Source organism: Pongo abelii, chromosome 15 (assembly GCF_028885655.2).
Source record: "Pongo abelii isolate AG06213 chromosome 15, NHGRI_mPonAbe1-v2.0_pri, whole genome shotgun sequence".
NCBI classification, from domain to species: Eukaryota; Metazoa; Chordata; class Mammalia; order Primates; family Hominidae; genus Pongo; species Pongo abelii.
Window position 1 is genome coordinate 89,018,654 of NC_072000.2, and position 72,089 is coordinate 89,090,742.

The 72,089-nt window shown below is 36.0% G+C and overlaps 1 long non-coding RNA gene across 1 annotated transcript; it reads right to left on the reverse strand.

Moving 5' to 3' along the window:
- Window positions 1-2,813: 2,813 nt before the first annotated feature.
- LOC129049801 (uncharacterized) lies at window positions 2,814-20,850 on the reverse strand. The gene is made up of 3 exons (XR_008513143.2): window positions 20,759-20,850; window positions 17,382-17,480; window positions 2,814-2,918 (listed from the first exon to the last, which is right to left on the reverse strand). It is a non-coding gene; the product is annotated as an uncharacterized LOC129049801 (long non-coding RNA).
- Between the last annotated feature and the right edge of the window lie 51,239 nt (window positions 20,851-72,089).

Genomic DNA, 72,089 nt, shown 5'->3' on the forward strand with positions numbered 1-72,089 from the left:
TTCTAGATTAGAGAGCTCAGCATTTTTAATGTTCAGCACTGAGAAACAACACACCATAATAAGCTTTAGGTTTCCTGTTTGCAATTTCCCACAGTACCAATTACCATCAGTGCAGTGGTGCACTCAGTGGATTATTTTGGGGCTATTTTAGAGCCAGCCATTAAGAAACTTTTGCTGAATTTGAACTTCTCTACCTAAACCATAATACTACCACTAGTAATGATACATAATGCTTTATATTAAGAATAGCAGCACATATTTTTGAGCACCTGTTGTATGTCAGGTTGAGCATATTGTATATTACATAACTTAAACCCATGAGTTAGTTTAGATTGATATCCCTATTCGAAAGATATAGGACCTGTGGCTAAAAACAAAGTAAATTGATTTGTCATTAACAAAAACAGTCACATTGATAATGTGCAACATCGTTTAGAGTGTAGTCTATGTGTTTTGGTATTTGTTTTCTATTTATAAGATACTTCCTTCTTATCTATTTTGATGACCCCCTTCTCTGAACTTCTTTGGTATATATGGGCAGACATTTTATGTATGTAGATGCTTAATCACAAGTTGTTCTTTTCTTTCCCCTCATTCTTTGGGTAAAAACACATACACACACACATACACACACACACACACACACACACACCACATACACACTCTCTCTCTCTCTGTCTCTCCCTCTTTCTGCTACAATTTTTGGAGTATGGACTAATAATAATAGGAGGGCAAGGGAAAGCATAAAACTATGTTTTAAGGATCAATAGTAAATATGATATATCATATCTTTCATTATATTAAGCAGTAGTAAAAATATGTCATTTCTTTGGCTGTCCAGCACATCACCTTCCTCCTAAGCATCTTGATCTCCTTTGGAGAAGTTTCCTTTACTTGGTTGGCATGCTTTCCTGTTGGAGAGTGGTCAGAGCAACTGGATCTTTCTCCTCCACACCTTCAGAGGAGTCACAATATCTGGGATTTTGTATTGTGAATGCAATGAGACTCTATTCTTCAGAGCTTATTCTTTGCAGCAGCCAGGAAGCTGGAGTCTGGATAGACTGTGCTGTTGCCCTTTTGTTCTTCAGAGCTTGATTGGTTTTTATCCATCTGAGTTGGCTTCTCCAGCCTCCCAGGGACTCTCTGAAACACTGATAACTTTACAATAAATCCCCGTAAGCTCCTATCAGCCACAGTGAAGCCAGAATCCTCTGGTGTGGCCCTGATGGGTATGTGCAGCAGACTTTTCTTCTGCTTTATCAGATCTTGAGCCATAATAATAAAAAGCTTGAACTTTGGAAGGCTGAGGTGGGTGGGCCACCTGAGGTCAGGAGTTTAAGACCAGCCTGGCCAACATGGTGAAACCACATCTCTACTAAAAATACAAAAATTAGCTGCGCATGGTGGCACATGCCTGTAGTCCTCAGGAGGCTGAGGCAGGAACATTGCTTTAACCCAGGAGGTGGAGTTTGAAGTGAGCCGAGATCGTGCCACTGAATTCCAGCCTGGGCAACAGAGTGAGACACTGTCTCAAAATAATAATAATGATTATTGTAATAAAGAGCTTGACTCTCATTAGCAATTACAAGTGTGCTGTTAACTCGGGGGATGGGGCAGAGGAACCACAATATACGGGTTCCTTAACTTTTCTTATGAGCTTGAATAATAAAAGGAATGTATTGTTTGTCAAGAGACACATAGTTGAAGGTCAAAGAGATATTTTAAAGCAGTAAAAAGAGAGCATGTGATTAGCAAATAGCAGTCTGTGCTTAAGTCAAAGAATTGTCACTTATTCCAGGATAGAAAATTGGCAAGTCTTGTTATTGCTTGAGTGCATTTCATAATCCACGTAGTGAGAGGTGGTGACATAGATTTTTTTTTTAATCTCAGGCCTTAATAGATTTTTTATTCATTATTAAATGTATATTGAAGAAATCAGACTATGTTTTTACCAGTTGAAGAAAAATGAATATAAATTTATGAAGTATATTAGATATGCTTAAAAAATAGATATGTTTGACTGTTGAACAACACAGGGATTAGAAACACTGACTCCCTGAAGAGTCAAAAATCTACATATAACTTGTCTCACCAAAAACTTTATAACTAAGAGACTACTGTTGACCAGAAGCCTTACTGATAACATAAGCAGTCCATGAATACATATTTTGTATGTTTTATGTATTATATACTATATTATTAAAATAAAGTAAACTAAAGAGAATGTTATTAAGAAAATAATAAGGATGAGAAAATATATTTACCATTTATTAAGTGGAAGTGGATCACCGTTAAGCTTTTGATAAATTTTGACTTTCTATAATAAATTGTATGGATTTTAAGGCAATAAATGATAAAAAAGACTAGTAGTTACATATATTTTATGCATTCATGATATAATTTAGTAGTTTAGTCTTGGTACTGTATATAATGAGACAATTCGTAGAGAATTTCAAAGTTAATCATCAGCCTTTAAATTCAAGTTGAAATATACTGTGTATACTGACAAATTGTCATGATTTCAAGCAGGTTTGCTAACTGCTTGGATTCTGAATGCCTGATGCAAGCTCTTAGTGCTCAGTGCAGCTGGACACACTTCCATGGGGATCATCTGTCTCCACTGAAGACCCCTTTACAATGATTTATATTTGAAGCTAAATGATTTCTCTTTATTAACAGAGAATACCACTCTTTGCAATCTATTAAGTGAATATCCTACTTAACACATATATTTCTGTGAAAAATCTACTATCATCTGTGGAAAAATGTGATAAATCAATTTGATCGTCATATTTAATATGTATTTATTAAGGCTTATTTTGTGCTGGTCATAATGGAGAATCAAAGGTGCTAGACTGCGTTCTTGTACTCAGTGAACGTATCTTCTATTTGGAGAGGCACCCAGGATCACAGACAGCCTAATAAGCAAAAAAAAAAAGGAATCCTTAATGCTAACTCACAGGATTAAAAGAAGGCTTAGTGGATGAAGGACTATTAGAGGTAGGTTTTGAATGGGTAGAAATGTCATGGGAAGAGACAAAGTATAAGGGGAAAAGTCACTAAAAACACAAATACATAAAGACGCATGCTTATCTGGGATGCAACATAGTTCTAAGATGATGAACAATAGAATTAGAGGAGTAAGTTTTAATAAGATAAAGTTTTTGAACACAAAATAAGTTAAGTATACCTTATATGTAAAAGTTTAGCTTAGAGAAACAGAGGTAGAGTTGCTGAAGATCCATAAGACAGTTTTTAATCTAGTAGGTGAAACAGTGTTGAGAGGATTTGTTAACCCTCAAAATTGTATGCAAAAATGTTTTCTATGAATTTTTCAACTTGAATTCTGCTATGAATTGAATGTTTGTCCTCTTTCAAGATTAGTGCTGAAACTTAATCCCCAAAGCAATAATATTAAGAGGTGGGACCTCTAGGATGTGAGGACACAGTGTTTCATCTCTTTTGATTTTATGTAATGTCAGGACACAAGGAAGCTGCCATCTATGAGGAGCCAGCCCTCACCAGACACTGAATCTGCTGTAGTCTTGATGTTGGATTTCCAGTTTCCAGAACTGTGAGACATAAAATGTCTGTTGTTTATAAATTACCCAGCCTGGTATTTCGTTATAGCAGCCTGACAAACTAAGATAGTCTGTGACTTCTCAAAGTTGTAAATATTTGCTCTAAGGTCATCCAGAATCCATAAATGGGAAAATAAAGTCTCTATTTTAGTATATTAAATGTTTGGCAACTTAGTTGTTAAAATCATACATTTGAGAGTAAACTCTGACCCTATGTTCTAAATCACTAAATTTTGTCCATGCTATTTTCAAAAACAAACCAGTAAAGTCTTTATGTCTTTGCATCTCTACTGATACCCTGCTTACCTAAATCCCCATTTTTCTCTTACCTGGATTAGTTAAATTATCTCCTAATGATTGTATCTGTTATCCATTTTCAGTGTACTTTTTAAGGAAATAAATCAGCTCCTACCTTGCTCCTTCTTAAAATTCTTCAATATCATTCTTTGATTTACAATGCAATTCAAGGTCTGCAACAGGATGACCAATTAATCCTATCTCCCACCACTTTTTCTCTCTCTACTCCAACTCCAGTAGTAATCTGAGTTAGTTTTCATTTCCTCAGACACAAACACTGATAATCAATATAGGAAATTCACATTTTTTGCTCCTACCACAAGCACTTTTCCTAGTTTAAACGTAACATCCTCAGAGGCTCTACTATAAGCCCAAGTCTAAATTACCTCTTGTTATGAATCAGAACACTCTGCTATTTATCTTTATACTATACATCATAAAATGTACTGTTGTTATGTTTGTCTCTTTCTAAAAGAAGGCCAGGTAAGACAGGGTATCATCAACCATATTTCATTCATCATTTGATATCCAACATCGACCATAATGCCAACTACCCACTAGATGCTCAGTAAGTGTGTGCGCACTTGAAATAATTGATAAACTTGCCTTCCCAAAATTTCTCTAATTACTATATAGGCAGTGTACATTAAGAGGCAATATCATCCACTTGTAATGCCTTTGAAAAAGGCAAGGAATCCCCTAAAGACGTCCATATACTAATCCACAAAATCTGTAAATATGCTACATTAGATGGTTAAAGGGACTTTCTAGCTGTAAATAAGGGTAGGGAGCTTGTGGTGGGGAGATTATCCTGCGTTATTCAGATGTGTCCAATATTATTACAAAGGTCCTTAAAAATGGAGGCAGAAAAGGACAGTCAGAAGAAATGTAACCTCAAAGAATGATTAGAGAGAGAGAGAGAGAGAGAGAGAGAGAGAGAGAGGCCTTAAGCATCAAGGAAAAAATCATGAACCAAGGAATGTGGGCAACTCTTAACAGCTGAAAAAGACATGGAAATTGATCCCCTAAAACTTCCTGAGAGAAATGCAGTCCTGTCAATATCGTAATTTTAGCCCACTTATACCTATATTAGACTTCCACCCTCCAGAACTATATGATAATAAATGTGTTTTTTGAGCCTCTATGATTTGTTACTACAGTAATAGAAAATAGAAAAGGCACCTTTAATTAAATGCTTTCTGAGTAGTCCTTTATTACCATATATAGGAGTTCCTGAACCTTTTCTCAGTCTCTAAGTGTAAAAATACTCAGCAATAGAGCTATAGAATCATTCTAAGTCTCTAAGTCTTGCTTTATATATTTTTTAAGGTCCTGGGACAGGTCACACCTTGGCCCTAATTGTTCACACTCAGTTCATTTCAAGGCAAATAAAACAAGTTACTAGCTCATTAGCTGATTGAAAATTAGATGCCTATTTATTAGCACCTAGTTTCCAGGTTGAATTATAGCTGTTTAAAAGAGAGACAGCCAGCAGCTGTAATTCTGAGCACCTTTTGCTATTCAGAGAAACAATGGCTTATCACTTAGCTATCCTTGTCAAGAATGACCACCAAAGTAATCGGCCACAGAGTACTACCTACGTTTTAGAAAAGGTGAACTATTTGGGTCAACAGCAGAGGGGAGCTTGGGATCTATTTGCTTTCTTTTTTCTCCTCGTTTTGGTTTTTTGTTTGAAAATTCATTGCATTGTTTTCTGCTTTCATTTGCCACACTTTACAAAATAAATTTCAAAGAAAAAATGATAGAAGTATTTCCATGCCTTTCTCCTCAGAGGAGTCTTCCGAGATCTCTATAAAGTACTTCCTCTGTGGGAACAGAACACACAATATAGATCTTACTGCACTCCACTGAAAGAGATATTTCAGTGAAGTCTCACTCTCAACTCCTGTTCTTAAGTGTTAAATTCTTTATGACATCTTTTCTCTTAAGCCCCTTCTAGCCATTCAACAAAGTTAAAGCTTCTGTAAAATGAAATTCTATGGCCTGAATTAAAAGAGGCCTTGAAGAACATCTAGTCAGCCCCATGAGGACTTCTAACGACGTTTCCATTTAGTTACACTTGATGAGAGAGAAGAGTCTAAACCCACAGCCTTGTTCTGATATTTCTAGAAAGCCTTATATTTTCCTCAAAAATTTAACTACACTTGTTGAAAGAGAAGAGTTTAAACCCAGAGTTCTGTTCTGATATTTCTAGAAAGGGTTATATTTTCCTCAAAAATTTATAAAAACTTTGACATCCTTGACAGTATACATTTGTGTCTGCTATATTTTAACTATAGTGCCTCCTCAGTCTCCTTCAAAATTTTAGGTTTAATAGTTTCTAAGATGACGCATCACATTTTTCTTACATTCCATGATGTATTACTGAATTATTCAATTTGAAAAACATTTCCTTATATTAATATGTGTCATAAACTGACAACAAGTAGTATGTATGACTGAGTAGGTTGTGTACATCTGACCCATAATATAATTACAGAATAATTGAAACATGTAACGATGTTAAAAAGTCTACCATTGCAAACCTAACAAAAACAAGCAATGAGGAAAAAGAATTGCCTATTTATTCTCTTTGAAGCAATTGTGAATGGGAATCCATTCAGAATAAAATACTTAGGAATCCAACTTACAAGGGATGTGAAGGACCTCTTCAAGGAGAACTATAAACCACTGCTCAATGAAATAAAAGAGGATACAAACAAATGGAAGAACATTCCATGCTCATGGGTAGGAAGAATCAATATCGTGAAAATGGCCATACTGTCCAAGGTAATTTACAGATTCAATGCCATCCCCATCAAGCTACCAATGACTTTCTTCACAGAATTGGAAAAAACTACTTTAAAGTTCATATGGAACCAAAAAAGAGCCCGCATCGCCAAGTCAATCCTAAGCCAAAAGAGCAAAGCTGGAGGCATCATGCTACCTGACTTCAAACTATACTACAAGGCGACAGTAACCAAAACAGCATGGTACTGGTACCAAAACAGAGATATAGATCAATGGAACAGAACAGAGCCCTCAGAAATAATGCCAGATATCTACAACTATCTGATCTTTGACAAACCTGAGAAAAACAAGCAATGGGGAAAGGATTCCCTATTTAATAAATGGTGCTGGGCAAACTGGCTAGCCATATGTAGAAAGCTGAAACTGGATCCCTTCCTTACACCTTATACAAAAATGAATTCAAGATGGATTAAAGATTTAAACATTAGACCTAAAACCATAAAAACCCTGGAAGAAAACCTAGGCATTACCATTCAGGACATAGGCATGGGCAAGGACTTCATGTCTAAAACACCAAAAGCAATGGCAACAAAAGCCAAAATTGACAAATGGGATCTAATTCAACTAAAGGGTTTCTGCACAGCAAAAGAAACTACCATCAGAGTGAACAGGCATCTACAAAATGGGAGAAAATTTTCGCAACCTACTCATCTGACAAAGGGCTAATATCCAGAATCTACAATGAACTCAAACAAATTTACAAGAAAAAAACAAACAACCCCATCAAAAAGTGAAAGGATATGAACACACACTTCTCAAAAGACGACATTTATGCAGCCAAAAGACACATGAAAAAATGCTCATCATCACTGGCCATCAGAGAAATGCAAATCAAAACCACAATGAGATACTATCTCACACCAGTTAGAATGGCAATCATTAAAAAGTCAGGAAACAACAGGTGCCGGAGAGGATGTGGAGAAATAGGAACACTTTTACACTGTTGGTGGGACTGTAAACTAGTTCAACCATTGTGGAAGTCAGTGTGGCGATTCCTCAGGGATCAAGAACTAGAAATACCATTTGACCTAGCCATCCCATTACTGGGTATATACCCAAAGGACTATAAATCATGCTGCTATAAAGACACATGCACGCGTATGTTTACTGTGGCACTATTCACAATAGCAAAGACTTGGAACCAACCCAAATGTCCAACAATGATAGACTAGATTAAGAAAATGCGGCATATATACACCATGGAATACTATGCAGCCATAAAAAATGATGAGTTCATGTCCTTTGTAGGGACATGGATGAAACTGGAAATCATCATTATCAGTAAACTATCACAAGGACAAAAAACCAAACACCGCATGTTCTCGTTCATAGATGGGAATTGAACAATGAGAACACATGGACACAGGAAGGGGAATGTCACACTCTGGGGACTGTTGTGGGGTGGGGGGAGGGGGGAGGGATAGCATTAGGAGATATACCTAATGCTAAATGGCGAGTTAATGGGTGCAGCACACCAGCATGGCACATGTATACATATGTAACTAACCTGCACATTGTGCACATGTACCCTAAAACTTAAAGTATAATAATAATAATAATAATAATAATAATAATAATGATAAAAGAATTCCCTATTTAATAAATGGTGCTGGGAGAACTCGCTAGCTATATACAGAATTTTGAAACTGAACCCATTCCTTATACCTTATATAAAAATTAACTCAAAATGGATTAAAAACATAAATATAAAATGCAAAACCATAAAAACCCTAGAAGAAAATCTGGGCAATACTATTCAGGACATTGTCGTCCGCAAAGATTTCATGATAAAAATGCCAAAAACAATGACAACAAAAGGAAAAATTGATAAATTGGATCTAATTAAAGAGCTTCTGCATAGCAAAAGAAACTATCATCAGAGTGAACAAGCAACCTACAGAATGAGAGAAAATTTTTGCAATCTATCAGACAAAGGTCTAATATCGAAAATCTACAAGGAACTGAAACAAATTTTCAAGAAAAAAAAAGTGGGTAAAAGACATGAACAGACACTTCTCAGAAGACATATGTGTGGCTAACAAACATGAAAAAAGCTCAGTATCACTGATCATTAGAAAAATGCAAATCAAAACCACAAGGAGATACCATCTCAAGCCAGTCAGAATGGCAATTATTAAAAAGTCAAAAAATGACATGCTGATGAGGTTGCAGAGAAGAAGAAATGCTTTAGGTGGGAATGCAAATTAATTCAGCCATTGTGGAAGACAATGTGGCAATTCGTCAAAGATCTAGAGGCAGAAATGACATTTGACCCAATAATCTCATTACTGAGTATACACCCAAAGGAATAAAAAACATTCTATTATAAAGATACATGCATGCGTATGTTCATTGCAGCAGTGTTGACAATAGCAAAGACATGGAATCAACCCAAATGCCCATCAATGATAGACTGGATAAAGAAAATGTGGTACATATACCCCCCATGGAATACTATGCAGCCATGAAAGAATGAGATCATGTCCTTTGCAGGGACATGGATGGAGCTGGAAGCCATTATCCTCAGAATACTAATACAGGAAAAGAAAACCAAACACTGCATGTTCTCACTTATAAGTGGGAGCTGAATGATGAGAACACATGAAACATGAGGGGTAACAACACACACTATGGCCTTTCAGGGTTGGGGGTTGTGGGGAAGGACAGCATCAGGAAAAATAGCCAAAGGATGCTGGGCTTAATACCTAGGTGATGGGATGATCTGTGCAGCAAACCACCGTGGTACGTGTTGACCTATGTAACACACCTGCACATACTGCACATGTACCCTGAACTTAAATTAAAAGTTAAAGAAATAAAAAGTCTACCATTCAAGGATGAACACTCAGTACTAAACTAATATATGTCTCCATGGGCCACATATTTAAATGTGAATAATTTTTACAAGGGTAACATCCAAATACAAATTGGCATAAATAGAGTAGTATGTTTGCATTTTTCAGAATTAGCGTGAAGCAATGAGCAGAAAAGATTTGAACAGAATGTTGAGGAAGGAAAGAGGTATCTAGCGGTTTGAGACTTTCACACAATGGCGTTGGCAATTCACTGGAGAGTGAAGGAGCCATTTTAGTTTTGACAGTTAAGGACCTGTGATACTGACCTGCAGCAGCGATTCTCACACTTTCAGAATAGATCACACAGCATCAGAATTGTTCAGGGATCTTGTTCCTGGATTCTATCCCTGGGGTTTCTGATTCAGTAGGTGTCAGGTGGAGATGAAAATTGGCATTTCTCATGAGTTCTTAAGTCGTGCTGACACTACTTTTCCAGAGATAGCACTTTGAGAACTACTAAGCTAAAGGAACTGAGCAGGCAAATTTGGTCTGGTTTATTTTTAGCTATGTAATTGGAAACTCCAAGAAGGAAAAAACAAGGTGGTAGCACTGTTTTTATGCCAAGATGGTAAAATACAGTTTGTTTGTTTGTTTGTTTTTTATCGAGACGGAGTCTCACTCTGTCACCCAGGCTGGAGTGCAGTGACATCATCTTGGCTCACTGCAACCTCTGCCTCCCAGGTTTAAGCGATTCTCCTGCCTCAGCCTCCCAAGTAGCTGGGACTACAGGTGCCTGCCACCATGCCCAGCTAATTTTTTGTATTTTTAGTAGAAATAGGGTTTCACTATGTTGGCCAGGAAGGTCTCAATCTCTTGACCTCGTGATCTGCCCACCTCGGCCTCCCAAAGTGCTGGGATTACAGGCATGAGCCACTGAGCCCGGCCAAAACACAGTGAGATATGTATATATATATATCAGTGAGATATATATATATATATCACTGAGGGTCTATGTTATTCCATTTAGTGTGATACTAATCTATAATATTGATTATATGTATTAGCAACAGATATGCAAGGTTAAAATAATAGTAAAGATGCTATTTATTATGTTATTTATCATTTTATTTAATGTTTGATATCTAATATTTCAAACTACTAAAGGCATGAATAAGGCATTCTATTTTCTTTTTTTTCAGACATCATGTTACCTATTTATTTTCTTAATAGTAGTTTTATTTAATTCATTTGTAGTTTTTATTAATACTTTACTTATCATAGATTCTTTGGAATAGATTTTTTCTCACCTGTCTGCTTTTGCAAAGGCTGAACTATACCATGTAGGATGATTTCATTGTTTTATCTTTTCCAAGTTTACTTTCCATATATATCTTTGTCCAAGAGGTCGTATATCTTACCTCCTTTCTTGTACAGTACTTTAAGATTAGTGGAGGAATGTATTTCAAACCCCAGGTTCTCGTGGTAAACATCTCTTCGGCTGTATTTACAAAATGCCAAGTTCTAACTGTGGACTTTAATATTCTAATTATCCTCATAGATGAATGAATTTTTGCCACTACTCACCCAGGACAGTACATTATTAACAGAAAATTTCATCTTCAAGATTAGTTAGTGATACATTAATGTTCTCTATTTTTTAATGCCACTTGCAGAACTTCAATAGCCTCCCATTGTCCTATACATATAACTGAAGAACTTTAGACATATAGATGCAGTTCCCCTCTTTCTGTAGGTTCCTAAGGGAGGTATGTAATGAAGCCCACAAGGTAGAACATATCCTAGTTTTCATAACACAGCATGGAAGCCAAGACAACTCCCTCTCAGATGCTAATCCACCATGTTGACTTCTGAGGAAGCCCAGTTCTGAGACGGCCTCTAAGATTTCCAGTTTATCTGTTGTTCTTTATGTAAGAGCACATATTTGCCATAAATCCTGCCCTTAGGTCAAACCGTCTTGATGTTATATTTCAGTTGTCTTACACATCTCTTCTGAATCGCTCTTTCTCTGTTATATATAAATCCTGGGTCTGGGGGTAGTGGCATGGAGATCATGGGGATCCACCATCTTGTCTCATTGCATCCCTAGACACAGACATGGCTTCTGTTTTTAAGTCCCTATTAAAGTTTAATTTATAAGAAACTGAACATGTCAGCTTGTTTTTCTGGCCCCTCAGCTTCCTTGGACTTCGGGGCAGGTTTGCATAGAACTGGCCACTGTGGAATATACAGGGATCTATCATATCAGGTGGCCAGCAATAGCTTGTTAGCAAAAAAACCAAAAGAACTGGTTTACAGTGTACAGTAAATAAAGGGAGACATATTACCTCTACTTTCCACTTTCCCACTCTTCAATATCCAAAACTAATCTTGGAGTATAGTTATTAGTTATTGCTTTTATTTAGTACCTAGAAATAAACTAAAGTTGTGACCTTAGGTAAGCATAGTTTAACTGTTTAAAACCATGTTAGAATATTAAAAATTAATTGATTTCATATTCAATTATGTAGATATGTGTATAGTCATGTCACAAATTTATTTTTCAGAGCATCTCTGTGGAGTTGAGGCACAAGAGACAATTCTATAAATCATATTCTCCTAAGACCATATTGATATGATCTTCCTTACATGATTGTTTTCTGTTTTTCCTTTGACCAATTTTCTTATGTATCTATATTTTATCAGTTAAAAATTAATTTTCTATTTTGGGCAATTTTCATACTTTTCCCAATATTAAAGTCATTAACCCTGTAAGTATATACATGAAAGATGATATATTCACATATACCAATCTAGTTTTTCTGCTAATGATGATGAACTCATAATGCTGGCATGAGTTTGCCTTCTGGGAACAGAAATTCTTCATATTTACATTTTAGAGAACGTTCTTTTATAATTTGAAAGAGAGAAAAATTTAAAATATTTTTATTCTTAGGGTAGAGAAAAATATTTAGAATTGCTATCACATGACCATGAGGTGAAACTGAGGAATTCATATAGGGGATGAAGGATCAGAGCGGACATTAAGTAACTGTGTATGCAAACATGGCTGTTTTCTTCTGCTTATGCTCTAAAAAGTCATTTTAGATAAAATCCAAATATATTCGAAGCCATTTCCAAAACCTTGAATTTGCAGTTATTTTTGTTTCTCATTTGAATTGAACCTTATGAAATTCTAAAGTATTGAAGATCAAAAATGCCATTCACAATAAAATCTGTGGCTGTGAGATTAAAATGAATTATATAGATTCTAAGAGTTTATGTTGTTCAATTGTAAGATAAATAGTTATACTATTGAAAAAGATAGATTCTAACAGAACAATTAATCAGACACCAATTATCATATGTGTGAGCTCCATTGCCTCTAAGTGATTATATGAGGAAGGTGGAAGGTGAAAAAAAAACAGGAAGAAATATCCACAAATATGTATTTTGTTTCACTAATTCAAAAAAACAAAATTAAAATTAAATGGTCTCTATCCAGGTTACTTATATCACCATGTTCTGATGCGTTAAAACTGTGGATATATTATAGCCTAATTATCATCATATCAGTAGCTACTATCTGGGTCTAGAATAAAACTGGCTTTTCAGAAATTTTGTTTCTAATATGCAAGTTAAGTAGAAATCATTTACTATATTGACTTTATTTCTTCTATATTTGTACTGAATATTTATATGTAGTTAAATCACATAAACACTAAATTCAGCCCTCTAGAATTTGAACCTTGTAATCTTACAGCATCAGTGTGAACTGTAGTTCTTTGTGTTAGGTTAGCATAACATAAATAACAAGTCACACTAAAATATTATTAAAGTTTTGCATGCTTTACACTCTAACAGTCAATGAATACCACAAAATGAAGAATAAAAATAATCAAACCCCTGTTACATAACAGGCTCCTGTAAAATAGACTCTCTTTTGATAAAGTAAAAAAATGTGATTTATAATTTCATTTCTGGCCAGTTATTGAATGTCAATTATTGTGTACTCTGTATCAAAAAAAAATCTTGTCTATCAGTTTAAATTCAAGTTCATTGATTGCATAAATAGTGACTGTGCCCTAGATATATGTGATCAATGATCTAATTTACCCAGGCTATGGAGAAACCACCTGAAGGAAAAAAGAAAAATCCAGGTTTTAACAATAAAAGATACATGATGGTCTTCTGATTTGAATAAGAAAGCTTACTTTCTATAATGCACTTATTTAAGGGCTTCCAGATTACCTATTTTGATGGAAATGACTGGTCTATTTTAATGAACTAGATTAATTTATCGAAATATTCAATTTCTATTATTATTTGCTTAACTTATTGATCAGTAATTAGAGAATGATTCAATTATGGAGCATGCCAAAGGAACTATTAGAGACGCAAACACATTCTTCACAACGAATTTTTAAAAACACATCTAAAATGAAAAACAACATAGAACTGTTCCCACCTTTTCCTGTACTTTAAAATGTGTGTTTCCTAAACTTTTTTTCTGGTTTTAATGCACATCACTAATGCTAATGTGAAATTAATCACACTTTTTTTAAACTTTAGCATTCAGGGTATGTTGTCTGCCTTAAAATTACATATAAATAAAATATTAAAGTTTCACACACTCACTTGCAAATTAGTGTGTGTGTGTGTGTTATAAAAGGAATTTAGATAAAACTTACTTATGAAAAAAACTACCAAAATTCTTGAAGTAGGCCACCCTTGTTTACTGAAAAAATCTAAATGAAAGGTTTCCTGTGTTGAAATAATTATTGAGACAAATATGAAAGAGTCATTTCATGTTGGTAAAACCTATTTGTTATCACAAATCTTTCTTTAAAATAGATTAGGCTGAAAAAGGTGGAATTAGAAATTTAGTTTTTAGCTTATGCCCATTTCCTCACAATTACTAATGTACTCATACAGGAAAATAGGTCTATTCAGAAAAAATAGAGTAGACAACAGTTATTGTTTTGTTAGTAGGAACACATTGAGAGCTAGCTAGATGATCAAACATACACATGCCCAGATTTCCTGAAAAATGGTTCAATATCACTGCCCTTTTATCATACAAATTAAGGCACGAATTTCCTTTAAAATTTCCCTTTCTTTCCCTGTATTTTTAACTGGCATTGTTACTTGAACTTTCCCACTGTTGCAGGACATCAGTAAGTACAGCATCAGCTACCGGTGGGCTCAAGTATTGATAATATGGAAGAACAACCCTGGTGTAGAGAATCCCTCCATTCACAGATTTCCTCACTCCTCACCATCTCCTTCACCCGAACCTCATAGCCACTTTACCCAACTTTTGTTCACGTTATCTCAGTTTTTCTATCTAGACTTCTTCCACAGATAATAATTGACCACCAGTTCCGGAAATCTTGCCCTAATTTCCATTCCACAGGAATGGGCTTCTAAAATGTAGTCCTAACCACTGGTTGAGACTTAGCCCTCATTTTCTTAGCAGTTGGCAGCTTAATAGATGACTCACCACAAACAGTACTTGACTCTTAATTACTGTCAAAATCTTGAGAGAGTCTCCTAAATTCAGATAACATGTTTTGTCCTCTATATCGCTCTCCTTTTACTTGGTGACTCTTCCTCTGGTCTCTAGATAGCTATCACATCTTAGAAAGACACCCATTTACCCTTTTGAAAAACAGAAGGAATCTAAGGATGATCACAGATAAATTTGTGAAATTTTCAATATTGATCTTTAGTAACCTTCTAGCTGCTGCGTTTGAATTTGAAACTGGTGGCCTGTCCCTTTTCTTTGGAAGGCTCCATCAACTTTCTTTCTTTTGCTACTGCCAGTCACAGACAATGCTTTAAACTTACTTTCTTCATTTCCCCTTCTGGAAGAAAATACATTAATAGTAACTAATATTTATGGATTATGTTATAGTTTCTAAATGTGGATATTGCATCTATATTGGTCCGTTTTCACACTGCTATAAAGTACTGTCCTAGACTGGGTAATTTAAAAAGGAAAGAGGTTTAACTGACTCACAGTTTAACATGGCTGGGAATGCATCAGGAAACTGACAATCATGGCAGAAGGCAAAGGGGAAGCAAGGACGTTTTTCACATGGCAGCAGGAAAGAGAAGAGTGAGTAGTGAAGGGGGAAGAGCCCCTTAGCAAACCATCAGATCTCATGAGAACTCATTATCATGAGAACAGCATGGGGGAACTGCCCCCATGATCCAATCACCTCCCTAGACATGTGGGGATTATGGAGATTACAATTCAAGATAATTTGGCTGGCGACACAACCACACCATAGCAGCATTTCTACTTTTCTATTGAGTATAATTCTTGCACAGATTTATTGTTATTTTAAAGATTAGGTAACAAAAATTCACAAAAAACAAATTATTTTCTGAAGATCTTAATGATAGTAAAAGAGAAATCAAAGATGAATATTTGGTCTTGTCTTTGCTGATGTTATGCTCTTTTCATTACACACTCCATTACTAATTATATTCATGTTAATAAATGTTAATTAAAGACAGGATCTCATAGGTGTTGGTTGCCTTATGTTATCAATCTTTTATAGTTCACCTTTCCTCCCAGACATTCCTATCCATCTCCCTTCCCCACATGTGGGAAATCTCAAACATTTGCAATATGTCAGCAGCATCAATTTTATTTTTTTTTTCATTGGGGGCCATGATGTTTTACTTGGAATACTACATTTAAATTCAACTTCAGGCAAAAGATTATAGTTTTAAATTTTCTAAACCAATTATATTCTTATTCCGCATGAGTCTTATTCTAAAATACCTAGAAATTAAAGAGACAACACCTTAACAGAACAAGTAGAACACACTGAACATTACTGATGAAATAATGGGGTGCAGAAAGTGCTAGTAAAAAGGCTTGTTTGGACTTTTAACATCTTTATAAAAGTGCTCACTTTAAGTGCAGAAGTAAAAATATAAATGATAGAGTCCTGTGTCCTTAGGCCTTTGTCTATCCCCTGGCAGGGACATTCTGTCCGTCTGGAAGTACTATTTGGTGGATTTCTCCTTCAGTACCTCTTTCTGTCTTCATGAAAGTACAGTATAAAGAATCTACCAGCAATAAATGATGCATGGGTAAGCCCTGTAATGATGTACTACACATTCCAGGAACCATTCATCTGCTCTTATTGCTTACAAGCTGAACCAATTTGGGGATAAATATTTCAACACTTCTTAACACAGTTTTGCTGAGCTCAACAATTTACCAACTTAAGCATACCAGAGACTCAAATACTTTATATATGTTGGGTGGAGGGAGCAGAGAGAAAGAAAGAGACAGACACAGAGTGGGAAAGGAAGAAGGAGAGGAATGAAAGTAGAGAGAGAAAGAGAAAGAAAGAGAAATATTTCTGGAGGGAAATGACCATTTCCCTGAAAGAAAATACATAATACTTTCTCTATTGCACTGTACTTTCTGGAATTATTCAGATTCTTTTTCAATCATTTTCTCAAGCTGAGTGTCCAGGGAACATCTTTGATTGGCTCACACGTTGGCCTGTTCATGCTGCACAAGTTATAAGACTGAAGCTCCATTAATACCTCAATTACTTTTCAGCACTGGATGGCCATGAAAAATTCAAGAGATAAGAAATACAGCTCCATGATGGAATGAATATAAGGGTGTATCCCCTAAAAAAATATATTCTAAAAATTTCTTCTGAAGATTTTTTTCTTATGCCTCCATATTTCTCTTTTATTTTTGTGTAAAAACATAACTTTTCCTTTCACTGAAAAGCAATTATATTCTCAGGTGTGATGAGATTCAGTATCTGTTTTTTTTACCTTTTAAAATACAATTTAAATATAATATTTTTTATTTATATTAAAACTATTTGTACAAATAATTTAAAGTGATGAATGATACCTCAAGGCTTGTTCAGAACAGAGTTGGCACTGCTTCTCCTTCTCCATGTCTCATACCTTACAGGAAACCCCTTCCTTTAGATTGTTTTGGTGTATTCTCCTGTATTTGCAAAACATGTAATTATGTCACTCTGTGTATCTCTCTGTGTGTATCTCTCTCTCTGTCTGTCTCTGTCTCTGTCTCACTATTTCTCTCTCTGTCTCTCTTCCTCATTCTTCCCAATTCAAATCAATCTGTTAAGTTTCCACTATGGATGTTGGAACCTCCCCAGTTATCACACATGCCCTTTCCTCTTCCACACCTCCCACTATAATAATCGTACAATTTTGGATTAGAAAATGTTCATTGTTTTTATTATGAACATGTAACCATCACTCACCACTGAGGCATGCAATATACATGATACCTTTCTAACACTGTGCAACGTTTTCTTATTTTCTTGTTTATTGTTTGCATACTTATGTCAAACTCCCCTTCAGTTATCTAGATCTTTTCCTGATATGCTCTACCACACTGGGGTTGTGATCAGTTTCTCCTTTTTGAAAAAAAAAAAAAATCCATCCCAAACTTCTGTGCTGACTGCATTGGGTCTTTTCCAGGCATCTCAAGGGTCACCCTTTTGGCTTTGGCCTTCTTGGTAATCCATGTGAGACCCTTCAGTTCTATGCTCATTTAAAAATCTCCTCTTTCCTCTATTTGGTGTTTTTGTTTTCTTCCTTGATTTATTCCCTCTTTTTGGTCGAGCACACACCCTAACAGCCTTCTGAAGAAGAATGCACAACAAGTTAATTATTAGAGTCTTTGTCTGCAAGTATGACTCTTCCTTTGGATATTTGAAGGTTTGTTAAATTGCTAGCTTTCAGTGTTGCATATGAACATCAGAATCATTACTATTTCTTATCTTTAAGTGTGATTTCCTCCATCTCTGAAGGCCAAGAATTTGATTTTCTTTGAACCAAGTGCTATAAGATGTCATGATGACTATCTTGACTTATGTTGATATCCATCCATTGGTGTGAGCATTCATTGATCTCTTTCAGTCTGAAAATTCATGACCTTCAGATCTTAGATATTCCTTGAATTAATTTTCTTGCTTTTTTTTTTTACAATTTCATTTGCTGGTCTTTGTTTTGATGAATTTTCTTGCATTCTAATGCTGGATCTCTTGCAATAGTATATTTGGTGGTTTTTACCTTTTGGGTTTTTTTTTAAGTCTAATATTTACCTTTTTGTGCTTCTGCACTCAGCTTTCTAGATTTCTTTAACTTTACGTTGCAAAAATTCTCAAAAGTTTTTCGTTTCTCCTGTTATATTTTGAATTCTCATAAACTCTTTAAGTGTGTTTCATAATGATCTTCTCTGTACCCTCTTGATCATTTTTCATAGGTACAATATGGGTAATTTTCTGACATTATTTTCTTATAAACGGTTTATGCCTTTTGGTTTTTTCTTTTTGTGTTTACTTAGGCTTTGCCTTTGATATTTAAGCTTTCTTCTGCTGCATCTTGATTCTTGACTGTCTGCTTATGTTTAAGAAATGTAAGATGCTGATAGGAAATCCAGTAAGTAGGGGTGGGCTTGGTAATGGCGGTTCCCATTCTAGGAAGATAAGTATGTGCTGTTCTCTGCTAAGTTTCTGAAATTAATCTCTTTGGAATTTTTTTTGTCTAAATATCTATACTCTATCAAATCCCTACCCATTTTATGCCTGCTTGCATTTTCTCTTATCATCATCATCTTCATCATTTTCCTCCTCCCCTTTATTATCTCCAGCTTCTAATGCAATGGCTAACAGAGTATTTGCAAAACAAAAATGAGTTGAGTGTGTCTTATATATATCACATACATAAATATATATAATATGTATCACATACATAAATATATATAATGTATATCACATACATAAATATATATAATATATATCACATACATAAATATATATAATATATATCACATACATAAATATATATAATATATATCACATACATAAATATATATAATATATATCACATACATAAATACATATAATATATATCACATACATAAATACATATAATATATATCACATACATAAATACATATAATATATATCACATACATAAATACATATAATATATATCACATACATAAATACATATAATATATATCACATACATAAATATATATAATATATATCACATACATAAATATATATAATATATATCACATACATAAATATATATAATATATATCACATACATAAATATATATAATATATATCACATACATAAATATATATAATATATATCACATACATAAATATATATAATATATATCACATACATAAATATATATAATATATATCACATACATAAATATATATAATATATATCACATACATAAATATATATAATATATATCACATACATAAATATATATAATATATATCACATACATAAATATATATAATATATATCACATACATAAATATATATAATATATATCACATACATAAATATATAATATATATCACATACATAAATATATAATATATATCACATACATAAATATATATAATATATATCACATACATAAATATATATAATATATATCACATACATAAATATATATAATATATATCACATACATAAATATATAATATATATCACATACATAAATATATAATATATATCACATACATAAATATATATAATATATATCACATACATAAATATATATAATATATATCACATACATAAATATATATAATATATATCACATACATAAATATATATAATATATATCACATACATAAATATATATAATATATATCACATACATAATATATATAATATATATCACATACATAAATATATATAATATATATCACATACATAAATATATATAATATATATCACATACATAAATATATATAATATATATTACATATGTACATATGTAATATATATTACATATATAAATACCTATTACATATATTTATATATGTAATATCTATTACATATATATTGTATATTACATATATAAATATATAATATATATTACATATATAAATATATATAATATATATTACAGATATAAATATATAATATATATTACATATATAATATATATTACATACATAATATATAATATATATTACATATATAAATATATATAATATAAATATTACATTACATATTATATATACCAGGAGAGAAGAGAGAAAGGATGATATTTCTTTAACTTTTATTTGACAACAAAATGAATCAAAATAATTTTAAAGGACTAGGTTACATATTACTCAGTTTATCTTTAAAAGAGTTGGGATATGTTTGGTGACAATAACAGAATTACTGACTATAAAAGTGGCTTAGTTACAAATAATGTATTTTTCTCACATCACCAGAGATAGCTGCAGGTAGACTGTTCAGGGCATGTTCATGGTCTCAGTGATGCCAGGATCTCTTGGGTCTCTCTACCTCTATTCATGGTTCCATGTTGGCAGCAGCATTTCCTAACATAGTTACAGAAAATGATGTCCAAGTGAGGAAGAAAGCTGAGGAGTGCTAGGGACATCCTTTTGCATCTCTGTCTCTCTCTCATTTTCTCTCTCTCTCTCTTATACAGGGGTGGAGATAGCAGACAAGATTTTCTTCAGAAGCCCCTTTAGAATTTTTATCATGTCTTATTGGTCAGTATTGAGTCACACTGTAAATGCCAAAGTGTTGAAATTACCAAGAGGATTTTCTACTTTCTGGACAGAGGCTTTACTGATATAATGGCTGTTCTTTCTGTCCTTTCACATCTACACTCACTGTCTCATTGCATGTGTCCAGGGTCCTTTGCCTCCAGCCTCCATTCTATGATGATAGAAATAATCAAAAACATATTTAAATTAATGCATACATGAATAAAATAGGTTGCAGGTTTAAAAAATGCCATTTTGATTGGTGTCATTTAGCAACAGGCATGAAATGCAGAAAATTCAGCTTGAGTAACAGGGCCATTCTGGTGCCTCTGACATTGCCTTACACATAAGCTTAAACTTAACAATCAAGATATATTTGTATGAAGTCACAGGACATTAGTATGGGTAAATCTTGTTACATATTTAGACCAAAGAATTTTTGACTAATTTGTTCAAATAAGAAATACTTAATGAAAAAAATTACTCTCAAAGAAGCAAAAGTATAACTCAACAAATACACATTTTGGACCTATTAAGTTTAGGAGATTCTTTTTGTGGCAAAGACAAACAAAGGAATTTATAAAGGTTGGCTTTTATGAGGAAGTCATTACGTGATAGAAGAGCTGACTCCGTGAGTGATGTATTTGAATGTGGGTGTGTGTGTGCGTGTAGAAATACTATATATAGATGAATATATACTAATATATATATATATGTATTTACTTTGTTCTTCTTTCTACTTATTTTCTACCTACTAATTGAAATTTGTGGCAGGGAATTATTAAACTCTTTGCCAGAGGATAATAATGCATATTCCATATACATTCCTTGCAGTATTATTGAGAGGATAAAATGAAAATGCACATGACTCTCTTCATTAATGGCATTGTTGTAAATAACATCTTTGTGCTGGCTGGATGATGTTTTCTATTTAATCCCTTTACTTGTAAGAGTAGGTGGGCAAAAATTGTGAGCACAGGAGATTCCTCAAAGACACAAAAAAGAGGGAGGGAGAAGACTATTTTCATGTAAAGATAGGATTCAAGAACTGGGAATATGTAACAATATCAATGACAATTCGAAAAATAATATTTTGCTTTTAGAGTAAGCAAAATACTATTAGTATGTGTTTTACTAGAGTGTTTTTTATTTTAATTTTTTTTAACTTTAAAAAACTTTTTTTAACTTTGAAAAATTTGGAAAATTCTTGTCCAAATTCAAAACTAAAAGAAGGAGAAGAATAAGAAAAAGAGCCTTGTTGCTTGCATGTAGGGAATGAAGAAAACATAAAGAGCTTCCTGCAACTAGATGGATGAAACTTCAGGCAAGGGTGTTGGACAAGGTTTCCTCAACCAGACTTTCCGTATAGACTGACTTCCCTTAAAAGGCCGCCTCTGCCTTTCCCTCAGATGTGGTTCATCTTAAGGTATTGATGTTTTTCCTTTTTTTTTTTTTTGGCTGGAGTGTAGTGGCGCGATCTCAGCTCACTGCAACCTCCACCTCCTGGGTTCAAGCGATTCTCCTGCCTCAGCATCCCAGAGTAACAGGGAGTACAGATGCCCACCACCAGGCCTGGCTAATTTTTGTATTTTTAATAGAGACTGGGTTTCACTGTGTTGTGCAGGCTGGTCTCAAACTCCTGACCTCAGGTGATCCACCTGCTTTGGCCTCCCAAAGTGCTGGGATTACAGGTGTGAGCCACCGCGCCCAGCCTGTTTTGCCTTTTTGAGAGTGAGTACCGTAAATGTTAAATAAAGAATGACATTATTTGAATAAAAAAGCGGTATTCATTTTGTTTTATTGTTTTTAATTATCTAATTTTTTTCATCTTTTCTTTCTGTTTATTAGTTCCATTTTGTTCATAGCTAAATTTAACAAAATATATAAAAATTATATTCTGGTTAAGAACACAGCTTCAAATAAAATTCATGCTTTAGTGATTGACATCCAGTGGCTTCTGGGTAGTGTTTTCAGCTCACACTGATTAGGAAAAAATAATGAATATTAAGTGAGCACACTGATTTTAAATAAAATAATTTCCCACTTAGTCTCATTTTTAAAATGCTAATTTAATGACCTCTCAAGTTTTTTGATAGATGAAACACTACCAATGACACGGAAGGTACCAATAAAATGAGAGGAAAAAAAGATATGGAAAACTGATATTGACCTCTATGGTTAGCATCACAAGAAAAATTTATTTATAGGACATTGGTTGGCAATGATGGAATTATAAGTTAGAGGAGATGAGTATTTGTTATCTGCCAGTTTCCTTAAAGATTTCCATTTGTACAGTGTTTTAAAGTATATAAGTTGCTGCTGGATGCTATCCCATATGGTTTAAATTTTGACAAATATCAAATAAATATGGTGACTACAGTACACGTAGTAGACAATATTACCTTTTTTTTCAGAGGAGAAAGCTGATGCTTTGAGATATTATGCTGTTTGTTTGGGTGATGTGAATACTGTGTGCAGATTGGGGAATAGAAGCTTTGGATTCTGGGCTTCCTTTTCACTGCCTCTGGGTGTGAGGGGTGTGGTTATGATAATACTGAACATCAAAATATTCTCTGTCTACATTTTCTGGATTTCTATAGCAACTATCATCTGCTTGAGAAACTTTCTGAGAATATAAACATTGTGAATATCATATAGATCTACTTAGCTTCAATAAAGCAGTTATTTATTGAGAATCTGTGCTGTGCAAGGCAATGAATAATGAGTTTTTCCTGCCCTCAACAAGCTGTCAATACAGCAGGGAAGATAAAAGGTAATAGAAAAAAATAGAAAAATGCAATATGGTGAGTAAAAAGTAGAGGATAAGCCATTTGCTGTATGCGTAAGATGAGGAGGAAAGAATCTCCAAATAAACAAGGAAGAGAAATGTTATTAAAATATAAAGCATCAAAACTGAGTTTAAAAAATAGAAAATATAAACATGGAATATGATGACTATGTGTTCAGGCTGAAAGAATAACAATATAAACCATGAAAACAGGAATACCTGAGGACAGTTTAACATGAACATATAATATTTGAAGGCAAATAATTGTAAGTAAACTTAGAAGGAGTGGCCAATGCTGGCATGTCTTAGAATATCAGGGTGAGCTTACATTCAAGGAGGGATGGAGAGTTGAAGTTTTCTGTTTTTTGGGGGTTTTGTTAACAGGAAGTTACATGATATGGTTTGGCTGTGTCCCCACCAAATCTCAACTTGAATTGTATCTCCTAGAATTCCCATGTCTTGTGGGAGGGACTCAGGGGGGAGATAATTGAATCATGGGGGCTGGTCTTTCCCTTGCTATTCTTGTGATTGCAAATAAGTCTCATGAGAGCTGATGGGTTTATCAAGGGTTTCTGCTTTTGCCTCTTCCTAATTCTCCCTTGAGGCTGCCATGTAAGAACTGCCTTTCACCCTCTGCCATGATTATGAGACCTCCCTGGCCACGTGGAACTGTAAGTCAAATTAAACAACCTTTTCTTCCCAGTCTCGGGTATGTCTTTATTAACAGCATGAAAAACAACTAATACAGTAAATTGGTTCCAGTAGAGTGGGGTGCTGCTGAAAACATACCCAAAAATGTGGAAAGGACTTTGGAACTGGGTAACAGGCAGGAGTTGGAACAGTTTGGAGGGCTCAGAAGAAGACAGGAAAATGTGGGATGGTTTGAAACTTCCTAGAGACTTGTTGAATGACTTCACCCAAAATGTTGATAGCCATATGGACAATAAAATCCAGGCTGAGGTGGTCTCAGATGGAGATGAGGAACTTTTTGGGAACTGGAGCAAAGACGACTCTTGTTCTGTTTTAGCAAAGAAACTTGCAGCATTTTGGCCATGCCCTACAGATTTGTGGAACTTTGAACTTGAGAGAGATGATTTAGGATATCTGGTGGAAGAAATTTCTAAGCAGCAAAATATTCAAGAGGTTACTTGGGTGCTGTTAAAAATATTGAGTTTTAAAAGGGAAACAGAGCATAAAAGTTCAAAAAATTTACAGCCTGACTATGCAATAGAAAAGAAAAACCCATTTTCTGGGAAGAAATTCAAGCTGGCTGCAGAAATTTGCATAAGCAGCAAAGAGCCTAATGTTTATTCCCAAGACCATGGGGAAAATGTCTCCAGGCCATGTCAGAGACCTTCACAGCAGCCGCTTCCATCACAGGCCTGGAGGTCCAGGAGGAAAAAGTGGTTTTATTGGCCAGACCCAGGGTCCCTGTGCTGTGTGCAGCCTAGGGACTTGGTGCCCTGTGTATGAGCCGCTCCAGCTGTGGCTGAAAGGGGCCAATGTAGAGCTCAGACTGTGGCTTCAAAGGGTGGAAGCCACAAGGCTTGGCAGCTTCCACATGGTGTTGAGCCTGCAGGTAGACAGAAGTCAATAATTGAGATTTGGAAACTTGCTTAGATTTCAGAAGATGTATGGGAATGCCTGGATGCCCAGGAAAAGTTTGCTGCAGGGTTGTGGCCCTCATGGAGGATTTCTGCTAGGGCTCTGCAGAAGGGAAATGTGCAGTCATAGCCCCCACACAGAGTCCTTGCTGGGGCACCACTTAGTAGAGCTGTGAGAAGAGGGACACCGTCCTCCAGACCCCAGAATGGTAGATCCACTGACAGCTTGAACTGTGCATCTGGAAAAGCTGCAGACACTCAATGCTAGTCCATGAAAGCAGCCGGGAGGGAGGCTGTACCCAGCAAAGCCACAGGGGTGGATCTGCCCAAGACCATGGGAACCCACCTCTTGCATCAGTGTAACCTAGATGTGAGACCTGGAGTCAAAGAAGATCATTTTGGAGCTTTAAAGTTTGACTGCTCTGCTGGATTTCGGACTTGCATGGGCCCTGTAATCCCTTTGTTTTGGCCAATGTCTCCCATTTGGAATGGCTGTATTTACCCAATACCTTTATCTGCATCGTATCTAGGAAGTAACTAGCTTGCTTTTGATTTTACAAGCTCATAGGCAGAAGGGACTTGCCTTGTCTCAGATGAGACTTTGGAATGTGGACTTTTGGGTTACTGCTGAAATGAGTTAAGACTGGGGGACTATTGGGAAGGCATGCTTGATTTTGAAATGTGAGGACATGAGATTTGGAGGGGCCAGGGGGAATGATATGGTTTGACTGTGTCCCCAACCAAATCTCAACTAGAATTGTATCTCTTGGAATTCCCATGTCTTGTGGGAGGGACCCAGTGGGAGGTAATTGAATCATGGGAGCTGGTCTTTCCCGTGCTATTCTTGTGATAGTGAATAAGTCTCACGAGATCTGATGGGCTTATCAGGGGTTTCCAATTTTGCTTTTTCCTCATTCTCTCTTGTTGGCACCATGTAAGAAGTGCCTTTTGCCCTCCACCATGATTATGAGACCTACCCAGCCACATGGAACTGTAAGTCAAATTAAACCACCTTTTCTTCCCAGTCTTGGGTATGTCTTTATCAGCAGTTTGAAAAGAACTAATACATTACATAGTATATTACTTTGTCAAAATAAAGAAATAAAAATGTTCAAACATTGTTTTAGGTTAGAAAATACAAATACCTTGGAATTAGAGAGCCATGCTAGGAAGCAGTTGACACTTGCAATATAATAATCTGGGCCAAAGGTCATCTTTCTGTACTAGAAAATGGAAACTGTAAAGTGAGAATGGAATTGCTACTGCTGTTGAGGTCCAATCATGCACATTTAGGAACTGACTAGACATCAGTACAAGAAAGATGAAATCATTGATGATTCATTTTTCTTCTCTGGTTGAATGGAATAATTTCTGCCTTCAATAGGAACTAAGGGTTTTTGTTTTTTGTTTGTTTGTTTTGTTTTGTTGTTTTGTTTCCAAGATGGTGGATTAGAGGCTTTTAGCATGCTTCAGCTACTTGGAAACAGCAAGATAGTGAATGAAAGTCAACGTTGTGAACTGTAATTCTAGAAGGAAAAGGAGAATCCACTGCAATTGTGAAGGACATACCCTGATTCTGGGGAGGAGAATGAGAGCAAAGAGCTCCTGTGATGTATCTGGCTGATACAAGTCAGTGAAGCTCCAGCACATGAGAGAGGCAGAGAGCCTCCCTCTGCAACTCACCTCTTTAGTGGGGATCTGAGCAACCCCAGTGGAAAAGTCAGTCGCAGAGGGATAGAGGTGAGTCACAGGCCAAGGGAGAACACTTTCTTTCTCCCAAGCAATGGAGCTAACTTGGGGAGAGGCTTGGACATTCTGAGAAGGGAAGAAATCAGGAAAACCTGCAGGCATTTTTCCAGACCTGGGACCAAGACCCAGAGGCCATTTTTAATCTGGGCACATACGAAGTCAGCCAGTCTTTAGTGACCTGGCAGTTTGGCTATGTAGGCACTTTAGTCTTGAGCCAGAGATTGGAGTGCCTGCTCTTGAGCCAGAGATTGGAGCAGTGTAGGGGCTTCCACAGCCAGAACTGTGGAAAGTGCCTCAACAGTAGGCATTGGGATCATTCTCTCCCCTGTCACAGGCTTAGGGAAGGAAGAGAACTGCTAAGGCTATAGTTTCTCTTAGAAAATGAGACCTGCAGCCAGGACCAGCTTGGTGACCTAGAAGTGGTCTGCATGTGTCATTGCTGGGTGCTCCACCCTGCTCCCCTGAGATCATGTTGCAACAAGGCCCTCTCTACTCCAACCCCAGACAGAAATCCAAACTTCTGGAATACCTGCTTGCATGGACCAGCAGCCTGAGCCACCCAACCCTTCATAGACGTATATTGTGGTGCAGTGGAGGCCCTCTCTGTTCCACCCCAAAGTGAATCTTTAAGTATTTGGAGCACCCCCTCACCTGGATAAACAGCCTGACCTGCCCAACCCTTCCTGTGCATACATTGTGGTGCAGTGTGGCCCTCTCCACACTGCACATAGGCAGATCTCCAGCTATTTGGATTATCCACTCACATGGACTAACAGCCTGAGTCACCCAGCCTTTCCTAGGCATAGACCAAAGTGCAGCAGGGTCCTCTTTGCTCCATGCCCAAGCAGATCTCCAGACATTTGGAGCACTTACTCATCTAGATCAGCAGCCTGAACTGCCCCATCTTTCCTGTTCATAGATCATGGTGTATGGGGCCCCCCTCCACTTAACACCTAGGCATTCAAAGCATCTACTTGCCTGAACTGGCAGCCTAAGCTGTCCCACCATTCCTGTGCAGACATCATGGTGCAAGGGGCCCCTCTTCATTTCAGGCCCAAGCAGATCTCTAGGCATTCAAAGCATCTGCTTTCTTGGTTCAGCAGCCTGAATCACCCTACCCCCGATATGCGGAGACTTTAGTTCAGGGGCATGCTCTCCACTTCCCACCCAGGCAGATATTCAGACATTTTGAGTACCTGCTCTCTTGGAAGAGCAGTGTGAGCTGCCCCATCCTTCCTGTGCAGATATCCTTGTACAGGCGTCTCCTCTCTGCTTCATGCTCAGGCAGATCTCTGGGAGTCTAGAGTGGCTACTCTCCTGGATTAGGAGTTTAGACTGCCTGCCATCCGCATGTTGAGAACCTAGGGCCAAGGTGTTAGTATGCCTAGACACAGTCTGGGTGTTGGTGGCCACCTAGTAGATTCTCCCTCAGTGAAGGTGCTTGTGTCTGCCTTTGGTGGACCTGTAGGTGGACCTGCCCAAGCCAGCCTGGCCCATCTTGCCTTGTGCTCCTTCCTGGGGATAAGCGGGAAGTTCAGATCACTTGGACACCATGAATTAAGTCCACTGCCTGAAGCAACAAAAGGCTTCTCCCAGCAAACAAGAATCAAGTGTACATCCAGCCATGTTAGTCACAATTGGATTTTACCCGTAAGCTCCATCTACTGACCTGTAGGTCAAACTTCACAACCCCCCCGCAAAAAAAACCTGCCAACCGAAGTGCTTAGACCTATAGAAGCAAAGCCAAAAGAACCAAACCAGCATCCTTTAGAGTCACACCCCCTAGGGAGTGGGGGAAAGGCAAAAGGAAAGTAGAAAAATACAATAATATTATAGGGAAAGAGAGAAAAAGAAAAAAAATACCCGCATGGAATAATTACAAAAATTACAAGTGCCAATGTCTCCAGAAGAGAAGGAAACAATGTCAAATATTCTGTCACCATGAAGAATCCGAATGGAGTAACACCACCAAAGAACCACACCAGCTCTCTAGCAATGGTCCCTAACCAAAATGAAAAAACCAGAAATGACAGATAAAGAATTCAAAGCAAGTATTGCAAGGAAGCTCAATGATATCCAAGAACAAGATTGAAATTCAACACAAAGAAACCTCTAAAGCAATCCAGGAAATGAAGGAAGAGATAAACATCTTTAAAATGAATCAGTCAGAGCTTCTGAAACTGAAGAACTCACTTAAGGAATTTCAAAACACAATTGAAAGCTTCATCAGTAGACTGCACCAAACAGAAGAAAGAATTTCAGAGCTTGAAGACCAATCTTTTGAACTAACCCATTCAGATAAAAGTAAAGACAAAAAGCATTTTGAAAAATGAACAATGTCATTAAGAAATAAGAGATTATATAAAGTGATGAAACCTACTAATGATTGGTATTCCTGAGAAAGGCAGAGAAAAAGAAAACAACCTAGAAGACATATTTGAGGGAATAATTTAAGAAAAATTTCCTCATGTTGCCAGAGAGATAGACATCCAGATACAGGAAATCCAGAGAACACCTGGAGGATGCTATACAAAATGAACCTCACCAAGGCATGTATTCACCAGATGGCCCAAGGTCAATGCTAAAATTAAAAAAAATCTTGAAGGCAGCTACTGAAAAAGATTACATCATGTGCATAGGGAATCCCATTTCGTTGATAGCAAACTTTTCAGCGGAAACCTTACAAGACAAGAGAGTTTGGGGTCAACTTTCAGCATTCTTAACCTTTTCCCCATTTTTAACCTTTTCTCCATTTAGAAAACAAACAAACAAACAAAAAACAGTGCAGCTCTCTGCCAGCAATTATTTAATTTTACATAAACATGTTCTTTGGAGCTGAATCAAACTGACTTTCAATGTGGAAATAAAATATGAATACTTTCTTAGAGTTATTTTGAAACAGAACCAACATCAGAATTGTCTGCATCATTAGAATCAACCATTTCAGAAAAATCAGATTTATTAAATGAATCTTTGGGCAACAGCTGTTCGAGAACAATGTTAACATTATGTGTAGAAATGCTATGTTTTCTAGGATTTGACATTTTCAGTAATTGAGAATCACTGTATTTTGTAAATGGAAATACCACTACTAAATACAGGATGATATAAATAGAATGATGTCTTTTCTCCCAAAGTCAATATACTAAAGTGATGTGAAAATAATAATAAAAGCAAGATATTTTGTGGCAAAGTTTTCTCAGGGTAAATGTTGCAGCTGCAAGCACTGCTGGCAAGTATTATTGGGGTAAATGGGAAAAGGGTTAAACAAAATAAATTCCAATCAATAATTGTATATCCCACCAAATTAAGTGTCATATCAAGAGTAGAAATAAAACCTTTTTCCAGACAAGCAAGCTATAAGGAAATTTGTTACCTCTAGAACAGCTTTATAAGAGATCCTTAAGGCAGTTCTAAACAGGGAAACAAAAGAATAATATCTGTTACCACAAAAACACACTTAAGTACATAGCCCACAGACCCTATAAAGCAGTCACAGAATAGAAACTGCAAAGCAGTGATTTAACAACTTCTCAATGGAACTTAAACCTTACATATCAATATTAGCCTTGAATGTAAATTGCCTAAATGCCCTGGTTAAAAGGCACAGAGTGGAAAGCTGGATAAAAATATAAGATCCATCTATATGCTGTCAAGAGTTATCTCATACATAACTATATCCATAGAGTCAAGATAAAGGGGTAATGAAAGAACTACCATGGAAACAGAAACAAAAAAGAGCAGGGGCCACTATCCTTTTATAAGGTAAAATAGACTTTAAAACAACAACAGTAAAAAAGAACGAAAAAGGGCATTACATGATGATAAGGGGTTCAATTCAACACTAAATATATACACACCCAACCTTGAAGCAGCCAAATACACAAACATGTATTTCTAGACCTATGAAAACTAAGATACCCAAATGATAATACTAGGAAACTTCAACACTACACCGCCAGTGTTATGCAGATCATCAAGGCAGAAAACTAACAAAGAAATTCTGAACTAAAATTTGACCCTTGACCAATTGTACCTAATAGACGTCTACAGAACACAGCATCCATCAACCACAGAATATACATTTTTCTGATTTGCACATGGAACATACTCTAAAATCTACCGTATACTAAGCCATAAATCAAGTCTCAAAAAATTTAAAAAAAATTAAAGTAATGCCAACCATACTGTGAGGCCACAGTGGCATAAAAATAGAAATCAATACCAAGAAGATCTCTCAAAATCACACAATTACATGGAAATTGAATAACTTGCTCCCAAATGACTTTTGGGTAAACAATAAAATTAAGGTGGAAATCAAAAAATTATTTGAATTAAGTGAAAACGGAGACACAACATGCCAAAATCTCTGGGATGCAGCAAAAGCAATATTAACAGAAAAGTTTGTAGCAATAAACATCTATCTGAAAAAGTTAAAATGATCTCAAATTTATGACCTAACATCACGTCTAGAGGAACTAGAAAATCAAGAACAAACTAACCACAAACCTAGCTACAGAAAAGAAATAATTAAAACCAGAGAAAAGATGAACAAAACTGAGACCCAAAAATTCATAGAAAGAATCAAGTAAACCAGTGTTGGGTTTTTCAAAGGATAAACAAGATTGATAGACTGTTAGTTAGATTAACAAAGAAAAAAAAAAGAGAAGATCCTAATAAGCACAATCAGAAATGACAAAGGTGGCATTGCGACTGATCCCACAGAAATACAAATGATCTTCAGAAAGTGTTATGAGCACCTCTAAGCACAAAAAGTACAAAATATAAAATAAATAAATAAATTCCTGGAAACACACAATCTCCCAGGATTGAATCAGAAAGAAATAGAAATGCTGAACGGACCAATATCAAGTTCCAAAGTTAAATCAGTAATATAAAACCAACCAACTAAAAAAAAAATAAAAATAAAAACTCTGGACCAGATGGATTCACCAGATGTACAAAGAGCTGGTACGAATCTTACTAAAACTAAAACTAGTCCAAAAAAATCAAGGAAAAGGAACTCCTCCCTAATTTCTTCTATGCAACTAGTACCAGTATCACCTTGATACAAAAACGTGGCAAAGATACAATGAAAAAAGAAAACAGGTCAACATCCCTGATGAGCATAGATGCAAAAATCTTCAACAAAATACTAGCAAACTTAATCCAGCAGCACATCAAAAAGTTAATTCACCATGCTCAAGTAGGCTTCATTCCTGGGATACAAGGTTGCTTTAACACATGCAAATCAATAAATGTGATTCACCACATAAACAGAGTTGAAAGCAAAAACCATATGATCATCTTAGTAGGTGTGGTAAAAGCTTTCAGTAAAATCCAACATCCCTTCAGGATAAAATCCTTCAAGAAACTAGGCATCAAAGTAACATACCTGAAAATAAGAACCATCTATGACAAACCCACAGCCAATATCGTACTAAATGGGCAAAAACTGGAAGCATTCCCCTTAAGAACTGGAAGAAAAAAAGGATGCTCACTCTCACCACTCCTATTCAACATGGTACTGGAAGTCCTTGCCAGAGCAATCAGGCAAGAGAAAGAAGTAAAAGGCATTCAACTAGAAAAAGAAGAACTCAAACGATCTCTTTTCAATGATGATGATTATTCTATACTTAGAAGACCCAGGCATGGTGGCTCACTCATGTAATCCCAGCACTTTGGGAGGCCGAGGTGGGTGGATCACAAGGTCAGGAGTTTGAGACCAACCTGGCCAACATAGTGAAACCCCGTCTTTACTAAAAATACAAAAAAAATTAGCTGAGTGTGGTGGCAGGCGCCTGTAATCCTGGCTACTTGAGAGACTGAGGCAGGAGAATTGCTTGAACCCGGGAGGCAAAGGTTGCAGTGAGCCGAGATTGTGCTATTGCATGCCAGCCCGGGTGACAGGGCGAGACGCCGTCTGAAAAAAAAAAAAAGAAAACCCTAAAGATTTCACCAAAAGGCTCCTGGAGCTTATAAACAATGTAAATAATGTTTTAAGATATAAAATCAGTGTACAAAACTCAGTTGCATTTCTATGCACCTATAACGTTAAAGCCGAGAGCCAAATCAAGAATGCAACCCCATTTACAAAGCTGCAAAACAAACAAACAAACAAACAAAAGCCTAAGAATGCATCTAACCAAGGCAGTAAAAGATCCCTACAAAGAGAACTACAAAACGCTGCTGAAAGAAATGAGGCATGATGCAAACAAATGGATAAATATTTTATGCTCATTGATTAGAAGAATTAATATTGTTAAAATGGCCATACTACCCAAAGCAGTTTACAGATTCAATGGTATTCCTATCAGTCTACCAATGTCATTTTTCACAGAATTAAAAAAAAACCCTTTTTTAAAATTCATATATGACCAGAGAAGCTCACATATCCAAAGCAATTCTAAGTAAAAAGAACAAAGCCAAAGACATCTCTTTACCTAACTTTATGCTATAAGGCTACAGTAACCAAGACAGCATGATACTGGTACAAAAACAGATATATAGACCAGTGAAACAGAATAGACAACCAAGAAATAAAGCAGCTACAGTCATTTGATTTTTGACAAGCTCAACCAAAGTAATCAATGGAGAAAAGACTTCCTATTTAATAAATAATTCTGGGATCGCTGGCCAGCCATATGCAGAATGAAACTGAACCCCTACATTTTACCATATACAAAAATTAACTCAAGATGGATCAAATATTTAAATTCAAGACTTCAAACTATAAGAAACCTATAAGAAAACCCAGGAGACACCATTCTGTACATCAGCCTTGGAAAATAATTTATAGTTAATTTAAAAGCCATTGTATTTAAAAAATTGACAATTGGGACCTGATTAAACCAAAAAACTTCTGCACAGCAAAAGAAACTAACAACAGAGTAAACAACTGACAGAATGGAATAAAACATTCACAAGCTATACATCCGGCAAAGGTGGAATATCCAGAATCCATAAGAAACTTAAACAGTTGAACAAGCCAAAAATCAATAACCCCATTAAAAAAATGGGCCAAAGACATGAACAAACACTTATTGAAAGATATACAAGTGGCCAACAAACATACGAAAAAATTATCTACAGCACTAATCACCAGAAAAATGCAACTCAAAACCACAATGAGATACCATCTCACACCAGTCAGAATGGCTATTATTAAAAAGTCAAAAAACCAGAGATGTCGGCCAGGCTGTGGAGAAAAGAGAACAATTATGCACTCTTGGTGGGAATGTAAATTAGGCCAGCCACTGCGGAAAGCAGTTTGGAGATTTCTCAAAAAACTTAAAACAAAACTATCATTTGAACCAGCAATTTTATTTTTGGGTATTTACCCAAAGAAAATAAATCATTCTACCAAAAAGACATACGCATATGTACATTGCAGCACTTTTCACAATAGGAAAGACATGGAATTAACCTAGATGCCCATCAATATGGTTTGGATAAAGAAAATGTGGTACATATACACTGTGGAATATTATGCAGACATAAAAGTAGTGAAATTATGTCATTTGCAGCAACATAGATATAGCTAGAGACCATTATCCAAAGTGAATTAACGCAGGAATAGAAAACCAAATACCAAATGTTCTCACTTGTAAGTGGGAGCTAAACAATGTGTACTGGTGGACATAAAGTTGGAAACAGATACCGTAGATTCCTGGGGGAGAAGGGAGAGAGGCAATGGTTTTCTAACCATTGGATAACTATTGAGTACTGTGCTTAGTACCTGGGTGATGGGAGCAATTGTCAATATCATGCAATATAACCAGGTAACATACTTGTACATGTCTCCTGTGAATCTAAGGTAAAAACTGAAATTATTTTAAAAATCTACTACTTCACTATTATATTAAAATAAAAAATAGGAACAGAGTAATAGTAATAGTAATAGGAACATGTAAATCTGAATTGGAATGGAAAATGATGGACTACATTTTTAACAAATTAAAAATAGAATATTTTTAAATGTCACAGAATTCATTCACAATTATTAATTAGTATTTTTCTTTAAAATGAGGATATTTTAATTAGGCAGCAAGTGAGAAAACTGAATTCCGACTAATTTCAAAGGAAAGTATCATCCAGTTGTATTTCTACAGAGAGGACCTGGTAATGTTAATTGATGTTTTTATTGACAGACCCAAAGTAAATGCACCATTTATCTAATGGGTGATTGATGAGTTTGCTTTCCAAATCTAAATTAACTACTTCCCACATTCTACTGCATTCCTGTTTTAGATTTAAAGCACAGAAGTGTATTTCATTTTTTACCAGTGTGCCAAATGGGGCTTATCGGAACATGGCATTTGGGATCCATGCCACGGGCCCATCTTATAGGTGAAAAAGCTTTATAATGAGGCGCTTCTGCTGCCAGGAATATGTTCTTCAATGAGGACTAAGCAGAAAGGCATAGTGCCAAATTTCACACCAATTCAAATCGTATTTGGACTAACTTTTAGGGATGGAATTGATTTTCTGTAACAAAGTTTTACCACCACTGAGAATATTCAAAAGAAAACGCTGTAAGCAGTTCTAGAAAGAAACTCCTGAGCTTTTTTGTGCGCAATGACAACCTGATTGGAATAAGTTTAGAGCTTCCCATGGTGACTACTTTAAAGAACCCAATAGTCTCTGGATATAGAATTTCTGATACTTCTGGTAAAGAGTTTATTTAGTGATTTTATTGTAATATGTATGCATGCAAATCCAAGTCTGTCTGTACATACATATGCCCCTGAAAACAAGCTGCTCCATTTGATATTTGACAGATGTCATATTATTTTTTCAAATGCTTTAAGAATAGCAAACTAAAACATATCTTTTTTAGCATTCATCCCCATGTGAATTTTAAGGAGTACAAAGTCTACCTTTGATTCATCTATACTTTAACTCATCAAAATGTCATGCTAATAAGAGACATTTGATGTACAAAAGACAGCTGGGTATCTCTCTGGTCTTTTGTTTCTTAGACACAGAATAAAAATCTTAGCTAATTATAAGCAAAACTGCTTCTTGTAAGATTTAGAGCAATTCAAAGCTCATGAAAAAAAAAATTCTTTAAATGTGCTCTATGGTGTGAGAGAGAGAGCAAAAAAGGAAAGTAAGTAGAGAATATCACAATTGAAGAGTTACCTAGTCCCATGCACTCAATTATTAGATGAAGACAGCAAGAAAAGAGGCAAAACTGAAGATGGGGTGATTTATCCAGGGTAATATTGCAGCTGTGAGTCAGAGGCAAGAACAGAGTTGAGGCCTCTGCTTCAAAATGCACTTCTCTTCCACTGAATGAATAATAATGACTTTTTAAGGAAATCCTTGTATATGTACACATAGATAAACAACCACACACACACACACACACGTTTGTGCAGATAGATAGATAGATAGATAGATAGATAGATAGATAGATGGATGGATGGATGGATGGATGGATGGATAGATAGATAGAAACTATTGTCTCTCTCTCTCTGTCTCTTCTATACATGAGGGCCAGAGAAGAGGGAGGATATGTATACGTGTGTATGAATAGACAGACGGATTGATAAACTCACCTTTAGAGGTGAAATTTATTTTTTGGAAGAAAGTTTTACTACCACTGAGAATATTCAAAGGAAAAGACTCTACGCCTTGCAAGCAATCTGATGTATTTATATAATTCATATAATGTTCCTATAATTCATGTGATACGTATATAATTCATGTAATGTTAATATAATTTCATATATGTGAATATAAAATAATTTAAAAGATAACTTTTTTAAACATTTTCTCAAACCATTTTACATTCAAAACTTAATGAGATTTTATCTAAGCCAAGTTTTTTTTGGGGGGGGTAGTGGACAAGTGTGTTTGTGAAAATCTTAGTAGTATTGCTATAATTTTTTTTAATGAAATGTGGTATTTCTGTCAGCCTTAGAATACGGTAGAATGCTTCCATTTGTTTTCATTGTCTGCCTTTCCCTCTCCATACTATTACCTACCCTGACACATTACATGTTTATAGATCAGGGTTAAGATTTTAACCTTAAATATGCTAAAGAAGGCCTAAATGTTGGCACATTTATAATCTAATTTTGTTTCAGTTTCAAGCAGAGTGATTTTTCAGTTTTGATTGAGGTCTCAGTTTTTTAAAATTGAGGTCATTACTGCTTATAAGTGGAAATGAACATGCTTTAATTCATGAAGTAGGTGAGAATACAATCTTTCCCCAAAACAAAGCATTAGCATGGCAATAATAGCAGACTGAATTTCATCAGAACTATGGGGTTTGGCAAATTACAAAATCTCAATTGAATCACTATAAAATTATGCAGGTTATCAATGAAAGAAATCCTAAAGATTGTGCTATGGGGTGAATGTTTATGTCTCCCTGAAATCTATATGTTGATATTCTAATTCCCAATGTGAGGATATTAAAAGTTGGGGGCTTAGGAGATAATTAGGTAATAAAGATAGAGCCCTCATTAATAGGATTAGTGCCCTTATAAGAAGAGACCCAAGAGCTTGCTCTCACTCTGAGCTCTCTGCCATGTGAGGAAACAAGGAGAAGGCAGCCATCTGTAAATGGGGAAGTGTGGTGTCACCAAACACCAGACTTTGGATTCCTCAGCCTCTAGAACTATGAGAAATAAGGTTCTGTTGACCACCCAGTGTATGGTACTCTGTCACAGCAGCCTGAATGAACTAAGACAGGTTATCATTTGATCATCTATTAGAAGATTATCAGTCTCCCTCTCATTCCTCTCCAAATAGTGATCATAGTGATAATCCTCCCCATAGTGTCCATGAGGAAGAAAGAGAAAGTGCTTTCTTAAATGCTTCCTGTTGTTTCCTGATTTTTAGCATTTATGCTTCAGTAAAATCTGATTTGGAAACTTTAACTTGGTCATTTACTGTTGGTTCAGATCACAAGCTTTAGAATGAGGTTGAGTTTGGTCTAAATTCTGGCTTGGTATTTATTAGCTAAATAACCAGAGCAAGTTTTATAACAAGAGACTAGCTATCCCCAAATGTGGAATGGAGAACGAGAATTCATTACTTCATGCTTTATTCAAATAATAATTTTTGCTTCTACAGCATGATTAACATGTGCTAGGCTCTCAAGATAAAAGAGTGAAACATAACACACACTGCAGCCTCCCAGAGATTCCCCTAGGCAGGTGATAAACACACTCCAGGAGTCCTGGGAGTGATTGTCAAGTTGCAATTGGGGTAAGTGTGACAAAGGAGAGCTACTCACGACACAAGGAAATGCAATAAGAGGATTGCGAGCTAATTAGGTGTATCGGGCAAGGTATTTATTATTGATTTCAACAATGAGCTGAGATCTGGAGGAAAAACAGGAGTTAACCAATAAAAGGGAGGTAAAAATCTTTTGTTTTAGGCAACAACCACAAAGAGCCTTACAAATAGTGTTGGCAGACATGAGGGATAGAAAGTAAACCAGCATGCCTGAGAGAAGATATACGTGTGTGTGCCTGTGAATATGTTTTTACACTTTCATTTACGTGAAAGTAAATGCATTTTACGTGAAATATATGCAATTTAAACATAAAGTAGAATCACACTTTATAAATTTTTCTGCAAATTGCTTTAAAAAAAAAATATATATATATATATATATATCATGGATATCTTTCCATGTTCATTCATATATATCTACTTTATTAATTTTAATGGTTGCCTTCGATTTCATTAAGTTTAGTACCATAATTTAACTGTCTCACTACTGATAAAAATTTAGGTGATTTTCTAATTTATTTTATTGTAGCAGTGCATCAGTGAATGTTCTTGAATTTTTTTTTTTTTTTTTTTTTTTTTTTGAGACGGAGTCTCGCTCTGTCGCCCAGGCCGGAGTGCAGTGGCGCAATCTCTGCTCACTGCAAGCTCCGCCTCCCGGGTTCATGCCATCCTCCTGCCTCAGCCTCCCGAGCAGCTGGGACTACAGGTGCCCGCCACCACGCCTGGCTAATTTTTTGTATTTTTAGTAGAGACGGGGTTTCACCGTGATAGCCAGGATGGTCTCGCTCTCCTGACCTCATGATCTGCCCGCCTCAGCCTCCCAAAGTGCTGGGATTACAGGCGTGAGCCACCGTGCCCGGCCATGTTCTTGAATTTATATCTTAGCTTAATATTTTCATATTTTAGTAAGATAGAGTCCAACTCTTAACTTGTAAATACACTCTGAACATAGAAGGCATTGTCTGTGCCCTCTTGGACATTTTGGTTTATGAAAGGTAAACAGTCATATAAATAAATTTATAATTAAAATATTGAAAGACATTCTGAAGGAACAGAAAAAATTTTATAAGGCTGCAAAACTTGCTATCGCAGGTTCAGTGAGCCGAGATGGCCTCTTTTAAGGTGAGGCTTAGAGTAACAACAAGTCACTGGGTTAGTTGGGATTTGTGGAGGATACAAGGAAGAGAGAAAAGACCCTCTTATCTGCAAAGGGGACTGAAGATCTGAGCAGGAGGTGTTGGATTAGAGAAACATTTATACCAGGAGTGTGCTGCACCTAACTAAGAAGACAGAAGCAGTTCTCAGCCATGCGAAGTCCTGTAATCTCAGTTTACTCTTTGTATAGCAAATACTCGTTCTGTTTTATGCTTTCCTGTCCCGTTTTAATCATGGAAGTTGGCTACCTAGACAGCTGTTTTGTATGTGTTCTGCATCATTTCTATGTTTACACTGTCTTTTTTTTCACCCACTTGCAAAGACCACAAGCTGCATATGCAATTACCAGGGCATTAAAGGAAACACACACACACGTGCGTGCACACACACACACATACAAACAATACTGATGCTTTGGTCCACCTTCATAAATTCTGATCTATTCAGTCTAAGGCAGATATGGCATTAGAAAAAATTCTTTGATGTGATAGTTATTTTTATCTGTCAGCTTGACTGGGCCACAGGATGCCCAGATGTCTGATTATTTCTGGGTGTCTCTTGAGGGCATTTCCAGATAAAATTAGTGTAATGATTAATTTGAGCTGCCTACTTGACTAGATTAAGGACCACATAGATAGCTGGTAAAGCACTATTTGGGGGTATGTTTCTAAGAATGTTTCTGGAGGAGATTTGGTGAACTGAGTGGGGAAGATCTGCCCTCAATATATACCATCTAACTGACTGAAAGTCAAGATAGAACAAAAAGACAGAGGAAAGGGGAATTCTCTCTCTTTCTTTTCTAAAGCTGGGACACGCTTCACCTTCCTTTGGACATAAGAACTCCAGATTCTCCAACCTCAAGACTTTGGGACTTGTTAAAATAAAAAACTTCAGTCGAATTAAATTTAAAGTAGTTTAATGACAGCAGATTCAGAGAGACTCCAGGGATGCCTCGTGATCAGTACAAATTTATAGACAAAAACAGGAAGTGACATAAATCGGCAGTGAGGTTCAGAAACAGCTGGACTGGTTACAGGTTGACATTTGCCTTATTTCAAGGCAAATGTTTCAAGCTGAACACAACTTGAACACTTAGCACTCTATGAGTGGTTTAAGTATGGCCACTGGCATTGGCCAAGAACAGCTATTCTTACATGTGCATAATCCTAAATTTTGAGGTTTGTTGTTGTAGTTGTGGAGACACAGTTTCACTCTGTCACTCAGGCTGGAGTAGAGTAGCACTATCTCAGCTCACTGCAACCTCCACCTCCTGGGTTCAAGCAATTCTCCTGCCTCAACCTCCCTGGTAGCTGTGATTACAGGTGCCTGCCACCATGCCCGGCTTATTTTTTGTATTATTAGTAGAGGTGATGTTTTTCCATGTTGGCCAGGCTGTTTTCCAACTCCTGACGTCATGTGATTTGCCTGCCCTGGCTTCCCAAAACGCTGGGATTACAGTAAATTAGGTTTTCAGTTTTGTCTGCCTATTAAGCTAGGTCACAGTTCCTCCTCAAGGACTCACCTATAGAAGCACAGAGTCCTTCTCAGGCCATATTTAGTTTGCTTTAACAGACTCATACCAATGTCCTGGGCTCTACCCTGCACCTCCTAGGCTCTCAGGGTTTTGGCTACAGATTGAGAGTCATGCCATTGGGTTTCCCTGGCTTTCACACTTGGACTGAGCCACACTATCAGCATTCTACATCTCCAGCTTGCAGACAGCCTGTTATAGGACCTTTCAGCTTCCATAATCATATGAATCAATTTTCCTAATAAATGCCCTCTCATCTATCTATCTACAACTAACTATCTTATTGGTTCTGTCACTCTAGAGAACCCTAAGACAATTACCATTTAAGTTGGTGGGCTCAGTAAAGTAAATGGCCCTTCCCAATGTGATTGGGTATCATCTAACCTGTTGAGAGGTTGAGTAGAACAAAAAGGTAAAGGAAGTTGGAATTCACTCTCTGCCTGACAGATTGAGCTGGGATGTTGATCTTCTGCTCTCAGTGTTCCCTGTCCCAGTCCTACAGACTCAGTATGGAATCTATACGACTCTGTGGCTCTCAAGCCTTAGAACTACACTACCAGCTTTCCTGGGTATCCAGTTTGTAGATCAGATCATGAGACTTCTCAGTCTCCATAAGTGCATGAGCCAATCTCTTATAATATGTCTCATTCTATATATCTATATCTATATTATTGATATCTATACTATGGATTTTTTTTAACTCTGACTAATACCTAGGTTTGAGAATTAGGTGCTCTAAGACAGCACTTCTCAAACCATAATGTGCTTAAATGGATTATCAACAGATCTTGTAAAGTCGGGACTCTGATTTTGTAGGTTTGGGGCAAGCCTGAGATTATGCTTTCCTAACATGCTCCTTGTAATACTGAAGATGCTGGAATGAGAATCACAATCTAAGTGGCAATTTGGTCTAAGAGACTCAAAATTGAGCTCACTGTCATATAATCAATAACCCCACTGCTCTCAGGCAGAGAAGGGGAGAGACAGAAAAAGATGGGATATAGCATTCCATCATATTGACTTGTTTACTTATTAATAAATTATAAATATTTGCTTATTAATCTACATGATTTATAATTTATATTAAATAATCTATTTATAATCTATAAGCATCATTTTTGTCCAAGTCACTTTAACTGTCTCAATTTTTAACTCCCTAATCAAAGGTGAAATATCTTAATTTTTTACATGCAAAATGAAAAAAATATGCATTTCCAAGACCTCTCTGGAACAAAAAGTGAGATACAAATATAAATATATTTATAATATATTTTTATTACTACTACCACTAATAAGAGTAATTCTTACTGTCATTAGAGAGATCAATTCCTGATCATCTACTGTGTACCAGACACTTTTCCCACTTACTGACTTTAACTTCATTATCCCCCATTTTGCAGAGGAATTATTTGGCCTGCATAGGTTAATTTACTTACAAACTGCTTAGAATATGACACATTTATTTTATCATTATCATCTTCTTTTGAGGTTCATGGATCACTTTGATTTAATTGGCTACCATATCTTTCTGATTTACAGCTAGGATTCCTTGCATTTCCATTTTTATAATCTGGTCAACTATTGCTCTCCAAAACGGGAAAATTATCTTTCACCAAGACTTTCAGGATGAAAGAAGGGATAAAATGTATCCAAGAAAATGATTCTCATAAGAAAAAACAAATCCCCTCTGCTTCCCTCCCATTTTCTGTATGTGTGTTTGTGCACACACACATGCACACATTAAGATTTAGCTCCAATTATTTCGACTGCTGTTAGCCTCACAGCTGTGGCCTTTAAACCAAATTCTCTTTCCAACATTGTCCAGAAAAATTACTTAACTCTTTTCTATCACTATGCATGAGTTAAACAAACCATTTGTTTCAATTTGAAGAAAGACCTGACATACACATATACTTCCATCATTTATTCTACATTTACTGACATTTAATATTAGCTCAATTGTGGCCTCTTTCTAGTCAAACTATGTAGGTTTAAATGATTTTAATGTGTCTATATTTTAAAATGTTGCCATTTAAAGGAATAAAGTAACAGTACTTATATAGACTTCACAGCAAAAAGGCAAATGAAGAAAATTCTGACTTTTGGAATTCTTTGTTTCCTTCTTGCCTGGTTTGCAGGCGTTCTGTGGCATTCAGATTCTTGTGGTCTTGGCATACCCTCAGAGCAGAGAGAATTATTGTTTTGTAGAATTGAAAGCATAAAAATGTCATTAACATTCCTGTTTTACAGTGTTAGTGATAGTAGATAATTTATTATTTTTATTTTAGGCGTAAAATTATATATTAAATTGTTTTAAAATCTAAATGGAAAAAGAAGCCTCTAATTTCTTATAGTTACTAAGTGATGTTTTTACACATTAACCTATTCTCCTAATAAAAGAATGACTTTTTTCTTTGTTTAAAACCCAAAACATAAAAAATACTATTATTGGCATGATTCTATGTCATTCTCTGTCTGCTTCCTCTACCTGCTATTTACACCTCAGCTTGGTTTCACACAATTTTACAAGCAAGAGAAAAAAATACCAAAACTATGAGAGAAGTGAGTATATGGGTATGAAGATTATCCTTTTTTAAAAAAAAAAAAGGAGAATTTCAGTTTACTCGATGACAAAACATTCAGATATTAATTTTTTAAAAAATCATATTTCCATGTTTCTTTGTGTTTTGAAGTGGCTAGATAGCCATAAATATTTCAAAAAGCAACTTAATTTTCCACTTTTTATTAGGGCATGTAACAGCTTTTTAGACAAAAAGATGCATTTCTTGTGGGTTTTGTTTTTCAGAAATAAAAAATGTTCCTGAAAGTAGGGTATCTTTAGAAAACATACATTTCAAAAGAATTTTGCATACAGTCTTTACAGAAACACATACACGGACAAAGAAAGAGAAAGAGACAGAGAGAGAGAGAGATCATATTCATACATTATTCAAGAATTAAGCACATATTATAGCATAAACTGAAGTGCTGAAAGATTGAAATGCTGTCTAACCTGTAACAGCATTTAACTTTAGCTTCTAACCTAAAGAAGTGATAGGAATTCCGTCTTCTTACATATTTTCAGCATGTTTGAGCACGTTGAGAAAATGAGATTTTCTTGATCAGGTAAGGAATTATAAATAGGGAACTAAGCTGAAATTATGCCAATTTTCTTCCAGTTAGGGTAGAAATTTCTGTGCTAATGTGAACAGGAATTCCTTTCTTAGGGTGTAAATATATAAAAGTTGTTATTGGTTCACTTTGGAAGGTTGGAAGATTGTGGCAAATAACAAATTACAAAAACAAACAAACAAAACCAAAAAGAAACAGAGTCTGTTTTCACCAAGCTTTTTACATGTCTCAATATCAGGAAAAGGGAAATAAACTATTATTTAGAGTTTTGTTCAATGCATTTGACCAGCTGGTCAACAAGTTGACCTCCCAGAGCAAAAGGAATGGCATAACCACAGAGTGAAAGCTCATAGGTCAAGAGGCACCCCAATTGTAGAATTAATGGGTGAAGAAAGAAGGATTGTTGGACAGAGATCAGGGTGAAAATGAGCAAGAGAACATAAAGAACACAGCATTTCCACCAAGAAATTAGGAATACTTGAAGGTTCCTTCAGGAAAGAAGACAGAACTGATCCATTTGACAAAGATCTCAGATAACTAAACATAGACTTTTGAGTAACAAATGCAGAATGTGGTGGGGGGGATAAATGGGACTCCCAATAAAACAAACGAGAAAATGTAGGCTGGGCACTGTGGCTCATGTCTGTAATCCCAGCACTTTGGGAGGCCAAGGCAGGTGGATCACCAGAGGTCAGGAGTTCAAGACCAGCTTGGCCAACATGGCAAAACCCCTTCTCCACTAAAAATACAAATATTAGCCAGGTGTGGTGGTGCGTGCCTGTAGTCCCAGCTATGAGGAGGGCTGAGGCAAGAGGATCACTCGAACCTGCAAGGCGGAGGTTGCAGTGAGCTGAGATCATGCTAATGCACTCCAACCTGGACAACACAGCAAGACTCCTTTTCAAAAAAAAAAAAAGGAAGAAAGAAATGAGAAAATGCAAATTCCAAAAGAAAGACTATGCTTTTGCAAATTACAGTTCTTTTTGCAGCCAGTCCAAAAATATGAAATAGAATATGTATAATGGTTTATTTCTTCATCCTTTCTTGTCCCTGAGAATGTGAAAATACTTGCAAGTTGTAATTTAGGTTTTGCTATTTTTTAAGATTCATCATCATAATCATCAGTATAAGTATATTGAGTCCCTGTTGTGTTTGCGATATCATCTGAATCATAACTTACCTATAATAAAATGCAATAACTAATCTGGCATTAATTGCATATTCAAGGTTAAGCTAATATTCTTGGTTTACTCCATTATAATCTGCTCACTTCTTCAGTTTAGCATATCTTAGAGCAGTTTATAAGTATATTGGTCTGGAAAAAGGGGTGTGGGCCAATTCAGCTAAGGGCCTGGCTTCAAAGCCAGTCCATTCACGGTATAATGTGTCTAAACTTCCTTCATATTAGATCTGGAATTTGGTAAACAAAACATACTGAATGAAAGAAGGAGTAGAAGAGGGGATGAAGGTGGGGATTAAGGCATTATCTATAATTTAGCTGCCTGTATAACCAGGAGCAAAATGAGGGAGAAAAGTGCTGGCATATGGAGAGCAAAGTCTGGCAATAATTGATTGATATAAAACAGCTTTGCCAAATTGTCAGGCCTTTCAATATCTGTGTATTCAAAGGGAGACTGAATTTTAAAACGATAACAATTTATTGTGTGTCACACGTCTCACTTGATCACGCACTATGTTAATGTTTTAAAATATGGACAATTAAAAAAAGATTTTTTTTTAACTTTCCATTTACTTCAAATAATTTTCAAGAGCCAGTTTTTAACCAAAACCAGCTGTATCTTCAAGTCCCAATCACTATTACGGAGTAAATTCTAAGAGTGCTTTGATTGCTTTAATGTGGTTTAATTTTGAACATTCTAGTAAAATCTTATCTAGTACACAAATGGAAAAGACAAGTCAGTCTTAGAAAAGCCTTTAGAGTGTTATTTTCATTATTTTTCTTTTGCATCTTTCCTTCATATTGAAGTTCCTGAATTTATTTAAGGCATTTTCCACCAAATAACTTTCTTCAAGGTCCTTATGAACAGCAGACAACCAATCAAATGTTTTATTCAGCAAATGCATGTTAAACACACTCCTTTAGACTTGAAGTACCTGATAATGGTAGGAGAGTAAAAAGATATATTCTTTTTCTACTTGGAAGGGGAATTGAAAGCTAAGTAATTTTATGATCAATCCAAAGTATGCAACTGATGTATCCTATATGCCACAAGTGTCAGTTGGCCAACACTTTCCTATTTTTTTTCCTTTTTTTATTCTAAATACATGGAAAAAGAGGGCAACATAATTTAGTGAAATAACATAAATTGAAAGTTAGATTTGGGCCTGGATATTGTTTCCATGTTGTGAGAAATTTAATTAGCAGATTTTCATTTCCTTCTTCTATAAAATGGGAATACGTCCAACATTTTGAAGTAGTCCTGATTAGAAAGGGTGTAAGTGATAATAACATACTACTGTTGTTAAAGTAAATTAAAACAGAGACCAGGCTTGAAGAACTCCTGAGCAGACAAAAACAGTTAGGTTTCATAAGTGACCTAAACATTGCTTGACTTGCAAACATAAGCAAAACTTAACTTGAGTTTTTTCTTGTAAATGCCTTTATTAAAGAAAAACAGAACATAAACTCAACCAATCAGAAGTAGCCAACAACCATAATTATATAACCAGAGATGTTTCAATGGGACAGACCAATAAGGCCACTTTATAACTGTAACCAATCAAATATTTTCTTTGCTTTACTTCTGTGTCCATCCTATAAAAGCCTGCTGCTTGCATTCCCTTGGTGGTGCTCCTGAACCACTTCTGTTTTGGAGTTGCCCCAATTTATGAATTGCTTCTTACTCAAATAAACTCCTTAGCATTTTATTTTGTCTCAGTTTACTTTTTAACACTGTTTATTATCCATCTGGCACACAGTGATGAATATCATCTGGAATAAAAGTAAATATGTAAAAAGTAGAATTTCAGTAAAAGGAAGATGTGATTGTATTTTCAAAAATCCACTTATACAGTGCTTTATCCCTAAACAAGAGAGTATCATACGACTTACTTATGACTGATGCTGGACTGTTCAAAATTGTATGTTAACTTCATTCAAGTTACCAATTATGTTTTCTGATGTCCCAGGAAATAAGTTTTACTAATGCAATATTGTGAAATATGTATTTGGTCTTCATCTCCATTTCCGGGCATATAGTTCCTAAAAATGCTTAGACTCTCTGGAGTGATAGGGGTCTTTTGTATGCTAATGAGATGACTGGGAGCAGGGAGCCCCTAGATGACCTCATAGTGGGGGCTGTCTGCCAGGGGAACCAACCGTGTGATTAGAGGGTTGGAACTTGCAGTTAAATCCCCAAATTCCTGGGAGGGAAAAGGGGCTGAAGTTTGAACAAACAAACGAATGACCAATGATTTAATCCACTGTGCCCACTTAATGGAGTGTCCATAAAACCCCAAAAGGACTGAGTTCAAAGAGGTTTTGAATGGCAGAACACGTGGAGGTTCCTGAAAAGTGATGTATCTGGGTAGGACATACAAACTCTGAGCCCCTTCTCCCGTACCTCTCCCTATGCATCTCTTCCATCTGGCTGTTCATCTTTATCTTTGTACTATCCTCTACAATAAACCAACAAAGATAAATATTTCCTTGAGTTCTGTGAGCCACTCTAGCAAATTAATCAAATCTGGCTGGTTAGAAGCATATGTCATAGCCCATGCTTGCAACTGGCATCTGAAGTGGTGACAGTCATATGAGACTGAGCCCTTAACTTTATGGGATCTGATTCTATAATCTCTAGTTAGAGAACATCTAGCTGGTGAAAGGAATTATTTGCCAGATAATTGCTTGCGGTATGTATGGGGAAAATAACACACACATCTGGGAAAGAAAACCTACACACCTGGTATCAGAAGTGTTGTGCTATGACTGATAGATTAACAAAAAATATACTTTTTTCTACATCTATCTCTAGAACTAGGTAAGTTATTCACATCTCCTGGCAGTCCACCGCCCAGTTAGGGACTGTCCTCATTATAACTTCACTAAAGGAACAATCTTCTGTGGATGACAATGAAATAAGAAATGACAGCCAGGCGTGGTGGCTCACACCTGTAATCCCAGCACTTTGGGAGGCCGAGGAAGGCAGATCATGAGGTCAGGAGTTGGAGACCAGTCTGACCAACATGATGAAACCCCGTCTCTACTAAAAATACAAAAAATTAGCTGGATGTGGTGGCACATGCCTGTAATCCCAGCTACTGGGGAGGCTGAGGCAGGAGAATCGCTTGAACCCGGGAGGCAGAGGTTGCAGTGAGCCGAGATTGTGCCACTGCACTCCAGCCTGGGTGACAGAATGAGGCTCCATCTCAAAAAAAAAAAAAAAAAAAAAAAAGAAAGAAATGACTACCCTATAAAGCAACAGCTCTAGTTACTGTATGCCAAAGCAGAATCTCCTCATGATAGAAGGCTCTGAAGTTAACCAAGGACTCACAATTTTTATCTATTTAAATGTACATTTTTGAATTGACTTCTATGTGTTCTGGCATCTGGAATCTTAAGAAAGTCTTCTGTGCTCGCTTCGATAGCACATATACTAAAATTGGAACAATACTAGGAAGGTGAGTATGGTCTCTTTAAAAAAAGAAGAAAAAATCTTCTTGGTTAGGTTTAAGAAAGTTTCTTAAGCAAGTAAAGAGGATTTTTTTTTCTTTTTTACTAAAGCAGTCCCAAAGAAGTTCCATGTATTTTATAAGGTTCAGTATTGACCTTAAAACTTTTGTTACTGGAAATTTAGTCATAGACCCAAATATCTTCTTCAGAAAAACCAAATGACTCCACTCCTAGCTTCTGACCATAGTCCACACTAGAGCACCCAATGCTATGACAAAGCTCCAAAAGATAAGGTTGACTAAATTTTCTCTCGGGATTTTGACCTAAAAGTACAGACAGTGGAACGACTAGTGGTAAAGATTGAAACTAACAAGAAAGGTGGGGTGAGTAGCTTTACAGTCACCAGATGGCATGATAAGTTAAAGTCATGAGGACTTAGAAACCATGAGGAAGAAAGATGAATCCATGAGATCATGCGGTAGGGGAGCAATAGGCCATTGAGTCCAGCCAGACCTTTGCTGGCCACATTTTTAGCCATTATAAGGACACAGGTGAATGGGACACTTCTTTTCAAAACTGACCCCACTAATAGGTGACAAATTATGTAGTTCATTTACTTACACACTGCATCATTTTTCTAATTCTTATTAAGATGGTACTGATGAGAAGAAAAATGTGTACAACAAAAGAAAAATAAAATGACTGAAAAATGAAACAATATGCACCTTATGTGGGGCTAGGGAACAGATGCAATCAGAAGGGCTAAATTACATTCTTGATGAACCCTGAAGTGAAGGTCTTCAATTTCTTTTGACAGTGCTCCTGGAATTACATTGGTTCGTTCCTGTGATGGTTAATTTTATGTGTCAACTTGGCTTGATGACAGTGCCAAGATATTTAGTCAAACATTATTCTGGATGTTTCTGTTGAGGGTGTTTTTTAGATGAGATTTTCATTTAAATCCCTGGATTTTGAGTTAAGCAGGTAACCCTTCATAATATGGGTCAGCCTCATCTAATCAGTTGAAGGCTTGCATATAACAATAGACTACTTCCCCAAGCAAAAGGAAATTCTACAGAAGCTGGCCTGTTGACTGTAACTCCAGCTTGCCAGCCTACCCCATCAGGTTTTGGAATCGCTAAGCCTCCAAAATCACATGAGCCAATTTATTAAAATAAATCTTACATACTTACACACATGTACACACACACATATCCTATTTGTTTTGTTCTCTGGAAAATCCTAACTAACACAAATTTTGGTACTGAGGATGAAGGGCAGAATCACATTCTTGATGAGCCCTGAAGTGAATATCATTAATTTCTTTTGACAATGTTCCTAGAATTATATAAATTCATTCATTTTCCCAAACTACATCCAATCCTCAATGACAATTGGCTGCAACAGCTTCCTGGTTTCTAATTATAGTTGTTTTATTTGCTCACATATACATTCAATAACTTCTTCTTACTAACCTCCATCATCTTACTCAAGTTAGATGTAACTTTGTTCCCCTACTATAACAATAACCTAACTAGAATACCAATCTTCACTGATTCCTACAACAATCTTTGTTCCAACTCCATGTGTGTGTGTCTCTCTGTATGTGTGTGTGTGTGTGTGTGTGTGTGTGTGTGTGTAAGGGAGATCTATTCTTTCTTACCTGGGGAATTATTATGAGTTTCAATCAATTTGCCTTTTATAATATATTTTGTTTTTCTGTCATGTAAAATTCCTTGTATGCACATTTTACCATGCCAGCTGGCTCATCAACCAACTTAGGCAAAAACAAACCTTAGCTTAAAGGAGCTATAACACTGACAATCAGGTTACCTTTGAGACTTAATCAAATTCAGAAAATAATATGTGATCAGAAGGAATTATAAATTTAGTTGTTAAACTATTTTGCTGTTAACAGTATATAACTTGGAAATCAATCAGAATAAACATAGTCTGGAGTCAAAAGCTATTGGGTAAATTTGACTCAGAAAAATAAATGATATAATCAGCTTCCACACTTGTAAAGGGCTAGAGTTGTACCAGATAGCCTCTAAGAAATTCCTTCAAACCTAAAATAAGGCGATATTCTCTGCATTTAGAACAAGGTGAAAATCAATCAAGGCAAATACTGGCAATTAATTTTCTGCATTATTATGGTTGAAAAAAACCCCTAGAGAACTGGCTTACAATACTTATTATTATCCTAAAATAAAATATGCCAAGAATAAAATGTTTCATTGCTCTGAAGCTTGTTGTAAACAGATTTTATTCTACAGGGATTAAGATAATACTTGAGACTGATATCTGTCTGTAGAAGACATGAACTAATGAGAATATATGCAGAGTGTCCGGCTTACAATATTTTTCTAATAAAAATGTACATTATATTCAAGGGAAAACAAATATTGGGAATTTTACAATACAAAATAATGGGACCTGAAATGAGGTGAGTAGAGTAGAACAATTTCAGAGCAGACTAGGCAGTAGAAGCAAATAAAAATAAAATGAATCAATAATTGAATATTCATTAGGACCCACAATGTGCTCAGCATTTATGTCCATAGAATTCCAGGGCAAGTATAAAAATTGGCGTCTGCATTTCATGAGATTATATTCTATTAGAGAGATGATGATGATGATTATAATGATAGTGATGATAATAATGATAGATACCAGATTTGTGTTGAGTGCTTACTGCTCTGACAAACACCTTTTATACACCAAGTTATTATTACTCACAATGAGCCTACCAGTTAGGTACAGTCACAAAAATGAAAAAAAAAATCAATACATAAAAAATTAGTTTACTTTAGGGTTATGCTAGATCAATGATAAAAACAATATTTCACAGTAGATATAACTAGAGCCTATACACTTAGTCATAGTTGTATCGTATTGACTAACAAAATGATAATATAAATAAGTAAAATTTAGAATAAATAAATACTAATAAAACAAAAAACATTTTTTCCATTATGCAATATGTTTGGTAACATATTTACTGCTGAAGAAGGTTACAAAAGATGAATACTGTTATGTGCCATTATTAGATCATTCAGTGAAGATTTCATGGGAAACATGAGCTATGAGCCAGCCTTGTATTAATGACTGTGATTTAGACCATATGATTTAGACTATGGTTTCTTCCATCTGTGGAAGAAGCCAGAGTATTGCAGAGTGAGGGTGGGGGGACTAGCAACAAGGTTATGCATAAATTGATATGGTATGTACAGGGTAGAAAACCAGATAGTCATGTTTCAAACAAGGTTGGGGACAGTTAATGTGAATTAGGCTAGATGAATACGTTGCAGCTACACAATGGAGAGGTTTGAGAGTCAGAGAGAAGCCTGCATGGCAGGCACATTCTTGATCAATTTAAGGAAGGGTACATATGTGTTCTTAGAAGAGTAGTACCATGTTTCAAGTCATGCTAAGGTACACAAAAGAGTTGGCAGCAGCAGGACCCAAAGTTGGAGAAAGGAGTTATCAATTAATTATAGCAACTGAGGCATAAGGTGATGAAAGAAGGTCTTGAATAAGAATATGGTAAGGTAGATAATAAAGATATTTTTAAATGAGTTTTTAAAATGTTTTATGCTGTAGAATATTTTTACAAAAAAGATTTCAAAATGGATATAACATTTACTTTATCCCCATGGAATTCTGTCATAGCTGGTAGCTATAGACTAGTAGGAAAGAAAACTTTCAATAACTGGAACAGATTCCACTCTTTTTAAGACACTGTAGTTTTCACTGAATCATAATATTCTCTACCATACCAAATTTTCTTAAAAAGTAAAGGCCCTTTGAGTATATTAGACATTTCTGGAAAAAGCTGGGATACTAATAGCTTCATAGAATTCAGTGCTCATTTTATTGAACAGAAATTATAATTTTTCAATTGCCATTGTATCAACCTGAAATAGTCTTAATGACTTTTATCACCAGAGAATAGTTTGGAAGAGGGTGAAAATGAGTTATTATTATGAATTCAGCTTTAACTGGTATTTTATCTTATGATATGTGCAATATTTTAGTTTGATAATTGTTATGTGCTTTACCCCTCTTCATCTGCCTTAGTTGAAAAGATTCTAAATTAAAAGGCAGAAAAAATAAGTATTATAGCATGAGAACTTGTGTTGAATTGTCAGAAAACAAACCACCCAAAACAAAATGGGGATAGCAGCAATGTTTACATGTAAATTGGATATGAGGCAGATGTGTTAGCAGATGTGTTTTGTCTTTTTCAGTAGCCTAAAAAATTTAAATTCAATTTGTTCTTTAAATGAAAAGCCAACAAAAGGTTACTATTTTTCTGTTATAATGGATGTCTTTAGCTTAAATGTAATTTGTCATTTCAAAATGGCTTTATTTTATAACTAATCCATTATTATTGTTTAAAGATGCATGAGAACAGCGCTTATCTTTAGTTAATACGAAAATATTTTAGTCAGATTTTCTACACATCTGAAAGAAGGAAAATAAAATTTTTAAGAGTATAAAAAAACAATTTGCCATTGTACTTTGGACATGGGTGAGAGGTGGACCATTGCTGCAGTGGTGGAAATTCTGCTGCATTTGCCTAGTAAATTCTGCAAACTTTAACAGGAACATGAATAATATGGAACTGCACATTTTTTATTTCTGACACATTTCCAGGTGATATTGATGAGGCTGGCTTTTGGGCCTCACTTCCATTGATGAGGCTCTAAAATAGAGTTTCTCAATCTTGGCATTATTGACATTTTGGATTAAATAATCCTTTGTTATTGGGATTGTCCCGTGCACTATAGGATGTTTAGTAGCATCTCCAGCTTTCAATAACCAAAGTGTCTGTAGACATTGCCAAACATACCCTTGTTGGGGGTGGGCTGGTGGGGGACACATAAAAGCCTTATGAATTGAGAACAAGGACTCTAAAATATTCATTCACCCTGTCTTCTAGACCAATGTTTATCCCAAATAGTGCACAAAGATTTTCCATGACATAGATAGATCTAAACAGATCAATTACAGGTACAGATCTTCCATGTGTACTCTTCCTTGAAATGATCTAAGAACATGCTTATCATGTAAGCAGTAAGCAGGTTTTCCTTTCCTATTCCATCTCACATATATCGTCTATCATTTGATAAAAGGTCCCTCTTACAACCATCCTGAATCTTACCATGTTGCCTTACTCCATAGATAAAACTGTGTGACACCAAACTAAGTGATGATTTTAGAATTTAAAACCTTGGTCACAAGAAGCCTACTATGACCAAGGCACCTTGTTGGGATACACATGTTGATCTTTTTGACATTATTCTAAGGACAATATATAGTGTTAGAAACAGTAAACTTTGGCTAACAGTGACATATTCTAAAATCAGACATATAGTAATGTATTGTAAATGTTGTGGCAGAAGTACTGGCAATTTTTATGTAACTACCTCACCTCTTTCTCTCCTTGCTATTGTCAAAGAAAGAATTGCTCCTGAGGGACTGTCTCTTGAGACTGAATTAGACAGTTTTGTAAGATATTGAAGGTGGCAGTGCCTTGTTCATCCAAAGAAAAAATTTATGGCAAGAGCCTATGCCTTCTATTTATGTATCATAGAACTAGAACTCAGAGTGAAATAGATGTCACAAGAATATGCATTAAAAGTATGTTTGAATGGAAAAATGAAGTCAAAATTTCCTGAAAAAGATATGTCAGAGTTGAATACTTGGTTAGAAAATGAAAACTTTTATGTCCAATTAGATTCCATGATTATGTTTCATAAACTGTATGAGCTAAAGCTATAGCTATAAAGTTTTGATGCAAATATGTTTAAAATGCATGATTGTAAAAAAAAAAAAAAAAAAGGAAACATTGTAAGTTTACTGTAAGTCAGGTGTGGTGGCCTGCACCTGTAGTCTCAGCTACTTGGCAGATGGAGAAGGATGTCTTGATCCTAGGAGTTCCAGGTTTCAGTGAGCAGTGATCACGCCACTGCACTCTAGCACCTGGGTGATAGAGTGTCTCTCTTAAAAACAAAAACACGGCCGGGCGTGGTGACTCACACCTATAATCCCAGCACTTTGGGAGGCCGAGGCAGGCAGATCACTTGGTCAGAAGATCAAGACCATCCTGGCTAATATGGTGAAACACCGTCTCTACTAAAAATACAAAAAATTAGTTGGGCGTGGTGGCACATGCCTGTAGTCCCAGCTACTCGGGAGGCTGAGGCAGGAGAATCGTTTGAACCCAGGAGGAGAAGGTTGCAGTAAGCTGAGGTTGTGCCACTAAACTCCAGCCTGGGAGACAGAGCGAGACTCTTCTCAAAAACAAAACAAAACAAAACAAAAACACAAACATGAAAAGAAAGGAAATTTATTAAGTTAGAGAAGGGGTGACTACAATAAAAGTATTTGGAATTTTTCAATTTTTTTCTGATGATGTAGGTTTAACATGGCAAGCCTAGATTAAAAAAATAGACATAATTATTGTTATTTGATGAATCTTGGTCAAACATTTTTAGAATATTTCTTAGATACTGAGAAAGTGAATGACACTAATGATTTGGGAAAAAGAAATTGCAACATGGATTTTTTCCAATCCTTTTAATTACAACAAAATTAAAGGAAAGCTTAATTGAGCTGTCAGCAGATAGATTTTTAGGTATAATTCTCAATTATTTAAAATTATTTGACGTTTGATATATATTTGAAAGGAGGTACAAATATACTTATTTATGCGAACACGGTTTCTTACAGCTTACCAGCATCAAAAATGTAATGGATACTGCAACCTAAATCATTCTAATAATGAAGTAATATTTATCCATACATAATACATTGACTTTGAAACAAAAAACCTGACCACTTTGTCAAAAATGTATTTTCAGTAACATTTTAGCTTTTATGTCTGCGGTAGTGATGGAAAAGTGCTGCTTGGATCTCTTTTCATGGAGGAACTTGCTGTTGAGCATCACAACTTGCAGCTATTGGTCAGCCTGCAGCTGCCAGTGCTTTCAGGAGCAGATGCTTTATGGTCGGCAAAAACCATGCTTATCCTAGGCAGCCCTCAGCCTCTGACTGAGAAAGATGGTTACTGGGGCTTGGCTTTTGCTGCTTAGTGCAGACCTTCTCTCATGGGAAATTTTTGCTCTTTATTCCCATTGGTTTGGCAAGACTTTGTGCTGGAGAGGATGTGGAGAAATAGGAACACTTTTACACTGTTGGTGGGACTGTAAACTAGTTCAACCCTTGTGGAAGTCAGTGTGGCGATTCCTCAGGGATCTAGAACTAGAAATTCCATTCAACCCAGCCATCCCATTACTGGGTATATACCCAAAGGACTATAAATCATGCTGCTATAAAGACACATGCACACGTATGTTTATTGCGGCATTATTCACAATAGCAAAGACTTGGAACCAACCCAAATGTCCAACAATGATAGACTGGATTAAGAAAATGTGGCACATATACACCATGGAATACTATGCAGCCATAAAAAATGATGAGTTCACGTCCTTTGTAGGGACATGGATGAAATTGGAAATCATCATTCTCAGTAAACTATCGCAAGAACAAAAAACCAAACACCGCATATTCTCACTCATAGGTGGGAATTGAACAATGAGAACACATGGACACAGGAAGGGGAACATCATACTTCGGGGACTGTTGTGTGGTGGGGGGAGGGGGGAGGGATAGCATTGGGAGATATACCTAATGCTAGATGACGAGTTGGTGGGTGCAGCGCACCAGCATGGCACATGTATACATATGTAACTTACCTGCACATTGGGCACATGTACCATAAAACCTAAAGTATAATAATAATAATAATAAAAGAAAAAAAAAAAGAAATTAAAAAAAAAAAAAAAGACTTTGTGGTATGAGGCTCTCCCACCCAATGCTTCTTCTTCTCCTTTTTATTTTTCACAGGTGTTAGCTATTTACCCCATCCCCCCTTCACCCCTAAGAAACCTCTTGTGATTTTATCCCAGTCATGGTGTCTTCTTCCAGAACGCTCTGATACACTGTTTGATAGTTATGTAATATAGTATATATAATGATATATGATAAATATATAATTTATTGTTACATTTAACAATTGAATAGGAATACTTTCAAAGTTCTTTTATTCCGGGGGAATGTCTATACTCTTGAGTTATAGTACAGTGAGATTTTTTTAAAACATTTCTATTTGTGTACTTAGTTTTCTTATAGAGAAGTATAAGAGCGTGAGAAACAAAATATTTTCAATCCTAAGCATATCTCCGTAGGTTAAACTTTTGGAGTTCCTTTTCAAGGAGAAATGAAAATGATGTTAACATTTCTGATAGAGAAAATATTGTTTATACTATATATTTTTAAGTGGTGAATGAAGGGTTTGGAATAGCTATATTATTTAGATTCCATTGAATGTATTTTTAAAGTAATGAAAAACTTTATACATGTCCATCTTATGCCAAAAATTTTTCTTTGCCACATTTAAACTTCTAATGGAAAATTTTCAAGGTATGTTAAACTTTAAAAAGTTTAAGAGGAATCAACAGTGTTTCTTGAAATTCATTTGTAGGGGAAATCCAAGCAACATCATAAATGTTTTGCCCTGGATAATTATTAGTTTTCAAATTTCCAGCTCCTGCTCTTGTTTTCATTAGCTGATAAATGTATTCCATCTTCACTGAGAAAAAATAAGCAAACAGAAAATTGTTCCCAGCTCCTTCCATTGCATTTGGGGCCCATGCATTGGCTTTCCCTCCTGTGATCATGCATGCTCTGTACTTGCTCTTATCTGAGCCCAACCCCTCCACTTGTGCACTAGATATCACTTTTTAATATCTTCAGAAATTTCCTTCAGCCATCCTACTCTTTTTCTCTGTGTTAAAAACAAACCCCAAAACTTCTTGATCCAACAAGCCACTACAGCTACCATCTCATTTCTGTGCTTCTTTTAATATTCTAATGAACTTTCAACACCAGACTTCACCAAGGCTGCAGTAGTCAGTGTCTCTAATAAGCTGCTAATTTCAAAGGTTGGTTCTCAACCCTCAGTACTTGATTTATCAGTGCATTTAACACAGTTGATCATTCCTCTCTTTTTGAAACACCCTCTTCTCTTCCCTTCAGCTCAATAGACTCTACTGGGCTGGTCGCTCCTTCTCTGTTGCACTGGTTTTTGTCTTCCGATTTTCTGAACTTCAAAAGCTTGAGTGACCCAGGGATCACTCTTGATCCTCTCCTCTTTGCTACCTACAAGCACTAGCTCAGAGAGCTCTCCATTCAACCTCATGGATTAAAGTAAATGGATGGCTCTCAATGTAAATCTCCAGCCCAGAATTCAGCTCTGACTACAGATTCATATATTTAAATTCCTACCTACCATCTCCACTTGACAGTCTGAGAAGCATTGCATAGATAAAGATCAGAAAAAACCTTAGATTAGCTCCTTGGCTAATATCCCACTTTAAATGTATCTGCTACTTAAGTTTTCTCTGTTTTCAAAATATATCCGGAATTTCAAGACTTCTATAAACTATGATGTGGGTTCAAAAAAGTGTTCTCTTGTTAGGATTTTACTACAGTGGTTTCTGCCTTGGTTCTCTAACAGCCTGTTACTAACACAGCATGTAAAGTTAGTTTATTAGAACAGAAGTCAAGTCATCGGTCTACTCTGCTCAAAATCCCTCCATGTATCCTTGCAGTGAACCGAGATCGCGCCACTGCACTTCAGCCTGGGTGACAGAGCGAGACTCCGTCTCAAAAAAAAAAAAAAAAAAGAAAAAGAAAAAGAAAAATCCTTCCATGTCTCCCGATCTGGCTCAGATTAAAGGCCAAAGTCTCTCTAAGCATAAACTCGGCCTTCTTCCGGCAAACTATTCATCTCTGGGACATCCCCTAATCCCATCTTTCTTGCCCAGTCAGCTCCAGCCACATTGGTCTTCTTGCTATTCTGTATTCTTATCAGGCTTCCATTCAAGAGTTCAAGAGCTTTGCGATTGCTATTTCCTGCCTGGAATAGTCTCTCTTTAGATGTGTGGAAGACTCACATCCTCTCTTTATTCACATCATAAATACCACTTTCACAAGGAGGAATTTTTTGGTCACCATATTTAAACTTGGAGCCACCCACCACCAGCCTCATGATACCCTTACCTTCTACCTTGCTCTATTTTTCTTCATGGCAATAATCTTGACTGATATATTATATATTTTATTTATATAATTGTTTATACCTGCCCTTAGAATGGAATATTCACGGGATCAGCTATATTTGTCTCCTTTTACACAATATTGCGAGAGTATCTGTCCTGTAGAATGTGCCATTTAAATATCTATCTTTTCAATGAATAAATAAATGGAAATCACATGAGCAGATCCAGAAATGACAACTCATTCTTTACTTACTTGTGAGAACTTCACTTACAGAAATTCCTTTAAATGAATCAGATTGTGTCTTGGGTGACCAGAAATTAACTGTGAAGGAGTTTTGTTGATTTAAAGTGATGTCTTTATTTCTTCAAGTAAATGCATAAAATAATTATACATATACATATATATATACACACACACACATATATATACACATATATATATACACACATATATATAAATGTAGTTGATTGGCCTTTTGGAGTTAAAAAATTAAAAAATTTCAATTAGATTCAAATGTAAACAATATTAAACTCTTGCCTGGTTTTCAGACTTTTTTCTTTTTTCAGTTTTAATTTTTACATGTATATCTTGGTTGTATGTATTTATGGGGTATATGTGATATTTTGATACAGGCATACAATGCGTAATAATCATATCAAAGTGAACTAAATTTCCATCACCTCAAGCATTTATCATTTCTTTGTGTTACAAACATCCCAAATATATTGTTCTAGTTATTAAAATGTACAATAAATTATTGTTGACTGTGAGCTATTTTGTTTATGCAACTAAATCTATTCTATCTATTCTAAGACTGTGTAGGTAGGAGTTTCCTTACAGAATTATCTTTGTGTTTACTATGTAAATGTTAATTTTCATTGTCTGTCTGGTGCTAGTTTAAGTAGTTTTAAGACAATGGAAGATGAAGTCAGGGAGATAAAGTGTCATTGACCTCCTGCTCACTCAAAATGCAATCTAATTTCCTTTTCAACAGTCTCTGGTGGAGGAAGGGACTGCAGCAATGTCTGTGAATTTCCAGTGTAATGAGTTGTATGTGATCATGAAAAGACAGCCTTTTCCTTTGAAATAATTTAGATACCTCTCACGTTAAAATGTGGGATATTGAAACACTGGACACCAAAAAAAGTTACTTAACAGGTTTCAAGAAATGTTGCAAGGACCCTTTACTATAACTGGTGATAGGCTTGAATTTCTCCCATTCTACCAACTAATCCATTCTTCATTAAAGTTTAAAGAGCCTGTTTGGCAACTGAAGTGCTATTGATTTTGAAACCATGGCACATGCAGAAATTGTTTCACTCGTGCTTTTTCCTGTATTTGCTTTAAAAAGTTGGGACACAGAAAGTAAAGCACTTTAATTTAAGGAGTAGATATAGCTGAGTCAACATTTATCCAGGGTACTTTGCTCTAAGCCCAGGATGACAGAAAGAAAACACAAAATTCTAATCATTAAGCTCTCGAGTACATTCCAATGAACAGTGACTAACTTCTAACACCACAGGGTGAAATTTCAGGACTTTTAAAGTATAAAAAAAGAATCAGCTTCTTGAATAAGGAATGCAGTGTTTTGAAAGTGAATCCTGAGTCAATTTTCCCACCACCATATGAAAGACGTATGTGTGGAAAGGTTGGAAAGGAATGAACACATTCACATTCCCTAACTGGAACGTGAAGAAGAATGATCTTTGATTTCACTCTATTCTAGCTCTATCCTGAGTTAGGCGTTGGTCTCTCTGGTTCTCTGAGTACAACTTTTCCAGAGAGAGAAAGAAAACTATAAAGCAGATCCTTTAGAATCATTCTATGTCCCAGAAGTGAATTGCGCTCAGCCAGTAGATTGTGCTTGTAAGGTGAGTGGAGAGGGAGCAGTTTCTCTAACAGCTAGGGAAAGGGGATCATCTCTAAAGCTGAAAGGGGAGAACTGCTCAATAAACCTCACCATTCCACATTCCCAACTAATGGGCAAATAATTAGGTAAGCTTTATTTTTTTCATTTTAAACAGCACCTGGAAATCTTTCTCCCTTCGATAAAGTTCAGAACATATTAAGAATTTGTCATTTTCCATAGACAGTTAAGTTCTTCACTTTGAATCTAAGAAGAGAAAGGAAACCAATGATATTTCTTATAAACAAAATGTATTAATTAATCCATGTTATAGGACAGTTCAGAACTGACACTAAAGGTTAATTCTGCTTGCTTTCTATTCCAAAGTTAAAGTTTAAATATCACTTGAATAAAACCATTTATGTCAATGAAGCTTACAGGTAATCAAAATCTAAAGTCATGCTGTAAAGCTGCAGTCTTCAATGTGGTAGCTACTAGCTATGTGTGGCTATTTACATTGAATTTAGTTAAAATAAAATAATAAAAATTTTGTTTTTCACTTGAACTAGCCACATCTCAAGTACTCCATAGCCACATGTTAGCTAAGTGGCTATTACACTGGATAGCACATGTACAAAATATTTCCATTGTCTCAAAAGTTCTTTTGAAAAGCACTGTTCAAGTACACATACACACACACGTACCCACACCGTATGTGTGTCTGTAAAATTGCCATATAATACAATTATTGGCCAAATAATACAATCATACAATTGGGAATACTAAAAAAAGACTGAGAAAGACAATTTGTTTCATATAAAAAAGGTAATTTAAAGCATTCATATATGTCTTTAAGACCTCCAGCTAAGACGACTAAAAAATCTTCAAGCATTGTCTAGATGTCAATATGTAGTTCATCAGGTTTGTAATAGTTTTGTAAAGTGTTAAGTTTATAAAGAAATAAACAGTTATTTCTACTAGATGAAACAAAAAGATAAGTTATACTTAAGGACTATTATTAAAGTATGTCTCAGCTTCTTTTCTGTTTCAAAGTAAACAGACTTAATATTATGAACTAAATTCAGAAAACCACATTCTTCTTGTTACTTTTGTCATAAAATCCATAAGTGGATATGATATTTCAATCAATATTTTAATTAGGAAGGAGTACTTGACCTATCACTGGCAACTTTTCAAAAGCAACATGCTAAGTCTTAAATTATTCATCCTAATTTAATATTTGCACAGCAATCACATATTTTCACATTTAGGTGGCTTGTCTTTGAATATATAGGTCTGTGTGGAGGCCGCTTTTAAAGTTTGTAAGTGGCTGTAGTTAGAATTAAATTAAAATATGGATTTGATCAGTTGAACAATATTCTTTCCTATTACTTTATTGTAGAGGTTACTCTGGGATAATAGACTGAGTTTTAATAGGAGTCATATGTCTTTTCTTCCTTCTCTTTGTCAGTCTGGGTCTTATGAAGTACATGAATGGAACCCAAGAAGTAGAACTGAGTGTAAGAATGAAGAGACACAACATTGAAGGCTAAATAAAACATGAGTCATCCTTCTTGTCAGATAAATAAATAAATATATCAAATAAATAAATAAATATATCAGGTAAATAAATAAAATAGATAAATAAATAAACAAACCCCTTATGCATAGCATATAATACCATCCAAAAAGAGGCCTGGGAGACAGAGGATTAAGAGCTTATTAGCTTATCCAAAATATGGACACTGAAGCCTGGTCTTATCCAAGCTAATCATCTGCTACATTATCATTGACTTTGTTCCCTTTAGAGCAGGCAGGCAATGATGCAGTTTCCAGTCTGGATCCAAAAATTCTGCTTATAGGAATCTGTCTCTCTACATGTTGACACACCTTTGACACTGGCCTCTGACTTTTTCTGTTATGTATTTGGTGAGAAGTAGTATTACTTCTTTTCTATTTGCAGTGTCAAAGCTTTGACTTTGAGATGGACTAAACAGGAGTTATTCTGAGTGCAACGATAAAACCTGTTTTCCACTTAAAGATTTAAAAGATCTGATATGGTTTGGCTGTGTCCCTACTCAAATCTCATCTTGAATTTCCATGTGTTGGGGGAGGGACCTGGTGGGAGGTAATTGAATCATGGGGGCAGTTCTTTCCCATGCTTTTCTTGTGATAGTAAGTCTCACAAGATCTGATGGCTATTATAAGGGGGAGTTTTCCTGCTCAAGCTCTCTTTGTCTGCCACCATTCACTTAAGATGGAAGTTGCCCCTCCTTGCCTTCCACCATGATTGTGAGGCTTCTCCATCCACGTGGAACTGTGAGTTCTCCATTAAACCTCTTTTCTTTGTAAATTGCCTGGTCTTGGGTATGTCTTTATCAGCAGCATGAAAACAAACTAATACAGTAAATTGGTACCAGTACAGTGGGGCACTGCTGAAAAGATACCCGAGAATGTGGAAGTGACTTTGGAACTGGGTAACAAGCAGGGGTTGGAACGGTTTGGAGGACTCAGAAGAAGTCAGGAAAATGTGAGAAAGTTTGAAACTTCCTAGAGACTTGTTGAATGGCTTTGACCAAAATCTTGATAGTGATAATGGACACTATCCAGGCTGAGGTGGTCTCAGATAGAGATGAGGAACTTGTTGGGAACTGGAGCAAAGGTGGCTCTTGTAATGGTTTAACAAAGAAACTGGTAGCATTTTGCCCCTGCCCTAGATATCTGCGGAACTTTGAACTTGAGAGAGGTGATTTAGAGTATCTGGTAGAAGAAATTTCTAAGCAGCAAAGCATTCAAAAGAAGTGACTTAGGTGCTGTTAAAGGCATTCAGTTGTATAAGGAAACAGAGCATAAAAGTGTAGAAAATTTGCAGCCTGACAATATGATAGAAAAGAAAAACCCATTTTCTGAGGAGAAATTGAAGCCAGCTGCAGAAATTTGCATAAGTAACAAGGAGCCAAATGTTAATCCCCAAGACAATGGGGAAAATATTTCCAGGGCATGTCAGAAGTCTTCACGGCAGCCCCTCCCATCACAGGCCTGAAGGCCTAGGAGAAAATGATTTCATGAGCCAGGCCCAGGGTCCTTGTGCTGTGTGCAGTCTAGGGACTTGGTGCCCTGTGTCCCAGCCACTCCAGCCATAACTAAAAGGGGCCAAGGTACAGCTTGGGCTATTGATTCAGAGGGTGGAAGCCCCAAGCCTTGGCAGTTTCCATGTGATATTGAGCCTGTGTGTACACAGAAGTCAAGAGTTGAAGTTTGGGGACCTCCACTTAGATTTCAGAAGATGTATGGAAACATCTGGATGCCCAGGCAAAAGTTTGCTGCAGGGGTGCGGCCTTCATGGAGAACCTCTACTAGGGCAGTGCAGAAGGGAAATGTGGAATCGGAGCACCCACACAGAGTCCCTACTGGGCCACCACCTGGAGGAGCTGTAAGAAAAGGGCCACCGTCCTCTAGACCCCAGAATGGTAGATCCACTGACAGCTGGCACCATGCACCTGGAAAAGCAGCAGACACTCAATGCCAGCCCATGAAAGCAGCCAGGAGGGAGACTATAACCTGCAAAGCCACAGGAACAGAGCTGCCCAAGACCATGGGAACCCACCTCCTGCATCATCATAACCTGGATATGAGGCGTGGAGTCAAAGGAGATCATTTTGGATCTTTAAGATTTGACAGCCCCACTGGATTTCAGACTTGCATTGGGCCTGTAGCCTTTTTGTTTTGGCCAACGTCTCCCATTTGGAATGGGTGTATTTACCTAATACCTGCACTCCTATTGAATCTAGGAAGTAACTAACTTGCTTTTGATTTTACAGGCTCATAGGTAGAAGGGTCTTGTCTTGTCTCAGATGAGACTTTGGACTGTGGACTTTTGAGTTAATGCTGAAATGAGTTAAGATTTTGGGGGATGTTGGAAAGGCATGCTTGGTTTTGAACTGTGAGGACATGAGATTTGGGAGGGGCCAGGGATGGAATGATATTGTTTGGATGTGTCCCCACCCAAATTTCATCTTGAATTCCCACATGTTGTGGGAGAGACCCAGTGGGAGGTAATTGAATCATGAGAGCAGGTCTTTCCTGTCCTTTTCTTGTGATAGTGAGTAAGTCTCACGAGATCTGATGGTCATTATAAGGGGGAGTTTTCCTGCACAAGGTCTCTTTGCCTGCCACCATCCACGTGAGATTTAACTTGCTCCTCCTTGCCTTCTGCAATGATTGTGAGGTTTCCCCAGTCAAATGGCACTATTAGCTCTACATTAAACCCCTTTCCTTTGTAAATCGCCCAGTCTCGGTTATGTCTTTATCAGCAGTGTGTAAACGGACTAATACAAGTTCCATATCCACCCTGAGTAAAGACACTTGGCTTATACTTGGAATTAATGTATGCTAACATTTTTTTCTGGGGAAGACCTGGGAAGATGAATGTCATATGACAGAGCAAGAGTTTGAAAAGATTTATTTACTAAAATATAGTTTTCATCTAGTTCCTCAGTAGAAAAATGAAACAAAGATAAAGAAGTTAAAGAAAAGTGACAACTAAAAAATGCTGACCCTATGAAGCAAATGTCAGGAAATAAAAAATCAACTCTTTCCTTTCTTTATCTACCATCCTGCTTAAACTTGACATAGCTTCTAGTCAGGTAACTCATGACTCAGACTGCACTCTCTCTTTTTAGATATCACTTCCTCAAACGTCAGATGACCTCTTAGGCAATTTTGTTGAAAAAGTGTTTCTACAACTACTTTATTCCTCTTATTTGGGCTTAGACTGCCAAGTATGCTTTCTAAACCTATTTCACATGCCATTGATTTTATTGAAAACTAGGCAAAGACCAATAACTAACTTTGTTTTATGTAATACATATATATATTCAAACCCAAATAACTCCATATGGGAATGGGATATATAAATAGGTAAAAAGGGAAAGAAGTAACTGATCCTATTACAATAGGTCATAAAGGGACACAAAATCAAGCACCATGGGGTCTGGAAGTTAGTTGCTCGACAGAGAGAAAGCATGAAATGTCCTTAGAAGGAATTTAAAACCATGAACTTAGGACACTGGTGGGGGCTAAGAAGGAAGATTGCCTATGAATAAGAACTGTGAAGTGATCTGTATGCTCCAAATTTATTATGCTTTCCTATAAGTTAGCAATCAGTTGCTATTCAAGACTGGAATCCCCCTGAGTATTGGGGGAAGAATTGAGATTGCTGCTTTGTGTGCATGCAGGTTTTTTCATTTTGACAATGAGTTAAGAGTGTTGCCTTGATTTTCAATGTGAAGTGGAATTCAAATTACCAAATGCTGAATTGAGAGATGAGAGTAACAATTTTTTTTTCTTTCCTGCACTGATCGCTAAATAGCCTTACATTATTTTATGTGTTAACCAGGAAAAGTAGTATATATAATTTTAGTGATATTTTATAATTTTTAAACTTACATTCTCTATATAAGTTGTCTGACTTTGGTCCCCGAGATCTTGGTACACAATACAAACTCACAAGTATAGTGTTCATTCATGACTCCTAGATAATGCTTTGGTCCTGGTCATTGAAAACATACTTTCCTCTGAATGTATATGATATTGAGTACTGCACTGACCTACTTCAAGGAGAAATTTTCATTGTTTATTTCAGAAACAAAAACAGTTTGGTGGTTGTGGGACTGATAGCTGTACAGCACATTGTTGTTATGCATCAGAATTTTACAGGACATATATTTGTTCAGGATCTGAAAGGATAGCTAATAATTTTTTTCCTATTCTAGTATACAATAGAAAGACCTGAAGTCATTTTCCTGGAGTAGAGGTATTACATAAATGTTAGATCATGTTAATAACTTTCTAGTCCACGTGATTCCACATGCTTGGGCATATAGACTTTTTAAAAACTAGACAACTGATTAGCCTAAAAATTTATTAAAGTGAATTTTATTATATATGGACACTCAATTCCCTAGCAAATTTGTTTTATATTGACCAAGGTAATAATTGCATTAATAAATTATATAAATAAAGATGTATAGACATTGGGAACATAAAAAAAGGAGAAAAAAAATGTGTACACTTTGACCTACTGTTCCAAGGTCACCATTGCTACCTGCATGATCTATTTTCTAGAGATTTGAGTTAAGTATTCTCTCACTGAGACTGCCCTGGTTCAAATAACTATCACCTTAAGCTTGAGACACCAATACAGCTATTATTTGTTCTCCCTTCCTCTGGGATTTTGCCACTCTAAACCAGCCTACATATACAATACAGAAGAGTGTTCTTAAAATGCTATTGGTAACTACTCAGTCAGCGTTGGCCTGAATAATGAAGAATGACAGGTTTAGGCAAAGAAGCTACAAAAAAGAAAGGGTGTAGGTGTCTTTGATGGTATTTTGTTTTCAACAAAGATCACTGGAGGATGTTTACAGTACAGCAAACTGATTTGAACAGATGGTTTCCTGAGATTTGGTACAAAATGAATTTGGTTATTGGCCAAAGCATGGGACTAAATAGACCAAGGTGTGAGTTATGTCTGGACCAGTTGGCTTCATTTAGTAATAGCAAATGCCTACATGTCATGCTCATAAACTTTACCCTGACATCTAGAGAAACATCTTTCAAACATCTGCTGCTATTCCAAAGGAGGCCAGAGATGAAAAAAACAGACATTGATCAAAGATGCAAATCTCACTTCACTGTTGGAAAGTACTTTGAGGGTATATGCCACAATCCATCGTCGGGCAACATCAAATCTGGATCTAAGTCTTCATACATTGGCTCTGAAAAGGAATGGAAACAAGCAAGTCTTACTAATTACTACGGATAGTAAATGATTACAAATTCCTACATAAATAGATGGAGTTAGCAGCAAAAGATTGTGTCCCCTACATCTTCACTGCCGAAGTCATCTCACCACTCTACTTTAAATTCCCCAGTGCCTCTTCTTTTTCTACAAGGTAAATACCAAGAATAATATATAATGCCCTTTACAGCCTATTGATCTGTCTCTCAAGCTTCATCTTCTACCATTCACATTTAATTCTAAACTGATTGTAGTTCTTTGCATACATGGCACTATAACCTATCTTTATGCCTTTGCTCATGTTTTCTCTTATTCAGCTCCTTTTCAAAAATCAGTTTAGTTGTCTCTACCTCCCAGAAGTCACCTGATCCTCCTCATACAGTGGATTCTGATGGTGTCCTACCCAGATCCCCTTCACTGCCCGTGTACCATTACCCATCATCTGCTGGGAATGTTGGCCAATAATAGCTCAGTTACACTCTTGTTTACAGATGTTCCTCAGCCAAATGAGAGCCAGCTTTCCCTACAGCAGATTGCAGCAAAGTACAACTAGCTTGTAGCTCAAATTCAGTCCACTACTAGTTTTTATGAATAAAGTTTCATGGAAACACGGCCATGCCCATTTGTTTACACGTTGTCTTTCACACTGCAATGGCAGAGCAGTTGCAACAGACACGGAGTGAACTGAAAAGCCAAAAGCATTTACTAATTAGACTTCTACTGAAAGATTGTGCAGATCCCTAGAGGGAACAAAATGTGAGACTGATTCTGTGGCGTTATTTGTACTCCAGCATCGATAATTTTCTCATACTATCATAATAAAACTGATCTCCTGCCAAGACCACATTATTGTTCCACTTTTTCCTGTGTCCTTTTCTGTTTCCCTCATTCCCCTTTCCTGAGGGCATTCCTCTAATGAATCATTCAAATAAGATTCACCAACTCAGACTCTACTCCTAGAAAACCTGACATAAGATGTTTGATATTTGGGATGGTCCTAGGTAGCAGACATTATAGATGGGATTATGGAGTTGATTTCTCACTTGATGGATGGGAATTATGACCCCATCCCTGATAATGCATGGAGTTTTGATAGTCTAATGCTAAAGGTAAATATTATTAAAACTGTGTAATTGATAGGATTTTTCACATGTGATGGGCTGGGATGGGGACAGATGAAAGGAGCAGCACTAGCTAGTACAATATTTTGGGTATAATGAGAGGTGCTTTCACCTCTATTTCTATTTCTATTTAGAAACAGAAAGCATAATGATTATGGGATTGGGTGGCTAGAGCTAAACACCATTGATTCCATGAAAAAAAAAATAGCAGGCTTGGATATAACAATCAATAAGGAAAAGCACAGTGTGAGAGTTAGACTCCTTAGAAGCACTTATAAAGGATCTCTCTCCAACAGGTGGTGGAGAGACACAGATGAAAATCAGACAGCTAAAGGATGGGTACAGCTGAACATCAGAAGTATGAGCTTAGGGAAGACTCATATGGCAAAGTTATGATGCTGATAGAGAAGGAAAGGGCCCTAAGACTAGAGATGCAGATACTGGAAAAGGGAAAATTTCCACATTCAAGAACCTTGCCTCTCCAGGTTCCTCCAAATCTCCTGGATTGCAGAAGTGCCTCACCCACCCTACTGGAAGAAAGAATCCTGCCTTTTTATTGGTGATTATGCAAAGGCCTCAAAGGGACCAACGCATTACAGGACAATGCTGGTACTAGTAAGAATCTGTCACCATCTCACATCCTGGGTAATATTCCCATAATCAGAGTGATTGATAGCATAACAAACTCAACTGGGGAGTAGCTGGGCCTGTTATATGAAGGTAATTATTTGCCAAAGGAGCTATAGGACTGGCCGGCATGTAGGTAAGGAATCATGAGGATAACCTTACGAGTGGATCCTAAGGGTGCTGGTTCAAAAGAAATAGAGAGAGCAAGGGGAGTTCATTGATACATGGACACTCAATTCCCTGGCAAGGATTTTGTGTGGTGTCTAATATGTTGTTGGGATAGCTCAAATGGCTTAGCTGGTTGGTCAGTGACCTGGCTGGAAGAGCAAGACTGGAGATCTGGGAGAGAGGCATGTGGAAGAATCTATGGGAGTGGGCACAAAGAATGAGCTTTGTTATACTAAATACTAATGCCCACCAGTGAACAACCACCCCAGAAGTGGTACCAAATTAAGTGGACAGAATGACTCAGTGAGAAAATGTGAGCCAGTTCCTGTCCTCACTGAACTAATGCTTTCACAATGAACTTTTGAAAAGTAGCCATGGCAGCAGAGATTGAGACTTAATCATGGGTTCAACAACATAGAGAACATTTCACCAAGCCTCAGATTCTAGAAAGTCAAAAAATTCAGAATGTCGTTCCCTCTTCTAGTTTATACTCAGATCTCCATCTTCCATAAAAATAGCCAGATTTAATACAGATGTTTTAATTGTGTTTGTTTAAAGATACAAGGAATGCATAGTCTAACCCCCTCTAAATATCTCTGGCACAGTCCTTGACACATTTGTGAAAAATGATTCTCAGCTTAACCTTCAACATTTTACTAATTCCTGCAACCTTACCCTGAGGTCACACCATAAAATTAAATCTCAAGTTACGTGTTCTTTTAAGCTTTATTTCTTTGATAATGTGGCATTTCATAAGGATACTAAGAATTTCCCTGTAATGAATTACATTTGTGTTGAAAGCGTCTGCAATATTTCTGTTAATAGACAATAAATTTAAGAAGATGGTGCTAGCCTTGAATATTCACACAGAATAAAACATAAGAAGGGAGTGGAGAGATTCTGTTTTTATTAATCATCATTGTTCTGTACAAATGTCAACTCTCCTCCCATCTCTATCCCATGTGGACTTTATCACAGTCCTCTGCCTTTCATCAAATGATCCTACACATTGGTCCTTATGCCCTAAAATAAGTCAGCCAAGGTCACATCCAAATTGTAGTGGGGGCACAGGGACAGAAGGAAGCCTGCTCTGTATCTACCTCCCTTCAACTGAAGGTTGAAAGGATATTTTCTTCAAAGCAATAATTGCGAAGACTCTAAAGATCTGGGTATAATATGTTTTCCTCATTATTTAATTATAAAATAAATAGAAGAAATCTACAGTCTTCTGATATAATTTAAGGCAATGTTGCTTTGTGAGATACAGAACAAAAATAAGGAGCTCACATACCTGCTTTTAAAATATAAATAAAGCATTTTAAGAATTCTATATTCTAAACCTAGATACAATGGGAAATATCAGAAGAAAACTTTGCTATGCTAAAAACTGAGTTCTGAATCATCATGTGAGGTATACTTTATCTTTCTAACTTTTTGTCTCTTTTTTGAGAATGATTGGTTTGGGACTTTGTAAAATGTGTAAATGTAGTAAAGTATTTGGATGAATTTCTCTGTCATTACCAACTCTGATTATTCAGTAAAATTCACCCATTTTCAAATACGGATGAAGCAAGGATTTTGAAATTAGAATTTATTTTAAATCTAAACAAATTAATACTTTCTAACTAAACTCCCTCTCAGCCTCAGTTTCCTCATCTGTAAAATGGGGTATTCTACCTCAAAAAGTAGTAACTATGAAATTGGATGACATATATGAAAGTGCCTGATATGAAAATGGTAGGATATCACTTGATCTTTATTTTTACTTATCTTATTCTTCTCTTCCTTAAGAGAAAAAAAACTAAAATGATTCTCAGATTATCAGTGAATTAATATGTATGAGTTTTGCATTATTTGTATAGTTTTCTGAAAATCCAATTTGGATTATTTTTGTTTCTACAACATAGTCACTCTGACTTAGATATATGAAATATATTTTATGTAATACTGAAGTTCAGTTTCTGAAATGAACTCTCTCTCCCTCAATCTGTCTGTATGTCTCTCTCTCTCTCTGTATATATATATATATATATATATATATATGTATGTGTATATGTGTATATATATATATGTACGTGTGTGTGTATAACACACATATATATAGCAATAGTTTCTGAGGATGTTGCTTTTTGTGGTAGCTATAACAGAACAATAGAAATGATCTTGGTCTTCTATCAAGGCCTGGGTTTTATTAATAATCTGCATAAATTACTTAGCTTCCAATTCCTTATCTCGGAAATGCATACAATACAGTTAGCATTGAGTCAAAATAAGTTAATTATAAAAAGCGTTAAGAAAAAGTATAGAGTACTAGGCATCATTGAAACAAAATCTAGCTACCTAAGTATAAATTAATTTCCCCATATATTTTAATCCAAAGGAATTATTATACTGTATACTTTTGAAACCTCTTAATATTTTGCTATTATTTCTTATTTGCTTCTTTCAGTCTCCTGAGAATACCCGACTAAGCAGGAATGTGAAGAAAAAAAATAATT